Source organism: Moschus berezovskii, chromosome 2 (assembly GCF_049115385.1).
Source record: "Moschus berezovskii isolate FMDL1 chromosome 2, NW_MosBer_1.0, whole genome shotgun sequence".
Lineage (NCBI taxonomy): Eukaryota > Metazoa > Chordata > Mammalia > Artiodactyla > Moschidae > Moschus > Moschus berezovskii.
In genome coordinates, this window is record NC_142461.1 from 78747325 (window position 1) to 78819413 (window position 72089).

General features: G+C 41.5%; 1 long non-coding RNA gene across 1 annotated transcript; it reads right to left on the bottom strand.

Moving 5' to 3' along the window:
* Positions 1-15677: 15677 nt before the first annotated feature.
* On the bottom strand, positions 15678-53633 carry LOC148778552 (uncharacterized). Its single transcript, XR_016038798.1, has 3 exons — positions 53305-53633; positions 52305-52421; positions 15678-16485 (listed from the first exon to the last, which is right to left on the bottom strand). It is a non-coding gene; the product is annotated as an uncharacterized LOC148778552 (long non-coding RNA).
* Positions 53634-72089: the final 18456 nt, after the last annotated feature.

Genomic DNA, 72089 nt, shown 5'->3' on the forward strand with positions numbered 1-72089 from the left:
AAAGAATGAAACTAGAACACTCTCTAACACCATACACAAAAATAAACTCAAAATGGATTAAAGATCTAAATGTAAGACCAGAAACTATAAAACTCCTAGAGGAGAACATAGGCAAAACACTCTCCATCATAAATCACAGTAGGATCCTCCATGACCCACCTCCCAGAATATTGGAAATAAAAGCAAAAATAAACAAATGGGACCTAATTAAAATTAAAAGCTTCTGCATAGCAAAGGAAACTATAAGCAAGGTGAAAAGACAGCCTTCAGAATGGGAGAAAATAATAGTAAATGAAACAACTGACAAAGAATTTATCCCTAAAATATACAAGCAGCTCCTTCAGCTCAATTCCAGAAAAATAAACGACCCAATCAAAAAGTGGGCCCAAGAACTAAACAGACATTTCTCCAAAGAAGACATAAAGATGGCTAACAAACACATGAAAAAATGCTCAACATCCCTCATAATCAGAGAAATGCACATCAAAACCACAATGAGATACCATTTCACACCAGTCAGAATGGCTGCTATCCAAAAGTCTACATGCAATAAATGCTGGAGAGGGTGTGGAGAGAAGGGAACCCTCTTACACTGTTGGTGGGAATGCAAACTAGTACAGCCACTATGGAGAACAGTGTGGAGATTCCTCAAAAAACTGGAAATAGAACTGCCATATGATCCAGCAATCGCACTCCTGGGCATTCACACCGAGGAAACCAGAATTGAAAGAGACACATGAACTCCAATGTTCATCGCAGCACTGTTTATAATAGCCAGGACATAGAAGCAACCTAGATGTCAATCTTCAGACGAATGGATAAGAAAGCTTTGGTACATATACACAATGGAGTATTACTCAGCCTTTAAAAAGAATGCATTTGAATCAGTTCTAATGAGGTGGATGAAACTGGAGCCTATTATACAGAGTGAAGTAAGCCAGAAAGAAAAACACCAATACAGTATACTAATGCATATATATGGAATTTAGAAAGATGGAAATGATAACCTTGTATACGAGACAGTAAAAGAGACACAGGTGTATAGAACCGTCTTTGGGACTCTGTGGGAGAGGGTGAGGGTGGGATGATTTGGGAGAATGGCATTGAAACATGTATATTATCATATGTGAAACGAATCACCAGTTCAGGGTTGATGCATGTTACAGGATGCTCGGGGCTGGTGTGTGGGGATGACCCAGAGGGAGGATAAGGGGAGGAGGGAGGTGGGAGGGGGGTTCGGGAAGGGGAACTCATGTACACCCAGGGCGGATTCATGTCAATGTATGGCAAAACCAACCAATATAATATTGTAAAATCATTAGCCTCCAATAAAAGAAAAAAGAAAAAAAAAAGGATCATAGCATCCAGTCCCATCACTTCATGGCAAATAGATGGGGAAACAATGGAAACAGTGACAGACTTTTATTTTGGAGGGGCTCCAAAATCACTGCAGATGGTGACTTCAGCCATGAAATTAAAAGACGCTTACTCCTTGGAAGAAAAGCTACGACCAACCTAGATAGCATATTAAAAAGCAGATATATTGCTTTTTCCAGTAGTCATGTATGGATATGAGAGTTGGACTATAAGGAAAGCTGAGCACCAAAGAATTGATGCTTTTGAACTGTGATGTTGGAGCAGATTCTTCAGAGTCCCTTGGACTGCAAGGGGATCAAACCAGTCAATCCTAATGGAAATCAGTTCTGAATATTCATTGCAAGAACTGATGTTGAAGCTCCAGTACTTTGGCCAGCTAATGTGAAGAACTGACTCATTGGAAAAGGCCCTGATTCTGGGAAAGACTGAAGGCAGGAGGAGAAGGGGACGACAGAGGATGAGATGGTTGGATGGCATCACCGATTCAATGGATATGAGTTTAAGTAAACTCCAGGAATTGGTGATGGACAGGGAGGCTGGGTGTGCTGCAGTCCATGGAGATGCAAAGAGTTGGACACAACTGAGCAAGTGAACTGAACTCTTAAAACTCCTGCACTGGCAGGCAGGCTCTTTACCACTAGTGCCACCTGGACCACTAAATAATATAATGCACATAAAGCTTCTGGCATCGAGTCTGCCCAATCATGTTGAGTTGGGGACTTCTTTATAGAGGGAATGCCACTGAGTAAAGTAGCATGTTTAGGACATAATAAAGACTTCCACTCATGACAGGATGCATGAAATGGCTCAAAAAGTAATAGAAAATATTGTCATGAAATTCCAGGATAGAGTGCATAGAGGGGGATGAGTGGGAATTTTAATGTGGGTCATCAGGGTAGGCCTCGCCAAGAAAGTGACCTCTGGGCAAAGATGTAAAGGACTTAAAGAAACTTGCGATGGAAATATATATGAAGAGAAGAAACATTAGCACATCAGGCATGAAGGAAATACATACTTGAAATATTCAGTGAGCAGCTAGGAGGCCAGTGTGCTGTAGAGGATGAAAGAGTAGAAATTATAGAAGATGAGATGAGGGAAGTACTGGGAAACAAAGCAATCTTGCAAGTCATTGTAAGGACTGGCTTTTTGCCCAGAATCATGACATAATGTGATTTCCATTTTGAAAGTATCTCTCTGGCAATCACTATGGAGAACAGTATGCAGTTTCCTTAAAAAACAAAAAACAGAACTACCATATGATCCAGCAATCCCTCTCCTGGGCATACATCCAAAGAAAATCCTAATTCAAAAATATATATGCACCTCAATGTTCACTGCAGCACTATTCACAATAGCCAGGACATGGAAGCAACCTAAATGTTCATGAACAGATGTGTAGATAAAGAAGATATGGTGTGTACAATAGAATATTACTTAGCCATTAAAAGGAAGGAAACAATGCCATTTACAGCAACATGGGTGGACCTGGAGATTATCATATTAAGTGAAGTAAAATAGACAGAAAAAGACAAATACCATGATATGCTTTATATGTGGAATCTAAAAAGTGATGCAAATGAACTTATTTACAAAACAGAAATAAATTCACAGATGTAGAAAACAAACATGACTACTGGGGGGAAAGGTGGAGAAGGGATAAATTGGGAGATTGCGATTAACACATACACAATACTATACATAAAATACACACCTAATAGGGACCTACTGTATAGCACAGGGAACTCTACTCAATACACTGTAATGACCTATTTCAGAAAAGAATTTTAAATAGTGAATAATCTATATGAATAACTGATTAACTGTGCTGTACAGCAGAAACACAACACTGTAAATCTAGCCTACTTCAATAAAAATTAAAAGCAACAATAAAATAGAAAGTATCTCTCTACTGCAATGGAAAGACTATACTGGGCCAGGAAGGAACTGAAGACACTGCATAGGAAGGGAAATCTCAGTTGGCTCAGTGGTCAAGAATCTGGCTACACTTCATGAGACACTAGTTCAATCCCTAGGTCAGGAAGATCCCCTGGAGAAGGAAATGGTAACCCATTCCTGTATTCTTGTCTAGAAAATCCCATGGACAGAGGAGCCTGGTGGGCTCCATACAGTCCATGAGGGCTCAAAGAGTTGGACCTGACTTAGCAACTAAACAACATTGGGTAGTCCAAGTGACCTAATGGTGGCTCTGCCCAAGGTCACTCCAGAGGAAGCAGTGAGAAGTGATCTTATTCCAGATTATCTAACATAGAAGTTAAAAGGTTTGCTATGGATTGTTTAATGGATATGGAAAGTGCCATAGAAAGAGAGTGTTCAGAGATGACTGCAGGTGAGGGGTGGACCACATTATATCTAAGATCTCTCCTCAGCATAACATTTTATGATTCTCTGATGATACAGGATGCCTCCTAATTGTTTGTGATCCTCAAAAGTTGGTGTTTGGGTTAAAATGGGTAAATCAATTTTCATCCTGGGTTTCAGAATTTACTGCTGCAGAAAGTTTAACTCCTTTGAAAGAGCAGAGGCCACACCAGAGCTGTGAGAACATGCACTGGCTCAAGATGTACTATCAACAAACAATACTGTAGTAGGCATCGGGACAAAGTCAGAAGAAGTGCTGTGATTAAACTTCCCTCCTTTGGGATAATATAATATTTTAGTCAAAACTCATTAAACTATAAACCTTTGCTTTTTAAGAAGGAATGAAGCACCACTGGGGAAAAAAAGGGCTCTTTCTTGTCTTATAGGAAAAAGGAATGGGGACTGTCTACCATCTGAGTCTGGAAACTTCGAAGACGTATTATCTCCATCTCCTTAGGTACTCTGAAACCAAACTTTCCTTCGCCAGTTTTCCTATGAAATACTGTACCCCCTAAAAGCTGAGACACAGTCCAGAAGTAACTTAACATCATGCCACCAACTACATCTGTGCAAAGAGAAAGTGTTCCCAGCAGTTCATACATCATTATTCCAGCCTGGGCTAGAAGAGATGGGACATTCATTCTTTCTGTTCCTTCTGGCCTTGTCCACAGTGAGGGGGCTTCTTTTAAACAGTGTCAATATTAAATGTTTTATATACAGATCAAATATGTAGAACTGATGAAGGGAATTAGAGTTTACCCTAATTTATTTAAATGAGCCCACAAATATGCTACATGATTCTTACTCTGTTTTCAAATAGAAAAGTGGTCAAAAGCAGTAGGTAACATACCTGTTGGCACATTAGAAACTACCAGGAAGTTCTTTTGATATTCAGATTTCCAGGTGTCACACCAGCACTACCAAATCAGGAGGTTGAGGTTTGTGTTTAGGAACTGTGTTCTTATTTTATTTAATTTCCCCCAGAAAATTTTGATGAAATTGACCTGGACCTGATTTTCCAGAATGGTGCTTTGGATCTTCCTACAATTATTGTGAGCATAATATTTAGAAATGATTCCAAAGCAGAGCCTTAAAGCAAGGCTCTAAGAAATTACACCCCAGATGTGATTTGGGGCAGACTCGTCATTCACTGTGAGCCTGAGATCTGACCATTTGAGATAATAAGCTGAGTTCAGGGGACTTATCCAGCAGTCACTCTGAAGTGATCACCTACAGCTTTCTCTCTTTAACTTTTGATTACCTAATGATCAGCTTTGCAACCTCTTTGGAGAATGTAATGTTGTTTGCTACTTTATTTTCATCATTGGTAAATTGCTGATCCCTGCCGAAGTTCACTGAAACAGCCAACCATACAGTCTTCAAAATAATTCACATCAATAATATGAGTTTGAAAGCTCTCTCATTCCTTTCTTGGCAGCTACAAACTGCTGACTCACACACCTTTCCCTGTCGACTGTGTTTAACTTCATTTTGCAGCTTAATAGTTTCATTCCAAAACAAAGACTGGGATTGGAAAGTGCAGGAGGGGAGTGCGGTAGGTGAAACGAAAGTTTCAATATTTGTTACCATATACAGGACTCTTAAATTGACTCTAAATAATACACAAGCTATGACATGAGGCTGAAATGAATCTTTGACAGAATGTTTTATCCAGATTCAACTTCTTTTCTCAAAGAAAGAATAGAAGAACAAATTGTTTTGCAGAATGTTTTCACATTCAGGCATTTCCATGTATAATTCAAATTTGTCACATAAGTTTCTGGATGATCCAGTGAAAAGAGCTGGTTTGCCCATCATTTCAGTCAAAATCCAGGCTTTTGATTAGCGGAGCATATTACTAATCAGTTGCTTTTCCGCAGAATGAAGTTCAATATGTTATCGTTTATGGCCTTGGTTTGTCAAGCATTAGAAATTATCAAGTTAGAGTATGAGTAAATTTCTGGCAACTATACAGTGAAAACATCCCCGCCAATTCCACTCCTATTCTGGGGCAAGATTATGAAGTTATCAACTCTTTACTTTTAAGGTAAAATCACATGCATTATGACTTTCTAAAAATGATGAGCAATTCTTTGTGAAGTTATGACAAAACCATAAACAATTTTCTTTGAATTAATTTGAAAGTCACATTTCTGAATATTCAGTAACAATTAAATCCATGCCTCCCTGTCCACCACCAACTCCCGGAGTTCACTCAAATTCATGTCCATCGAGTCGGTGATGCCATCCAGCCATCTCATTCTCTGTAGTCCTCTTCTCCTCCTACCCCCAATCCCTCCCAGCATCAGAGTCAGAGTCTTTTCCAGTGAGTCAACTCTTCACATCAGGTGGCCAAAGTATTGGAGTTTCAGCTTCAGCATGAGTCCTTCCAATGAACACCCAGGACTGATCTCCTTTAGAATGGACTGGTTGGATCTCCTTGCAGTACAAGGGACTCTCAAGAGTCTTCTCCAGCACCAGAGTTCAAAAGCATCAATTCTTCGGCACTCAGCTTTCTTCACAGTCCAACTCTCACATCCATACATGACCACAGGAAAAACCATAGCCTTGACTAGACAGACCTTGGTTGGCAAAGTAAGTCTCTGCTTTTCAATATGCTATCTAGGTTGGTCATAACTTTCCTTTCAAGGATTAATCATCTTTAATTTCATGGCTGCAATCAGCATCTGCAGTGATTTTGGAGCCCAAAAGATAAAGTCTGACACTGTTTCCACTGTTTTCCCATCTATTTTCCATGAAGTGATGGGACCAGATGCCATGATCTTAGTTTTCTGAATGTTGAGTTTTAAGCCAACTTTTTCACTCTCCTCTTTCACTTTCATCAAGAGGCTTTTGAGTTCCTCTTCACTTTCTGCCATAAGGTGTCATCCACTTATCTGAGGTTATTGATATTTCTCCCGGCAATCTTCATGGGGTCGCAAAGAGTTGGACACGACTGAACGACTGAACTGAACTTACTTTGTGTTTATATGTAAAACTGAGTTAAGTTCTTGACTCAGGTAATTATACAAGTTTTCTACCTACACAATATCTACTCCAGTACTCTTGCCTAGAAAATCCCATGGATGGAGGAGCCTGGTAGGCTGAGTCCATGGGGTCACTCAGTCGGACACGACTGAGAGACCTCACTTTCACTTCTCACTTTCATGCATTGGAGAAGGAAATGGCAACCCACTCCAGTGTTCTTGCCTGGAGAATCCCAGGGACGGGGGAACCTGGTGGGCTGCCGTCTTTGGGGTCGCACAGAGTCGGACACGACTGAAGCGACTTAGCAGCAGCAGCAGCAATATCCACAGGGCTCTCAACATTGTTTGTGATGCTACAATTCTTTCCTGTGTAAGAATGTAACATAAGACTTTTACAGGGCTTCCCTGGTGGCTCAGTGGTAAAGAGTCTTCCTGCCAATTCAGAGTTCGATACCTAATCCAGGAATATCCCACATACTGTGTGATCCTGTGTGCTAGAGCCAGGGAGCCACAACAACTGAAGCCCACACATCCTAGAACCTGCTCTACAAGAAGAAAAGCCACCGCAAAGAGAAGCCTGAGCACCACAACTGGAGACCCAGCAAAGCGAAAAACAATAAATCATTTTTGAAAAAAAGACAAAGACTTTTACAGAATCCTTGGCCTCCACCCACTAAATGCCAGCAGGGACTCATCATTGTGACAACCAAAAACCTCTCCCCAGAAATTTCCAAATGCATCTAAAGAAGTGGTATCATTCCCCTTAAGGATCACTGATTCAACTGATGAGGAAACAAACAACTCTCCCACTTAGTTAATGACAGCAATCCACCCAGAGCTGCAAAGCACAGCATTACAACCTTAACTCATCTCTGTATTTTGAGAGAATTTTCAATCCTTTTGGACAAAGGGGTGAAGTGAAGGAAGATGTGGATTTGGAATCAAACAGTCCAGGTTCCAATCTTAATTTTGCTTTCAATTTAGTAACTACATGACCCTGGGCAAGTTACTCCTCCATTTGGAATCTCATGACCCTGATCAATAAAAATGAAACTGTGGTAAAAATAAGAACACTCCTGCCTACCTCAGAGGATGGCCAAGAAAATAAAAATCAACATGTGACCTGATTTTGTCATCTAGTTGGCTGTTAGAACTATGCAATAATTCTTGATGTTCAGTGTGTATGTGTGTACTCATTTGCTCAGTCATGTCAGACTCTTTGCGACCCCATGGACTGTAGCCTACCAAGCTCCTCTGACCATGGGAAGTTTACAGGCAAGAATATTGGAGTGGGTTGCTTTTTCCTTCTCCAGGTCTTCCTGACCCAGGGATCGCATCCACCTCTCTCCTGCACTGCAGGCAGAGTATTTACTACTGAGCCATCAGGGAAACCACCCATTTGATTATTCCCACCACACTAGTTTACATGGCAACAATTTCCTGAGCAGGGCTCAAAGAAGCCATGAGAAGGCAGAAGGTAGATTGTGTGTCCTCCAGGGATATTTACAAACCTATGTGTTCTGGTTGTGTGAACTAAGTGTGACTTCACTGGGTCGAGTAAGTGCTGCTCCAATCTACGGCTTCCTCCAGGAGATTAGGTTAGATTCACTCATTTGCCTCCTGAGTACATTTCCTATGTGGCCCTAGGGCATAGTTCCCAGGGCTGGCTCTTCTCTGTTTTACTTGGTCTCCCCCAGCCTCTCAATTGACACTTTCCCTACTAAGCTATCACTTTCCCCACTTATTTCTCTACGAACCTAGTTTCCCTCACACCTGACCTTCTTTCTATAAAACAATTTCCACTGAATTCTAAGAAAGTATAGCAGTAGCTCCTTACCTTGACTGTACACTGAAACCACCCATTTGATTATTCCTACCACACTAATTATCAGTTCAGTGTAGTTCAGTCGTGTCTGACTCTTTGCAACCCCATGGACTGCAGCACAGCAGGCTTCCTAGTCCATCACCAACTCCTGGAGCTGACTCAAACTCATGTCCATCATGTTGGTGATGCCATCTAACCATCTCATCCTCTGTCATCCCCATCTCCTCCCGCCTTCAATCTTTCCCAGCATCAGAGTCTTTTTCAATGAGTCAGTTCTTTGCATAAGGTGGCCCAAACTGTTGGAGTTTCAGCTTCAGCATCAGTCCTTCCAATGAATATTCAGGACAGATTTCCTTTAGGATTGACTGGTTTGACCTCCTTGCAGTCCAAGTAATTCTCAAGAGTCTTCTCCAACACCACAGTTCAAAAGCATCAATTTCTCGGTGCTGAGTTTTCTTTATAATCCAACTCTCACATCCATACTAAACTACTGGAAAAACCACAGTTTTGATTAGACAGACCTTTGTTGGCAAAGTAATGCCTCTTCTTTTTAACATGCTGTTTGAAGGTGAAGGTGAAGTTGCTCAGTTGTGTCTGACTCTTTGTGACCCCACGGACTGTAGCCTACCAGGGTCTTCCATCCATGGGATTTTCCAGGCAAGAGTACCAGAGGAGATTGCCATTTCCTTCTCTAGAGGATCTTCCCGACTCAGGGATCAAACCCAGGTCTCCCACATTATAGGCAGACGCTTTACCATCTGAGCCTCCAGGGAAGTCCCAATATGCTGTCTAGGTTGGTCATAACTTTTATTCCAAGGAGCAGGCGTGTTTTAATTTCATGACTGTGGTCACCATCTGCAGTGATTTTTGAGCCCAAAAAAATAAAATCTGTCACCGTTTCCATTGTTTCCCCATCTGTTTGCCATGAAGTGATAGGACCAGACGCCATGATCTTAGTTTTCTGAACGTTGAGTTTTAAGCCAACTTTTTCACTCTCCTCTTTCATTTTCATCAAAAGGCTCTTTAGTTCTTCGCTTTCTGCCATAGGGATGGTGTCATCTTCATATCTGAGGTTATTGATATTTTTCCCAACAATCTTTATTGCAGCTTATGCTTCATCCAGCCCAGCATTCCTCATGATGTACTCTGCATATAAGTTAAATAAGCAGGGCGACAATATACAACTTTGATGTACTCCTTTCCCGATGTGGAAAATCAGTCTGTTGTTCCATGTCCATGATTTCCTAAGCAGTGCTTATTTTTTTTAATCTCTAGTGACATTTAGAAAGCCTCCGGGAGACCTTTGGAGGTAAGAAGCTGGCTCAGGCAGGTAAGAGGTGACTGGTAACAAAGTATCCAGAGGCTAGAGATTCCATAAGGGATTCAGATGTCCAAACAAGAGGAGGAAAACCATAAGGAGATCAATCAATTTTGAGGAGAAAAGCTGGAAACTGATGCAGAAGTCCAGGGTCAGTGGGTGGGTGTAGATTAACTCTACAATAAATGTACTGTGATGGTGCCTCTGGTGAAGTCTTAGACTTATCCAAAGCTGTTTCCTGCCATGTAATAACAGAGCCCTTGTGCTGATTTGAACAGTGGCATTATGCCAAGAGAATACACTGGTCATAGCAAACACCCTCTTCCAACAACACAAGAGAAGACTCTACACATGGACATCACCAGATGGTCAACACCGAAATCAGATTGATTATATTCTTTGCAGCCAAAGATGGAGATGCTCTATACAGTTAGCAAAAACAAGACCAGGAGCTGACTGTGGCTCAGATCATAAAGTCCTTATTGCCAAATTCAGACTGAAATTGAAGATAGTGGAGAAAACCACTAGACCATTCAGATAGGACCTAAATCAAATCCCTTATGATTATACAGTAGAAGTGAGAAATAGATTTAAGGGACTGGATCTGATAGATAGAGTGCCTGATGAACTATGGACGGAGGTTTGTGACATTGTACAGAAGACAGGGACCAAGACCATCCCCATGGAAAAGAAATGCCAAAAAGCAAAATGGCTGTCTGAGGAGGCCTTACAAATAGCTGTGAAAAGAAGAGAAACAAAAAGCAAAGGAGAAAAGGAACAATAAAAGTATCTGAATGCAGAGTTCCAAAGAATAGCAAGGAGAGATAAGAAAGCCTTCCTCAGCGATCAGTGCAAAGAAATAGAGGAAAACAACAGAATAGGAAAAACAAGAGATCTTTTCAAGAAAATTAGAGATTCCAAGGGAACAGTTCATGCAAAAATGGGTTTGATAAAGGACAGAAATGGTATGGACATAACAGAAGCAGAAGATATTAAGAAGAGGTGGCAGGAATACACAGAAGAACTATACAAAAAAGATCTTCATGACCAAGATAATCACGATGGTGTGATCACTGACCTAGAGCCAGACATCTTGGAATGTGAAGTCAAGTGGGCCTTAGACAGCATCACTACAAACAAAGCTAGTGGAGGTGATGGAATTCCAATTGAGCTATTTCAAATCCTGAAAGATGATGCTGTGAAAGTGCTGCACTCAGTATGCCAGCAAATTTGGAAAACTCAGCCGTGGCCACAGGACTGGAAAAGGTCCGTCTTTATTCCAATCCCAAAGAAAGGCAATGCCAAAGAATGCTCAAACTACCGCACAATTGCACTCATCTCACATGCTAGTAAACTTATGCTCAAAATTCTCCAAGCCAGGCTTCAGCAATATGTGAACCGTGAAATTCCAGATGTACAAGCAGGTTTTAGAAAAGGCAGAGGCACCAGAGATCAAATTGCCAACATCCACTGGATCATGGAGAAAGCAAGAGAGTTCCAGAAAAACATCTATTTCTGCTTCATTGACTATGCCAAAGCCTTTGACTGTGTGGATCACAATAAACTGGAAAATTCTGAAAGAGATGGGAATACCAGACCACCTGACCTGCCTCTTGAGAAACCTGTATATAGGTCAGGAAGCAACAGTCAGAACTGGACATGGAACAACAGACTGGTTCCAAATAGGAAAAGGAGTACGTCAAGGTTGTATATTGTCACCCTGCTTATTTAACTTATATGCAGAGTACATCATGAGGAACACTGGGCTGGAAGAAGCACAAGCTGGAATCAAGATTGCCAGGAGAAATATCAATAAACTCAGATATGCAGATGACACCACCCTTAGGGCAGAGAGTGAAGAGGAACTCAAAAGCCTCTTGATGAAAGTGAAAGAGGAGAGTGAAAAGGTTGGCTTGAAGTTCAGCATTCAGAAAACAAAGATCACATCTTTCTGATCCCATCACTTCATGGGAAATAGATGGGGAAACAGTGGAAACAGTGTCAGACTTCATTTTGGGGGGCTCCAAAATCACTGCGGATGCTGATTGCAGCCATGAAATTAAAAGACGCTTACTCCTTGGAAGGAAAGTTATGACCAACCTAGATAGTATATTAAAAAGCAGAGACATTACTTTGCCAACAAAGGTCCATCTAGTCAAGGCTATGGTTTTTCCAGTGGTCATGTATGGATGTGAGAGTTGGACTGTGAAGAAAGCTGATTGCCGAAGAATTGATGCTTTTGAACTGTGGTGCTGAAGAAGACTCTTGAGAGTCCCGTGGACTGCAAGGAGATCCAACCAGTCCATTTTAAAGGACATCAGTCCTGGGTGTTCATTGGAAGGACTGATGCTAAAGCTGAAACTCCAATACTTTGGCCACCTCATATGACGAGTTGACTCACTGAAAAAGACTCTGATGCTGGGAGGGATTGGGGGCAGGAGGAGACGGGGACGACAGAGAGTAAGATGGCTGGATGGCATCACCGACTCTGTGGACATGAGTTTGAGTGAACTCCGGGAGTTGGTGATGGACAGGGAGGCCTTGTGTGCTGTGATTCATGGGGTCGCAAAGAGTCAGACATGACTGAGTGACTGAACTGATTAGGCAATTTCTATATTCATCAGAGAATACCTGCAATGAAGAAACTGAAGACAAAATTTATTTAAACTCATGAGTATTCCATGACATTCTGAGTTTTCCTAAATGACGTTTTGTGAAAGAGCAAGCTAGAGCTAAGGATTAGAGTCAACCCCTGAGAACAGGATCCCAAGACGACTAGACATTATCCAGGACAGTTTAGGAGCCAGAACTGACCCTGGTATCCTCTTAGGTTAAGGCATGAGAAGAATCAAAGTAATGGTGATTCAAAATCAGATGGGTGCTTTGTTCATGGTTTAATATAGTGAGGAGGTCTATTCTGTTTAAGTATATCTTATATCAAGTATATCTTATATCTTACTGCAAGTATACTAGCAGTAAAGAATCCATCTGCCAACGCAGGAGACTGAAGAGATTCAGGTTTGATTCCTGAGTTAGGAAGATCCCCGGAGAAGGAAATGGCAACCCACTCCAGTATTCTTGCCTGGAAAATCCCATGGGCAGAGGATCCTTGTGGGCTATAGTCCATGTGGTCACAAAGAGTCAAACATGACTGAGCACACAGACATATCTAGTAAAACCAGTATCTGGGAGGACTGGGAAAGGACAAATTCTAAGGCAAAGGACACAGGAAGTCCTGGACAGGAAACCAGCCAAGTAGATTACAGTCACTAATAACGTGTTCTTAAGAAAGGTCATACTAGTCAGGAAAATTAAGCTGAAGAATAGTCATTCTGGCTGAGTAATACAGTTGAGTCTCTGAGAGGAAGTTTCATGCTCTGTCACACAATCATCCCAGGAATAAGCAGCCATTGGGTCTGATGGCACAGCTCAGCCCAGACTTGTCCCAATGTTGCATCTACAGGTTCAGACATACTGTTCACATGGGTCAAAACTGGTTTATAGATATGTTTATTGGTCTTGTATTTTATATTCCACATATAAGTGATGTCATATGACATTTTTCTCTTTCTGACTTAACTTCATTTAGTATGACAATCTCTAGCTGCATCCATGTTACCACAAATGGCATTATTCCATTTATTTTTATGGCTGAGTAGTATTCCATTGTATCTACCACATCTTTATCCATTCATCTGTGAACAGACATTTAGGGGTACATGTATCTTTTTGAGTTATTGTTTTGTCTGGATATGTGACCAGGAGTGGGATTGCTGAGTCATAACAGCAACTCTATTTTTCGTATTTTGAGGAACCCTCCATACTGTTTACCAAGTGGTTGTACCAACTTACATACCCACCAAATGTGTAGGTTTCCCTTTTCTCCACACTCTGTCCAGCATTTATTGTTTGTAGACTTTATAATGATGGTCATTCTGACTAGTGTGAGGTGGTACTATATTGCAGCTTTGGTTTGCATTTCTCTAATAGTGATGAGCAGCATCTTTTCATGTGCCTATTGGCCATCTGTATGCTTTCTTTGGAGAAATGTCTATTTAGGTCTTCTGTCCATTTTTCTACTCGGTTGTTTTGTTATTGAGTTATATGAGCTATTTGTATATTTTGGAAAGTAAGCCCTTATTGGTGACATCATTCACAAATATTTTCTAGTCCATAGGCTGTCCTTTGTTTCTGTTGATGGCTTCCTTTGCTGTGAAAAAGCTTATACATTTGATTCAGTTAAGTTCAGTTCAGTCGCTCAGTCGTGTCCGACTCTCCGCGACCCCATGAATCACAGCACGCCAGGCCTCCCTGTCCATCACCAACTCCCGGAGTACACTCAAACTCATGTCCACAGAGTCGGTGATGCCATCCAGCCATCTCATTCTCTGTCGTCCCCTTCTCCTCCCGCCCCCAACCTTTCCCAGCATCAGAGTCTTTTCCAATGAGTCAACTCTTCGCATCAGGTGGCCAAAGTATTGGAGTTTCAGCTTTAGCATCAGTCCCTCCAATGAACATCCAGGATTGATCTCCTTTAGAATGGACTGGTTGGATCTCCTTGCAGTATAAGGGACTCTCAAGAGTCTTCTCCAACACCACAGTTCAAAAGCATCGATTCTTCGGCGATCAGCTTTCTTCACAGTCCAACTCTCACATCCATACATGACCACAGGAAAAACCATTGCCTTGACTAGGCGGACCTTGGTTGGCAAAGTAATGTCTCTGCTTTTTAATATACTATCAAGGTTGGTCATAACTTTCCTTCCAAGGAGCAAGCGTCTTTTAATTTCATGGCTGCAATCAGCATCTGCAGTGATTTTGGAGCCCAAGAAAATAAAGTCTGACACTGTGTCCACTGTTTTTCCATCTATTTCCCATGAAGTGATGGGACCAGATGCCATGATCTTTGTTTTCTGAATGTTGAGCTTCAAGCCAACCTTTTCACTCTCATTTGATTTGGTCATCTTTATTGTTGCTTTTATTTCCATTGTCTTAGTAGACTGACCGAAGAAAACATTGGTATGATTTACGTCAGAGAATATTTGCCAGTGTTTTCTTCTAGAGGTTTCATGGTATCAGGTCTTATATTTAAGTCTTTCATCAATTTTGAGTTTATTTTTGTGTAGATTGTGAGGGTGTGTTCTAACATTGATTTGCATGTGACTGAAACCATCCCTCTTATGGATATTTGACTGCATTTCTTTTTCTTAAGTTCTTGATTTTATCTTTCATAGACCCCACCTCAAATCCTTCTGTATACTCTGGTGGGATGATTAATATCCTTGACACTCAAAATATTTGGCATATTTACACTAAAATTCAAATCTTCCCATGTATCAACTATACAATCTTACAGAAGGTATTTACTCTTCTGCAAGCCTCCATTTTCTAATCCGTAAAATGATGATGATAATTCATTTCTCATAGTGTTCCTATGACTAAATGAGATATCATCTCTGGATCTTAAGTCAATAAATGCCAGTATTGATTGATTGTTTACCCTTTGATAATTTACTCCTCTTGGAATCACTCTTGGGATAGGATATATTTTAACATTTTCTTCTTTTTAATAAGAAGTTGACATTATTGATCTGTTATCAGTGGAAGATAATACCTCACTTATTTCCTATAGAAGGGAGAATGCATGGATTTGCATCTTCTTTTTAATAAAGGAAATCAATTATATTGAAACAAAGTTATCAAAACATTTTTTGTATAGTAATATATGTGCTTCTTTATTAACATATCAAAAACAAGATCTAACAACTATGATTATGTTAATGCAGGGATGAGCGTAAATGACATTTTGAGATATTTCCAAAAGCTACAATGTAGTCTGAACACATTAGTGATTTCTGTGGTTACAGAGTCATAAGCACTCTTAAGATTCCTGGGGCTTACTGCCCAGGTATATAAGAGAATGTGAAATTTCAGTTACAGGGGAGTGAAAATAAAGATATAATTTTCTCCTATCTAGGTTCACAACACCCCTGAAATCTATAGATGCCAATCAGGAGTTTCTGGTTACAGAACGAAATAGGAAGAAAGGAGAAAGCCATCACTGATTGAGCCTTAATACTCCCTCTGCCATTTAATCTTATTTTTTCAAATTTTTATTGCAGCATAGTTCAAGTGGATACAGCGACCTCATATTATATGGTATAGTTAGTTTTATGGTAGTGAAAAGTTGTTTACCCTACTCAATAAGCTGTTGAGTGTGTAGTGATCTCAATTTCCAGGAACTATTTTAAACAAAAATGACTGCTTTTGAGTAAGATACAATGGGAAATGACAGGTGAGATTTGACCCACAAAGAGTTAAAACAGCAAAATTAATTTTGGAGGAAAATGAAGATTCTCCTCACAGTCACAAAGCTTTCTTCTCTAATCACAGTGTAGACGCTATCAGTGAACAGAGAATCTCTGTATTGTTTCCAAGTTTCTCCCATCGTCAGTCACTGTGACAAATGCTGGCCAATTTGACACAATGACGAATCACTCCAGACACTGAGTTTTCACATAGCTGTCGAGGGTTCTCAGGAGACTCTGGTGTCTGGAAATGCCACAGACCGACACTGGGTGCTCTGCTCATGAACAAAGCTGGAATTTGGCAAAAATTAAACAGATGCATTATAGAGAAGAGAGATATGTAATAATATTTACTAATTTTTACTGATGTCTTCATGTAGTAACTGATTTAAAAGTCTATTAAGAAAATTCTCACTTTCCAAATCTCTTCCTGTCTATGCTCTACTAAAATGAGTTAAATTTAAGAGTACATTGAAAAGTTTAAATACACAACTTTTGTTTATTGTTTCTAGCTCTGAAGTAACATGTGGGGTCTCCTTGCCCTTCATCCCTGAAATGCTAACAAACAACATGATTCTTTGCTAATAATTTTTAACTGACTAGATCTTACAAATCCAGTGCTATATGATGGACTGATGCCTAGCCCACTGCAAATGCACTTGTAAGGTCTACCTTAGTTCTCTGCTGGAGAGCTTGTCAATACACCAGTGCCTCAAATCCATTTTCTCGGTAAAAAAATGTTGCAGTTTTCTGATTATTATTCACAAAGGCAGCTTCCTGAGTTATTTCTGTTCCCGCACAATATTCATGATAGCAATTTGATACCTTAGCAGTTTCAAGGTTATCAGGTGATTGAAAATCCTACTGCTTACTTCAAGGTGTAACATATACAACTGTGCTGTCATCCATTATAGCAGTATAATAGTTTTTCGTAATGCCTTTCATGAACTGCTGATTTAGAAGTGTAAGCCTAACTTCTGAAGGCGCTTATCAGTCTCAGCCTGGGCAAGTATTGCTTAACTGGTAAAAATCAGTCCAGGACTCTTTGTGCTATTTTAAAAAAAGAAACCAACTTTCATTCCTCTTTTAGATGATGCTAGCGCCCTGCCCTGTGAAGTCATTAAAGTACATCTGCAAGAAGAAACAAACAGAAGCCATGATTTATCTGGTCCTCAGAAGGGCTAATGTTAATCACAATGAATCTAAGATGGAAGCACTGGATTTTGTAGACTGTGGAGATTAAACTAGAAGCAAGGAATTACTGAGAGAGATGGAGATTTTGCTAAATTAAAAACACACAAAAGTCAAAGCAGATTCATAAAAAAGCTGAGAAGTAAAAATCAATCATTATTCAAAGTCCTCCTTTTAAGCTCTAGCCGCACATTTAATTTTGGTTTAGGGGTCTCTGGTTGGAGCAGAGTGTTGCTTGAGTGAGTTTAGAAGGTGGCATCTGTTTAAGTAACAGATGTCAGTGTCACTGAGGTGCTATGTTCTCACTTTTTATATATGGGGAAATTGCTGCTGAAAGAGTTTTATTGCCTTTATGCAAATGAAAATACCATATTCTTCTCCTTAAAGGGTTCTTCTTCCTGATGTGAATACACAACCACCATAAAGGACCTCAACCTCATCCACTTTTTTTATATTTTGGAATGTGATGCTTTCTTATGAATTATCAATTATGCATGAAATGAGGTTTGGAACTGCACACGTACTTACTCTTATTTAAAGAGGCCTCTCTGGGTTGAAGCAAATTGAGTAGGGGCGAGAGATGGCACTGACCCCTCACCAGATCTGGCACCAACAGAGACCAAACCTAGAGAGGCACCTGTACCCACTCAACTACTCAAAGAGTTGGGAGGAAGGATTACCTTAGAGAATGATGCTTAACTTGATTTGGTTGGTTGTCAGTTTATAGAAATCTTTTTGCTTTTCTTACTTTCCAAGAGAGATGGGGAAGAGTAGAATCATCAAAAAACACCCTAGTTGATGCATGGGGTTTCCCTGGGGGTTCAGATGGTAAAAAGTCTGCCAGCAATGCAGGATACCTGAAAACTCAGCAGTTGGCCACAGGACTGGAAAACTTCAATTTTCATTCCAATCCCAAAGAAGGGAAAAGCCAAAGAATGATTAATGCACAACTGCACTCATTTCACGTGCTAGCAAGGTAATACTCAAAATTCTTCAAGCTAGGCTTCAGCAGAACTTCCAGATGTACAAGCTGGATTTAGAAAGGGCAGAGAAATCAGAGATCAAATTGCCAATATTTGTTGGATCATATAGAAAGCAAGAGAATCCCAGAAAAATCATCTACTTCTGCTTCACTGACTATGCTAAAGCCTTTGATTGTGTGGGTAATAACAAACTGTGGAAAATTCCTAAAGAGACTGGGAAAACCAGACCACCACGTGTCTCCTGAGAAATCTGTATGCAGGTCAAGAAGCAACAGTTAGAACCAAACATGGAAAAATGGACTGGTTGTTGGGAAAGGAGTATTTTAAGGCTGTATATTGTCACCCTGCTTATTTAACTTATATGCAGGGTACATGCAGAGAAGGCAATGGCACCCCACTCAAGTACTCTTGCCTGGAAAATCCCATGGACGGAGGAGCCTAGTAGGCTGCAATCCATGGGGTCTCTAAAAGTCAGATATAACTGAGCAACTTCACTTTCACTTTTCACTTTCATGCACTGGAGAAGGAAATGGCAACCCACTCCAGTGTTCTTGCCTGGAGAATCCCAGGGACGGCAGAGCCTGGTGGCTGCCGTCTATGGGGTCACACAGAGTCGGACATGACTGAAGCGACTTAGCAGCAGCAGCAGGGTACCTGACACTTGCTCCTTGAAAGGAAAGCTATGACAAACCTAGACAGCATGTTAAAAAGCAGAGACAACATTTACTGACAAACATCCGTATAATCAAAGCTATGGTTTTTCCAGTAGTCATGTACAGATGTCAGAGTTGGATCACACAGAAGGCTGAGCGCCGAAGAATTGATGCTTTTGAACTGTAGTATTGGAGAAGACTCTTGAGAGTCCCTTGGATTGCAGTGAGATCAAACTAGTACATCCTACAGGAAATCAACCCCGTAAATTCATTGGAAGGACTGATGCTGAAGAGCCAATGTTCTGGCGACCCGACACAAAGAGCGAACTCACTGGAAAATATCCTGATGCTGGGAAAAAACTGAGGGTAGGAGAAGGAGGTGACAGAGGATAAGACGGTTGGATAGCATCATTGACTCAACAGAGTTTGAGCAAACTCTGGGAGATAGTAAAGGACAGAGAAACCTGGCACACTGCAGTCATGGGGTCACAAAGAGTCAGACACGACTTACCAACTGAACACATAGAATTAACCATCATAAATAAAACGGGAAGTATGCATAAAGAATTGCATTTCTGTTGCGTCCTGAAGGATGGTGGTTATCCTCAAACAAAGCACTTGGGCAACTGTTTGAAGTGCAAACTAAACTATTCACCTCATTCACAAATGCCATTCTTACTTGAAAGTACAAAAGAGAGGCAAACTATGGCTATTCAGATCTGGGTATTTGGGAAATATCATGAAAATGAGTAAGTCTATCACTTCAAAGAAAATAACTGACAGTATTTGTTGCCAGTGATAAAATTCAAGTTTTCAAGTGAAAATTTGAATTTTGAAAAGCCTGTATCCATCACCATGAGCTTTCCAGCCTCTTAACAGATAAAGACTTTTCTAATAGGCTTGGTGGTGCTACAAATAAATGTGATTTTTTGATACTGAATGATGAAATGTGTGAACATTTGAAAAGATATGAACCAATATTTTTCAATGTTACAGAATCATGCATGGTAAAATAATCCACTCAACATGCAAGATGATAAGAAAGAAAAATGGAGCTGGAGGAATTGGGCTCCCTGACTTCACACTATACTACAAGGCTACTGTAATCAAAATGCAAGATGAGATAATGGATTGTAATGTAAGAGAGTCAAGAAAAGTTCACTGAAACGGTTTCGGATTTCAAACACACAGTTTTAAGAAACTACTACTTTCTGAATTTTGGTGTACCATCAAAAAAAGAGTATTTACACTGATTTACAAAGGCAAGTAGAGTTCTCCTTACTCTTCCAACTACATGTCTGAGGACAGAATTTCTTCATATATTTCTGCAAAACAACAGACAACAGATTGAATGTAGAAACAGAAATGGGAATCCAGCCATCTTCTATTAAGCCAGATATCAACAAGATTTATACTCACAGGGGTAGGTCTTCAGATACAATTGAGTTGATTGGTTATTAAAACAAACCCATAAGACCTTTTCCCCAAATTATTTTACTGTGGACAATTATAGAAATTAAAGTGACTTTAGGGGCTCATGGGAGTCTCATATCTTCCAAGAGCAATTGATTCTACACCCATGGAATAATGTAGTTGTGGTAAATAAAATATTCCCAGGTAGCAGCAACCTGGTCCTAGTGAGGACAAATGAACTTTAAGGCCTGACCAGATTCATTTGGCCCCACCTGAACACTTCAGAACCTCAGCATACCCTTTTCTGGTCCTGAACATCTCCCATCTCACCAGTGTTTCTGAAACCATCAGAGGATTTTTCATGTATGTTTGTGAATCAGTTAGTCCTATTGGGAGTCTCTTGCCCTGTTGTGCAATATTGTGCATGCTTTCTCTCGGGCCACTTAAAATAAGAGGGGTTTAAAGCTGATGTCATCAAATTGCATTTGTCAGCACTGCTGTGAGAAGGCTGAGAAGATGCTCTTTTTCTAGAAAATGGGACTGAAGTGAGCAGGGACCTTCCTGTTTTCCTATGAGCCATGAAATAGGAAGAAACCTGCTTATGAAGGCCATGGCAGAGAGGGAAGGGGCAGGGATGGGGAAGGTGACATAAAAGTAGCTTCAGAGGAAAACTGGACACTGGTGGAGACCAGAGATGAAATCTAGCTTAGCACCTGATGGCAGGTGACGGATGTGAGGGAGGTGATGAAGTAAGGCGCTGAACTGGCACAAAGGGCACCGCTACGTTAGAAGTCTAGTTTGTGAAAATGCTCTGGTAGCATAAAACTGGTCAAAGAAAAAGTGCCTCCCATGACTTCAAGATGTCCCCAAAGTGTGAAGGATGTGACCCAAAGGCATAATGCTTCTCCCTTATTCAAGACTTCTGAGGCATGACCATTCCCTCCTATTCTGCTTTACATAACCAGATAATTAAAACAATGACTGTTTCATGAGTGTCATCTTTCAGAGAGAAGTATTGTCTTAACTCAGTGGGATACACTTAAAATTAGAAATTTAAGAGGCAGGTTTGAGGTTGGCAAGAATTTCAGAATCCTCATAGCTGAGAACAGCCACTAACCCCTCATTCTGAAGCAACTGCCTGATCTGAAGTTTGAGCTGTTTCCCTCAATTTCTTTTCTTGGTTTTAAAAATCACATTTGGAAGAAAGAATCTTCTAAAGAAAGAGAATCTCAGAAAACACTCCTCCAGCCCCTTTATCCATCAAACTGTCTACACATATTTGTGCATAACAAACTTGAATCTTTCCAGAAACACAACACTCATTATGAAGATAAGTATGACTGAAAGCTTCTATAATTAAAATTATTTTTAATTACAAATACTGAAATGTATCTACATTATTGTAGACAAGTATGATTTGGTGGCCTGTTTTCAGAGACTCTCACCAAACTTCAGTGAGGCTGTTTGAATTGAAGGAGGGAGAATATACCAGAAAGCTTCATGAAAATATGCAAAAATCAGTATTACAGCTACACCTGATATGAAGGCAGGTGTGCAGGCTTTGTCTAAAAATTATGAAGCTCAAGCATCATTTCTGTAGGACCTTAGCAACTTATTTATTTGTGGGAAAATTATTTATAGATATCATTATAGTGGTCATCACTAGTTCAGTGATCTCCCAGGAAACCTAAAAATCAGAAAGGGGCATCAGAGGAGCTGAGCAGAATGCCAATCAAGGCGTCTGGAGATTTTGCTGCAGATCCCAAGACCAGAATCGAAAACTTCAAGACATACTAAACACTTGAGTGTAGACAGAGATGGAGAGAAAACCCAGACTCTCCCTCATCATCACCTTCAACTCCATTCCAGTCACATCCTCAGCAAGACAGCCCCCTCAGTTTTGCCTGGATTTTACAGAGGCAGAAGTAACAGGGTAGAGCAGAAAGCAAAGTTAAATGGGTGTGACGGCATGAGAAATGTAAAAACCCACCCCAGGGCAATCATGGCGAGGGGTGTGACTGTACCTGGAGTCAGAGCAGAAGCTCAAGGTGAGGGGGCAGGTGCTTCCTTCTTAAATCAAGCCCAGATCACATTTCCTCCAATCTGACTTCACAGATAGATGTCTCAGATCACTCCAGATCACGGATAGCATGTCGTTCTCCTGGTATGCTGCCACCAGGAGATGGCTAATGTACCTGGCATTCTGATTTGAAACAGATTTAAAGACAAAATTTGGGTTGTGGGGGAGATCAGACCCTAATTCACTTACACTATCTGCCATGGACATGACAAGGGAGACTGCAACATGTGTGCTATATTGACCGCTGCTCCACATGTTTCCAAACAGCCTGCTAAATGTGTGTCTACCTCTTCCTTCCACTCTCTCGGGTTCTAAGGTCACCTTGATGTTTGATGGTATTGCCTCCTGTGAGAGACAGTGGCATGTGTATGACAACTCTTGGCAGGGCATTTCTATCTTTTCCTGTCTTTCCATTTCTAGAAGACATGAGGGATTCAAATCTCCACGTTCATTATTCTCACAATCCTTTTCACGGGTCCTGGTCCCAAAATAATTTCCCTAAGACTCCGACAGAAATACCTTCTATCTCAGTATTCTCCCAAATAAGCAACAGAGACAAAAACTAAACTGTCTATGAGAGAGCAAGGTCTCTGTGGGACTATTCCCCCAGGCCACTTACATCCTTATGGTAGTTCAAATGAAATTACACCCAAATAACCTCTTTATTTGTTCTCTCTCCTTGACTAGCCACCAGAATGGGAGCAGTTTTTCAGGAAACCAAAGTTAAAATTTGTTTGTTCCCTCTACTTACATTGCATTTTAATGTAATTGGTTGCTTGCCCCCATTTGTTTCAGGGTGGTGACACAGCTCAGGGGCCTGGCGATGATAAAGTGGATGAAGAGGAAGAGAGAAGGAGAGCACACACATGAAAAACCCCATCAGCGATACTTTCTCTTATTTATAGTGACAACACTGAGCAAAATATAAAAATATATTTAGGGAGATGACAGCTTTGTTACTTCTTGATCGCAAACTAGCACTTAGGAGTTCACATCTGTAGGCAGATAAAAAAGGCTGTATCTCAGTAAACCAGGGTAAAGAAAAAGAGAGAAGTCAAGAGATGGGCAGTCTGTCCTAGACAAAACCAGTACAAGGACCACTGGAGCAGTCAGCTAAATAGAAGGAGGATCCTCGGGTTCAAGTTCATGGGAGCCCTGAACTGGAGGTGGATGGCGACCTCATACCACTCAAAAATTAGAACGACAGGAAGGCAAGAAATCTTTAGACTTTCCTCCTAGTGCTAGGATTTATGTTTGATAAATAAAACAGTCTTCACTATAACTCACATCAAAATAAGAGATGGGGAAAGGGTGCCTGAAAATGTTTGAGACATTATTTATTCCTGTATTAAGCAGAGGCAGCCAACTTATAAACAAACCCATGTTTGAATAATCCAACATTAGTGGACTCTGGGCTAAGCTCCAGTGATGCAGTGATGAAGATACAGACCCTGCTCTCAAGAAACTTGCTGCATTGGAACCCCAAAGTTGATTTGGAAGTTGGTCTGAAACTTATAATGCTTTCTCCACTGAGATTATGATCAATATGGCAGTTGGTTTTCAGTCCCCAGTTGCTTTGTTCTTGGCACATTGTTCCAATAGGGCTACTTCAACTCTTCTTTACTAGCAGTTTGTTTGTTTTTTCCCTATGGTGGGAAAAAAATTTTGAGCATCAATCTAGGATACAAGAAACACTTTTCTGAAAGAATCCATTCAATAACTGACTTCCCTGGTGTGAAGTGTCTGAAAAGGGAGAAGAGCAGGGAGTGTTGGAGGGCAGAAGGCTCCCCACCTGCAAAATGACCCCTCTCTCCTGAGAGAGAGAGCATCTGATGCTGTCAGCTCTGGCTTTGCTGATAACATCTCACCATTACTATAGACAGTTTCTCTGTTCTGTCCTTGCTAGCCATATCCTACTTTACCACTGAGGCCCCAGGAAAGCCCAACTGGAGGATAATAATGGTGTGCATTTTTATAATAAACTCTCATATACTTATTTTATATCAAAGGGACAACTATCTATAAGTGAAAAATCAGGCATGATGGGAATGAAGTTAAAACTACAAGCTACATGGGGGTTTATAAGCTGCCTTTGTGTGGAAGTGACTCCTCACCTGAATCCTATGTGCTTTCTTTACTCACTACCTGGACTTGTTTCTCTTCAACTCTTCTCCCAATATATGAAACAGACTGATGACACATATAAGCAACATTTACTTCCTTAGAAATTGTATAATAACATCAAAGCTACCTAAATAAAGAACTGTAATCAAATATACAATATTGAGTTATAATCTTAATGAAAACCTTAAATGACCTTTAAGAAAACAAGAAACCTTCACTGTAGGGCTTAAAACAATTCTTGAAATAAATGAAAAAGAATACAGTCTTAATTCTGTGACATAATGCTGAAGAAATTGTAAAAATATAAAATTCTACCAAATTAATTTGTATGCTTGGTATAATTTCAACAAAAAATATGTTTGAGTTTACATAATTTAAACAGTCAAAATGTTATCTGAATGAGTAAACAAGTAAAGACAGCCAATGTTGTTTCTAAAAGAAGAGCACTAATAAGAAACTCATTTTGCCTAATCACACCATGTGGTTATGCCATAATAATTTTACATCGAATGGTGTCAGTGCAAAATTGAACCAATAGATTAGAACAGAACAAATGCCCAAGAAACGTATGTCAGTCTATGGAGGATTTGGCATATGGAAACTGATAAAATGAATGAGCAATGCTTAACTAGACATGAAGATGGGAGACAAGTAAAATCCCCACTTTGGTACCCCAAATTCCAGGTGGCTTAGGAGTAATAATAAAATTCTATCAGAACAGGAGAAAAAGAATATCAATAATTATCTGATCTAAAACCAAAGAAGAACTTTCTATGCATAAATATGATAAAAGAAATCATAGCCAGAACTATCAATAAATCTGATTACCTGAAAATGAAAAGTTCTGAGCCATATATAAATTTAAGACAAAAGACACATTGGGGAAAATATTTGAAAGATTCATGATAAATGTTAGAAGCCATCAATCTATACAAATTGATTAAATGAAAGAAATCCTTAAATCCAATAGAAAAATGGTCAAAATAACAGCAAGTAATTCTGAGAAAAATAAATGTCTAATATATATACAAAAATGCTCAGCTTCACCAATAATACCATAAATATGCATTCAACAGGAAAAATAATGTCTCTCACCCATAAGAATGCTAGATGTAAAAAATATGTCTCATTCAACATTTGGGAAATGTAAAGCATGTAAACTGGTATGATCTCTAATGAAAAACAACCTGCCATTATGCTCAGAATGCCATAAAAATTCTTTTCTTTTGCTGTATTATTCTGTCTGAAGACACATTCTGAAACTATAATCAGATACATATTTGATCTATTATGGCATATAACAGTATAAGTTTAATGTAAATAAAAGAACTCTAAATATCCAGCAATCAGGAGATTTGCAATTATTATACATCCACACAAAGCAATATATAGTCACTAAATCATGTTTGCAAAGAATATCTGATAATATGCAGAAGTGCTCATAAAGTGTCAAAACGAAATCAAGCACAATACAAAGTGAGATAAGAAGGTACAATAACAGTTATAGTTTCCAATGTTAAACTACTATCCTATTGTACCATTAAACTATTAAAACATAGCTACTGTATAATAATATAAGCCATGGTTCGCATATTCAGGGAATTTCCATATACATCACCCATGTGATTCTTACTTGTTAGGAAGAAAGGGGAAGCATTGCCTGCTTTCTTGGGTGGCTGATGATAAAGATTCAAAGCTGAAGTTTTATCATCATAGCCTCTGTTCTTATTTCTCCTAATGCTGGTGATATAGACGAAAAACTACTTAAAATAATTACAGGATATGTCAATTTTCTGAAACTGTTGAGTTCCTCACACCATTAAATATGAGGAAGCATATTTTTTGAGTAGCTAGATGGAGGAGCCTGGTAGGCTGCAGTCCGTGGGGTCGCTAAGGGTCAGACACGACTGAGCGACTTCACTTTCACACATTGGAGAAGGAAATGGCAACCCACTCCAGTGTTCTTGCCTGGAGAATCCCAGGGACGGGGAGCCTGGTGGGCTTCCATCTATGTGGTCACACAGAGTCGGACACGACTGAAGTGACTTAGCAGCAGCAGCAGCACAAGCTAGGTTTCTCTGTGAGCACAGAGATACACTGGTGTTCGAGAATGAGAGGTTTGATTCTCTTACAATGAAACACCAAAGAAAAGAGTGGGCAAACCAAAAAAGAATTACACAGTTACCATTCCACGCCTAAGTGATAAGAAGAAAAGAGAGAGAGTGTCCTGGTGGAGAGTCTGAGTTTGTGGAGTCATGGGAGCAGGGGTTTTATTCATGTGGTCATGGAAAACTGCCAGGAAGAGGAAACAACTTGAGTAGAGACAAAAGATGAGAATGAGACAGCCATGGGAAGATCAGGGAAAAGCAAGTTCCTGCCAAAGGGAACAGCATGTCAGAGGTCCCTGAGGCAAGAAAGAGCTTAATGAGAAACCCAGTGTGCTAATCCAGGCTCCCCAAAGAAACAGACCAATAGGATACACACACACAGAGACATACACATATATCTGTATATATATTATACATTCTAAGGAATCGGCTCACATAATTATGAAGGCTAAGAAGTTCCAAGACGTGCAGTTGGCCAACTGGAAACACAGGAGAGTCAGATATTAACCTCATCCAGAAATACCCTCACAGAGTCACCCAAAATAACATTTGACCAAATGCCTGGACACCCTGTGGCCCAATGACGTTGATACATGAAATTAACCATCAGACCCAGTGAGTCTGAAATAAGGTGGGCAAGGAGGAGACAGCATGAGATGAGTTTGAAAAAAAATACTGGGGTCAGATCATTCTGGGTTGTGCAGGCAGCAGCATAGAATAGATCATAAATAACATGGAACCCATGTATGTCCTACTGGAAGGCATTCAGAGGAAGCGAAACTAAAACTGACCAGCTACTTAGAGGAAGTAGGAATTACAAGGACAGAGGACTGCGGAAGAGTATAGCTTAACTAGAACAAGAAGATGATGATGGAAAGCAGACTTATATTCTGAGCCTCAGATATGAAAGGCCTATTGTTCCTTCAGTTATTTCACTCACTGGAGAGGGGATGGGGCTGAACTAACTTTTGCAAATAGTGTTTGTGTTTTAATTACCATTTTAAAGATATTCAGGTATAATTAGTGTTAAACTAATTTTTAGAATCCCCTTTTTTCCTTTACCATACTACCTATGTTTTATGATATAAACAACTCAGGAACAGTTCCAGATAATTGACACACACCATCTAAGTTAAAAGTAGCAAAATTGTTCACACTCTGCACAGGTTACTAAAATTAACAATCAAAAGTTTAACAATAAAAGGCAAAAGTGCAATACTGTCTAATCCTATCAGTCATGTGAAGCTAATGATGAATGTAACTTATCATAAACTTAAGAAAAATAAAATATTTGTGGTGAAAGAGTAAATACAAATCTGAAACCTCAGCAATACAGCATAAATGAACAAAAACATTCCGTGAGATTTCAATGTTTGGTCGATTTAACTTTATTGCAGTTAAACTCATCTCTTCCCTGTGAACAGATTGAAACATAAAAGGATATTTATGACATTTTAAAACTATTCATAGTTCAGAGTAAAGAAAACATCTGAAAATGCTTTTTATTTATTTATTTTGAGACTAGAAAAGCTGAATAACTGGCAGAAGAAAAAAGCCAGGCTCTCTGTTGTGCCTTTCTTGAGTTTTGCTTTGTTGCTTTCTCTTATCTCTCTTCATACGCAAAAAAAATTTAACTGACTGGGTGAGGGAGGGGGTACCTTTGGAAAGTTTAAGATCAATTATCTCCTATTCAACCCACCTTTCCAGCTCTTTCTACCTCCTTTTCCCCTTAACATTTGGCTTTACTACCCTGAAGAAATACAGTACTGGACCAGCTCAGTAATACCTTTTCTACAAGAATGGATATATGTATAATAGAATCACTTTGCTGTACACCTAAAACCAACACAACTCTGCAAATCAACTATACTCCAATATAAAATAAAAATTTTTAAAGATTAAAAAAAATTAAAAGTCTGAAAAAAATGTAATGTATTCAGACAATGGGATATTAAGCAGCCACCTAAAATAATGAAGTATTGATACATGCTGCAAAATATGTTCTTGAAAAAATTATGCAAAGTGAAAGAAGCCAGACACAAAGGCTATATAATATATGATTCTATTTATATTAAGTATCCACAGTAACCAAATTCATAGAGACAGAGTATATAAATTGTTTTCCAGGGGCTCCAGATAGGGAAAATGGGCAGTGACTGCTAAGAGGTATGACATTTCTTTGTAAAACAATGAAAATGCTCTGGAATTAGTAGTGGCAATGGTTACACAACTTTGTGAATACACTAAAAACTACTGAATTGTACAATTTACAAGAATCAATTTTGGGGGAGATTGGAATTTACATATTCACTTTATAAAATAAATAACTAATAAGAACCCATGTATAGCACAGGTTTTTCCAGTAGTCATATATGGATGTGAGTTGAACCATAAAGAAAGCTGAGCACCAAAGAATCGATGCTTTTGAACTGTGGTGTTGGAGAAGACTCTTGAGAGTCCTTTGGACTGCCAGGAGATCAAACCAGTCAATCCTAAAGGAAATCAACCCAGAATATTCATTGGAAGGACTGATGCTGAAGCTCCAATACTTTGACCACCTGATGTGAAAAGCCAACTCATCGCAAAAGACCCTGATGCTGGGAAAGATAGAAGACAGAAGGAAAAGGGGACGATAGGACAAGATGGTTGGATGGCATCACTGACTCAATGGACATGAGTTTGAGTAAACTCTGGGAGTTGGTGATGGACAGGGAGGCCTGGCGTGCCTCAGGCCATGGGGTCACAAACAGTCGGACACGACTGAGCAACTGAACAACAACAAATAGCACAGGTGTGTGCATGCTCAGTCACTTCAGTCGCGTCTGACTCTGTGATCCTGCGGACTACAGTCCACCAGGCTCCTCCATCCACTGGACTCTCCAGGCAAGAATACTAGAGTGGGTTGCCATGCCCTCCTCCATGGGATCTTCCAGAGCCAGGGATCAAACCCAAGTCTCTTGTGTCTCCTGCACTGGCAGGCGGGGTCCTTACTACTAGTGCCACCTGGGAAGCCCATAGCACGGGTTCAGTTCAGTTCAGTCGCTCAGTCATGTCCAACTCTTTGTGACCCCATGAATCACAGCACGCCAGGCCTCCCTGTCCATTACCAACTCCCAGAGATCACTCAAACTCATGTCCATTGAGTCAGTGATGCCATCCAGTCATCTCATTCTCTGTCGCCCCTTCTTCTCCTGCCGCCAATCCCTCCCAGCATCAGAGTCTTTTCCAGTGAGTCAAGTCTTCGCATGAGGTGGCCAAAGTATTGCAGTTTCAGGTTTAGCATCAGGTAACTCTACTCAACAGATAGATTTCTGTTCGTTTCCAAGGCAAACCATTCAATATTACAGTAATCCAGGCCTATGCACCAACCAGTAAAGCTGAAGAAGCCGAAGTTAAACAGTTCTATGAAGACCTACAAGACCTTTTAGAACTAACACCCAAAAAAGATGTCCTTTTCATTATAGGGGACTGGAACGCAAAAGTAGGAAGTCAAGAAACACCTGGAGTAACAGGCAAATTTGGCCTTGGAGCATGGAATGAAGTAGGGCAAAGGCTAATAGAGTTTTGCCAAGAGAACGCACTGGTCATAGCAAACACCCTCTTCCAACAACACAAGAGAAAACTGTACACATGGACATCACCAGATGGTCAACACCAAATTCAGATTGATTATATTCTTTGCAGCCAAAGATGGAGAAGCTCTATACAGTCAGCAAAAACAAGACCAGGATCTGACTGTGGCTCAGATCATGAACTCCTTATTGCCAAATTCAGACTTAAATTGAAGAAAGTAGGGAAAACCACTAGACCATTCAGATATGACCTCAATCAAATCCCTTATGATTATACAGTGGAAGTGAGAAATAGATATAAGGGACTAGATCTGGTAGATAGAGTGCCTGATGAACTCTGGACGGAGGTTCATGACATTGTACAGGAGACAGGGACCAAGACCATCCCCATGGAAAAGAAATGCAAAAAAGCAAAATGGCTGTCTGAGGAGGCCTTACAAATAGCTGTGAAAAGAAGAGAAGCGAAAAGCAAAGGAGAAAAGGAAAGATATAAGCATCTGAATGCAGAGTTCCAAAGAATAGCAAGGAGAGATAAGAAAGCCTTCCTCAGTGATCAATGCAAAGAAATAGAGGAAAACAACAGAATGGGAAAGACAAGAGATCTCTTCAAGAAAATTAGAGATTCCAAGGGAACATTTCATGCAAAGATGGGCTCGATAAAGGACAGAAATGGTATGGACCTAACAGAAGCAGAAGATATTAAGAAGAGGTGGCAAGAATACACAGAAGAACTGTACAAAAAAGATCTTCACGACCAAGATAGTCACGATAACGTGATCACTGACCTAGAGCCAGACATCTTGGAATGTGAAGTCAAGTGGGCCTTAGAAAGCATCACCAGAAACAAAGCTAGTGGAGGTGATGGAATTCCAATTGAGCTATTTCAAATCCTGAAAGATGATGCTGTGAAAGTGCTGCACTCAATATGCCAGCAAGTTTGGAAAACTCAGCCGTGGCCACAGGACTGGAAAAGGTCAGTCTTCATTCCAATCCCAAAGAAAGGCAATGCCAAAGAATGCTCAAACTACCGCACAATTGTGCTCATCTCACACGCTAGTAAAGTCATGCTCAAAATTCTCCAAGCCAGGCTTCAGCAATATGTGAACCGTGAAATCCCAGATGTTCAATCAGGTTTTAGAAAAGGCAGAGGCACCAGAGATCAAATTGCCAACATCCGCTGGATCATGGAGAAAGCAAGAGAGTCCCAGAAAAACGTCTATTTCTGCTTCATTGACTATGCCAAAGCCTTTGACTGTGTGGATCACAATAAACTGTGGAACATTCTGAAAGAGATGGGAATACCAGACCACCTGACCTGGCTCTTGAGAAACCTGTATGCAGGTCAGGAAACAATAGTCAGAACTGGACATGGAACAACAGACTGGTTCCAAATAGGAAAAGGAGTGCGTCAACGCTGTATATTGTCACCTTGCTTATTTAACTTATATGCAGAGTACATCATGAGGAACTCTGGGCTGGAAGAAGCACAAGCTGGAATCAAGATTGCTGGGAGAAATATCAATAACCTCAGATATGCAGATGACACTACCCTTATGGCAGAAAGTGAAGAGGAACTAAATAGCCTCTTGATGAAAGTGAAAGAGGAGAGTGAAAAGGTTGGCTTGAAGCTCAACATTCAGAAAACAAAGATCATGGCATCTGGTCTCATCACTTCATGGGAAATAGATGGAAAAACAGTGGAAACAGTGTCAGACTTTATTTTTTTGGGCTCCAAAATCACTGCAGATGCTGATTGCAGCCATGAAATTAAAAGATGCTTACTCCTTGGAAGGAAAGTTATGACCAACCTAGATAGTATATTAAAAAGCAGAGACATTACTTTGACAACAAAGGTCCATCTAGTCAAGGCTATGATTTTTCCAGTGGTCATGCATGGATGTGAGAGTTGGACTGTGAAGAGGGCTGATCGCCGAAGAATTGATGCTTTTGAACTGTGGTGTTGGAGAAGACTCTTGAGAGTCCCTTGGACTGCAAGGAGATCCAACCAGTCCATTCTAAAGGAGATCAATCCTGGATGTTCATTGGAAGGACTGATGCTAAAGCTGAAACTGCAATACTTTGGCCACCTCATGTGACGAGTTGACGCACTGGAAAAAGACTCTGATGCTGGGAAAGGTTGGGGGCGGGAGGAGAAGGGTACGACAGAGAATGAGATGGCTGGATGGCATCACCGACTCTGTGGACATGAGTTTTAGTGAATTCCGGGAGTTGGTGATGGACAGGGAGGCCTGGTGTGCTGTGATTCATGGGGTCGCGGAGAGTCAGACACGACTGAGCCACTGAACTGAACTCTACTCAATACGCTGTAATGACCTATATGGGAAAAGAATCTTACAAAGAGTGGATGTGTGTATAACTGATTCACTTTGCTATACATCTGAAACGAATACAACATTGTAAATCAACTATGTTCCAAAACCATAACCCTCCAGAAAGGGTCAATTTTACTGTATGAGCATGATATCTTAACAAATTTTTTAAAAACCTTGACAAATAGAACTTTTGACCTTGGTGTCCCACATTCAGGTATCAAACTGAAATCCCATTTCTTATCTCACTAAATGGTATCACCCTCCACTGAGACACCCGAGCCTAAAATCTGGGAACCATTTTTTACTCCCTTCTTTTACCCCTGAATTCAATCAAAGAGGTTTCTTACTTTTACCTTCTTCGTCTCTTGTACTTCTTCACTCCACAGACATTGTCTCATTTTGGGCCCACATTTTTCAGTTCCTTCTTAACACACTGCTGTTCATTAAATGCCTGTTATAGGACAGACTCTGTTCTGCATCTATGGGATTCGTAATGGATGTGTAATGGAACAAAATGCACAAAGCTCTTCCCCTGGAAAAGCCTAACTTCTGGCAGGCAAAGTGTGATAGTCATACAAACATAAAAGATTGTAAATAACCATATTATTATGTGGTAAATTAAAAGGTAGTGATTGCTGTGGAATAAAACAGGGTAAGGGAGATCAAGAATGCAAGAGGCATAGGGGTTTGCTAAAATAGGGTGCTCAAGGTGGGCCTTACAAAAATGTTCCTTTTGGGCAAAGACATAAATGAGGTAAAGGTATGTATAGAGCAACACATGGAATATCTTTGAAAAAGAAACAACTGATTCAAAATTATTCAAGAATTTTGAAAAATACTGAGATTCTGAAAAATTTAAAGACTGATCAGGAAGGTCAGTATGGCTGAAACAGAAAGAGTTAAGAAGAGAAAGTATGTGAGGTCAGAGGGGTGATGGAGAGGACAGGTTGTATAGCACTTTTTAGGAACTTTAGGTACCTTGATTGTTACTCAGGGTTTGGAGTAAACAGTGATGAGTTTGAATGCAGATTTTTTTAGAAGACAAGAGTAAAAGCAGAGAGACCCATTAGGAGACTTTTGAAATAGGAGGCGATGGCTCTGATCAATGGTAGGAGTGAAGGTGGCCAGAAGTAAGAGGACTGTGGCCACATTATGACCACAGAGCTATAGGATTTACTTATGTATGGGATGTAAGTAAAGACACAGAAACCAGACAGTCCTCAAGAATTCTGGCCTGAAAAACTAGAAAAATGGAGATACCTCCCCCTGACATAGAGCAAACTTTATAGCGGAAAACCAGTAGTTCAGTTTTGGACACGTGAAGTTTGAGTGTCTACTGGGTGCCCTGGCAGAAGTCTTGAGAAGGTAGTCGCATAAGTGAGGCTGAAGCATGGAGGAAAGAGCTGAGATTAATACACTAGTTAGTGAGGTGTCAGCACAGGTGGTATGAGTATAAAGAAACAGTAAGAGTGCTGTTCCAGGGCACGGCAACATAAAGAGTCGGGGAGAAGAGGTGGAATCAGCAAAAGAGACCAGGAAGCCATGACAATGAGGTAGAAACCAAGAAAATGTGTGCCCTGGAAGCAAGGTCAAGAGAGGAAATCTAAGAAGAGGATTTATGAAACTATATCATTACCAGTGCCACTTGGGATGAGGACTGACCCCTGGATTTAGCAAAGTGATTTCTGTGGAGTGGTGGGGCTTAAGCCCAGTTGTAGTAGGTTTACAGAAAGAAAACCTGGAAGGAGAAGAATTAGGTCAGTGAGTATAGACAACTCTTCTGAGATTTGCTATGAATGGGAGCAGAGAAACACTGGAGCAGTTGGTGGTCAAAGTGGGTCAAGAAAAGGATAGTAAGATAGAAAGATTATAATACATTAAATGCTGATGGAATGGTCCATCAGTGGAAAAAAGCAAGAGAATTGTTTAGAGTAGGCCAGAGGGAACAGGATCTAGGAAGAAGAGGGACTGGTTTTAGATGGGAGTCCAGGGAATTTGTGTGGTGCTAGGCAGGGGATGTCAGAACTTGCAGACATGGAACATGAGTAGGTGCAGTGTTGTCTATCGGATGTTCTCTTCTGGCTGCTTGCATTTTCTCTGTGAGGTGGGAAGCAAGGTCAACCATGAAGTGTGAGTTTCTGGGAGGACGTAACAGTTTGAGGGAAGAGAACTGATGAAATAGTATCTAGGGAAGTGAAGGAGTGAATGGACTTAAAGCATGATTGCTGGGCAGCACAAAGCAGCCAGAGGAGGTTACTGATCAGGAATATAAAATGAGATCTAGCAGTGAAGTTTGCTGTCTCTCTCCATGGCCTGCTGGCTCCGTGTTTGCCTCATTCATGGTCAGAGCCCCAATGACTAGGACAGCACCTGGCACACAGCAAGGATCCCACCCTACTCTGACACCCCTTGAGTCTCCCCTCCTCTCATTCATTCTCCACTCAGCTCTCACAGAGGTTATTCAAAAAACAACATCATTTCTCTGCTTATATTTTCACATATGATGACTCCCCAAAGAACTGAGTAAGATCTTAGCTTCTGATCACAGTGTAGAAGCTCTTCACGTCTAGCCTCCAGGTACATTTCAACCTCACCTACTGTGTTTACTTTCATGGTACCCACACATTAGGGCCAGCCAAAACAGCTACTTGGAAGTTCCTATAATGTTCCCTGCTAGCACTTCAGGATCTTAGCCTTCACTGATTAACTCCTCCTTACGTTTTAGGAACTCAGATCAGAAATCACCTCCTTCAAGGAGCATTTGCTGAAATTCTAACACTGCCTCCTTCCAGTCTGTGTTCCATGCCCCTGTGTACCTTTGTACATATTACAATTGTTTCTTCTCTTTGTTCCCCGAAGTATTGTATACAAACCTAGGACAGAGCATGATATTTTTCTATATCCTGAGCTACTACCAGGGTGTCTGGCATAAAACAGGTGCTCAGAAAGGATCTGTGGAATAAAAGAAGGAAATACTGGAGTCAATAATGGTTATCTACTGTCTATACAGGCAGGGACCAGTGAATGCTAACATATAATATACATGAGGAAGCATCAGGGAAGCTATTCTTATCCTTTTTGGATTATTTGCTTAATTTTTGACTCTTCCCTACTCCTAGATGTATTCCGTCATATTTACGAGAAAAATTTTACAAGTAAAACATTTGTGATTTATTTTTGATTTGATTTATAGACAGGTCATCAAGAGAACATACTCTGAACAGTTTTTCAGATCCCGGAGTGAGGTGACTCTGGGTCATGCTCACTCACTTGCATACAATTACCATGGTGGGGAGGGGGAGACATACACTCTGGAGTCCAATAGATGAGGTTTGATATCCCTCTCTTTACTTCTTTGAGTCTCAACTTCTTCATTTGCAATAAGCTTTCCTGGAGGAAGGAAAATAAGCTTTCCTGTAAGGATCCTATTTTGTAGCTGAACACTAAATGCCAATTAGCTATTATCATTGTGACCTGGGACTCTCAAGGTTAAGGCAAGTGCCCTGAATAAGGAGTGGTTACAGAGGTGAACAAAACCAACTGTTCCACTTGACAGACTATCTCTTCTCCTGTGCTCTCAAGACTACTGCATCTCCTCTGCTGGATTTTAGTTTAAACATCCTGTCCTCACCTTCTGCCTTACTCCATCCTTATGAGTTCTTGCTACACCTGCCCCCACTCTCCCCCTTCAAGCTTCCTCTCTGTCATCACAATACTCCAGTTCCTTCACGGTGCTGACCACCATTTGTAATTCTACAGTACAAATCTTATCATTGGGTTGTTCAGAGGTATACTTGCAGTGCATTTTCCAGAGTCTAGAACACAGCTAGTAAGTAGTCAACAAATATCTAAAGGATAAATTACAGTAAATTTTGATCATACTAGCCAACCAATGTGTATAGGATCTTTGGTAAGTTAACAACAGTGAGACACCTAGAATTTGTGTATCTGCCATCCTAACATGTGGAGACCATGTTTGTCATCAAATGGGGTTGGTTCTGGGTGCTTGGGGTCAAGGTTTCTGAAAAATGGTCCCCTCTGACTCTCCACTGACAAAAACTCCACCACCAAAGAATATCGATAGCAGTTATGTCAAAGAAGGTTCTTTGCTTGCAGAACAATTTGTAAGCCTTCAGAAATTCTAAGCAATGTATTGAAACAGAATATCCAGAAAAATAGATCATTTCTCGAATGACGCCTCTGTCAAAGAAAGAAATGTAATGAATGTAAAATCAATTGGCTATGCCTTACGATAAGAATTACAATGCAGCTCCCCGCCTTTGCCCCAGAGCTGAGGGGGCATGCCAGAATGCTTTAAAACACTGATTATGCCCCGCGGTCGCTTACAAGCTGGCAGGAGAAGTCGAGACTGACATCCTTGAAATCTAGTGAGAATACGGGTCGATAGAAATTATGGACTAAACTATGCTTTACAGAGGAGTACTACTAAAAGTTACCGTGGAGAAGCAACAAGATGGCAGAGAAATAGGACCCCAAGACCACTCTCTCCCCCACAAATTCATCAAAAGAACATTTGAACACGGAGTAAAGTCCACAAAACAACTTCTGAATGCTGGCAGAGGATATCAGGCACCCAGAAAAGCAGCCCATTGTCTTCAAAAGGAGGTAGGAAAAAACATAAAAGATAAAAAGAGAGACAAAAAGGTAAAGACGGAGCTCCCAGGAAGGGAGGCTTTTAAAAAGAGAGAAGTTTCCAAACACCAGGAAACACTCTCACTGGCGAGTCTGTGGTGAGCCCTGGAACCTCAGAGGGCCACATAACCAGGAGGGAAAAGAAAGAAATAATTAAAACCCACAGATTACCCGCCAAACGGTAACTCCCAGCGGAGAAGCAGCGCAGACGCCTGCATCTGCCATTAGTAAGCGGGGGCTGGGCAGGGAGGAGCCGGCTGAACTGCTTAGAGAGAGGACTGGGCCTGAATGCCACGAGAACAATCTGAGAGAACTAACTGGGGATAGCAAAGCAGACTGGGATAGCTTCCCCATGAAAAGGCGGAAAGCTCTAACCTAAGACTCCACCAGCCCCACTCACAGAACAAAGGACTGAGCAGAGCGAGCCAGCTGTGGTCGGTCCATCCCCCATCTCCGCCGAGACAGGCAGGGAGGGCAGCCAGAGCCGGAGGGGACAACCGCGGCCACAGAAAGGCATCTGATACAAACTGTAGGCAGGCTTGTTGCTAATCAAGACTTCTTGGGATCAGGCCGGTTGATATCCGCCTGAGAAGGTGCGCCGGTTGTATACCCAGAGAACCGAGTGGCAGGGACTGGGGAGGCGATAAGTCACAGCGACCACACTAGCCAAACACCTGGTCACCTGAGCTGCTCGGACCGGGGAAGGCACAAAACGCAGGCCCAACCAAGTCTATGTCTTTGTGGAGTACCTGAGAACCTGAACTTGAGCCGCTCAGACCTGGGAAGTGCATACAACCCAGCGCCGGCCTCAGACAGTTCCCGGCAGAGCAACCTAGAGCCTGTGCAGTGTAGACTGGGAGAGCATACGCGATGTGAGCGGGAGCAAACCCTGTGGCCGAGACGCTGCGAGCACTCCCCACAGACGCCAGAGACATTTGTCTGCAGTGTTCCTCCCTTCCCAGAACAGGACTGAACAACTGAGCCTTAAAAAGTGTCCACCCGCCCCCTAATATCAGGGCAGAAATTAGACACTGAAGAGACCAGCAAACAGAAGCTAAAACAGAGGGAACCACCTTGGAAATGACAGATAGAGAAGTCTAGAGACTACTCCAAGAACAAGATCAAAAACCAGAGGCAAGAGGCTTAAGCCCAAATCCTGAGAACACCAGAGAACTCCTGACTCCACGGAACATTAATTGATAGGAGCTCATCAAACGCCTCCATACCTACACTAAAACCAAGCACAACCCAAGGGTCAACAAGTTCCAGAGCAAAACATACCATGCAAATTCTCCAGCAACACAGGAAAACAGCCCTGAGCTTCAATATGCAGGCTGTCCAGAGTCACTCCAAACCCACTGACATCTCATAACTCTTTACTGGACACTTCATTGCACTCCAGAGAGAAGAAATCCAGCTCCACCCACAAGAACACCAACACAAGCTTCCCTAAACAGGGAACCTTGACAAGTCACCTGTCCAACCCCACACACATCGAGGAAACTACATAATAAAGAGAACTCCACAAACTGCCAGAAGAGGGAAAGGCCACCCCAAGCAAAGCAATATAAGCAAGATGAAGAGGCAGAGAAATACCCAGCAAGCAAAGGAACAAGATAAATGCCCACCAACACAAACAAAAGAGGAAGATATAGGGAATCTACCTGATAAAGAATTTTGAATTTTGATGGTGAAAATGATTCAAAATCTTGAAAGCAAAATGGAGTTACAGATAAATAACCTGGAGAAAAGGATTGAGAAGATGCAAGAAAGGTTTAATAAGGACTTAGAGGAAATAAAAAAGAGTCGATATACAATGAATAATGCAATAGATGAGATCAGAAACACTCTGGAGGGAACAAACAGAATAACGGAGGCAGAAGACAGGATAAGCGAGCTAGAAGATAGAACTGTAGAAATAAATGAAACAGAGAGGAAAAAAGAAAAACTAATTAAAAGAAATGAGGAAAATATTAGAGACCTCTGGGACAAAGTTAAACGCCCCAACATTCGAATCATAGGAGTCCCAGAAGAAGAAGACAAAAAGAAAGACCATGAGAGAATACTTGAGGACATAATAGTTGAAAACTTCCCTAAAATGGGGAAAGAAATAATCACCCAAGTCCAAGAAACCCAGAGAGTCCCCAACAGGATAAACCCAAGGCGAAATACTCCAAGACACATATTAATCAAATTAACAAAGATCAAACACAAAGAACAAATATTAAAAACAGCAAGGGAAAAGCAGCAAATAACACACAAGGGGATTCCCATAAGGATAACAGCTGATCTTTCAACAGAAACTCTTCAGGCCAGGAGGGAATAGCAAGACATACTTAATGTGATGAAAGAAAATAACCTACAGCCCAGATTACTGTATCCTGCAAGGATCTCATTCAAATATGAAGGAGAAATCAAAAGCTTTACAGACAAGCAAAAGCTGAGAGAATTCAACATCACCAAACCAGCTCTCCAACAAATGCTAAAGGATCTTCTCTAGACAGGAAACACAGAAAGGGTGTATAAACTCGAACCCAAAGCAATAAAGAAAATGGCAACAGGATCATTCTTATCAATAATTACCTTAAATGTAAATGGGTTGAATGCCCCAACTGGTCAGCCATTTGTAAAAGAATGAAACTAGAACACTTCCTAATACCATACACCAAAATAAACTCAAAAGGGATTAGAGAGCTAAATGTAAGACCAGAAACTATAAAACTCCTAGAGGAGAACGTAGGCAAAACACTCTCTGACATAAATCACAGCAGGATCCTCCAAGACCCACCTCCCAGAATATTAGACAAGTAGCTCCTGCAGCTCAATTCCAGAAAAATAAATGACCCAATCAAAAAATGGGCCAAAGAACTAAACAGACATTTCTCCAAAGAAGACATAAAGATGGCTAACAAACACATGAAAAAATGCTCAACATACCTCATCATCAGAGAAATGCAAATCAAAACCACAATGAGATACCATTTCACACCAGTCAGAATGGCTGCTATCCAAAAGTCTACATGAAATAAATGCTGGAGAGGGTGTGGAGAGAAGGGAACCCTCTTACACTGTTGGTGGGAATGCAAACTAGTACAGCCACTATGGAGAACAGTGTGGAGATTCCTCAAAAAACTGGAAATAGAACTGCCATATGATCCAGCAATCGCACTCCTGGGCATACACACCGAGGAAACCAGAATTGAAAGAGACACATGTACTCCAATGTTCATTGAAGCACTGTTTATAATAGCCAGGACATGGAAGCAACCTAGATGTCCATCTGCAGACGAATGGATAAGAAAGCTTTGGTACATATACACAATGGAGTATTACTCAGCCATTAAAAAGAATGCATTTGAACCAGTTCTAATGAGGTGGATGAAACTAGAGCCTATTATACAGAGAGAAGTAAGCCGGAAAGAAAAACATCAATACAGTATACTAATGCATATACATGGAATTTAGAAAGATGCAAATGATAACCCTGTATACGAGACAGCAAAAGAGACACAGATGTATAGAACAGTCTTTGAGACTCTGTGGGAGAGGGTGAGGGTGGGATGGTTTGGGAGAATGGCACTGAAACATGTATATTATCATATGTGAAACGAATCGCCAGTTCAGGGTCAATGCATGTTATAGGATGCTCAGGGCTGGTATGCAGGGATGACCCAGAGGGAGGATAAGGGGAGGAGGGAGGTGAGAGGGGGGTTCGGGAGGGGGAACTCATGTACACCCAGGGCGGATTCATGTCAATGTATGGCAAAACCAACCAACATAATATTGTAAAATAATTAGCCTCCAATAAAAAAAATAAAAGTTACCGTAACTTTAATATGGAATGCCAGAGGAGAGGGAAGATCTGTGGAGGCTAAAAACTTGCCAAAGGGTATGGCACTTGAGGAAAGAACTGAAATGTGAAACTAGGGAGCCACGGCCAAAGAAAGGGGGCCTGATCAAACACTAGCGCCCCTGGTGTGGACACGCTTGCCCTTCGTGTAAAGGGAATATGGCGGCATCGATGGGAACTCAGCACTGGAAGGTGCAGTTACATCAGCCCCAGGGTGATGAGTGCTTCGCAGTCTGACTAACCGCATTGAATGGCTTGCCTGTAAAATTTGTGGATTCCTAGCTACTCCTCTTTGACTTCCCTGCCTTCTCTGTGCTGGGTGTCCTGTGCTCAGCCGTGTCTGACTCTTTGTGACACCATGGACTGTAGCCCACCAGGTCCCTCTGTCCATGGGGATTCTCCAGGCAAGAATACTGAAATGGGTTGCTGTGCCCTCCTCTAGGACCCCACCCAGGGATCGAACCTGTGTCTCTCACACTGCAGGACGTTTCTTTACCACTAGTGCCACCTGGGAAGCCCATGCCTTCTCTGGAATAATGCAAAACTAAACCACAGTCAGCACCACAATAACTGCAACTAACAACAAAAATTTATCTACCCCCAGGACTGGCAGCAGGTGGAAATTCCAAGCTCCTGCCAAAGGAACCATTAGAACAAGCGTTACGAAAATGCATCTGACTAAACAGTTGTTATTTCCCATAAAGGATGAAAGATTGGAAACAAATGACAGCAGGACATACAGCTTGCGTGTGTGTGTGTGTGTGTGTGTGTGTGTGTGTGTGTGTGCGCGCGCGCGCCGTCTGTACATGTGCAGTGTGTTCATGCAGGATGAGTGGTGGGTGTGAATGAGTGTGAACGTGTGTGACACATCCATATTACGTGTATAGATGTGTGCGAGTACAGGGTGTGGTGTGTATGCGGTGTGTGTGTGTGTGTGTGTGTGTATAGGGCGCACGTTTTCTTCCCTCCCCTGGTACTGGCTTGGGCATACTCAGTTTTTGGCTCCCTAAGAGCCAGAGGGAGATTTGGGGTCTCTCACACAGGTGCTGCTCCCTTTCCCACTTCCAGGTGCACCTGCCGTCGCCCTTGTGCCCACTGCCCATCTGCGGGGACCCCCCTTCTCCCTTCCCTAGCCAGTGGCGGGAGAGGGGCGCGCTCCCCAGGGGAGGCGGAGGAAGTGACTTTGATGGATCGCATTGCTCAGGAGGCCCAGCGTTTACAGATTAGAGACTGCTGCTCCTGCGCGCGTGTCTCCATCCCGGGGTTGTTCTGATGAGATAATTTTTCTCATTAACCTTGATAACTCTCTGCTGATATACGGATCTGTTTGCACTAACATAGAACTTTTTTTTCCCTTCAAATCCTTTTAGTCTTGTAACTTTCCAGGGGAGGAGAACTTGGAGCCTGCTGGCGGCCAGCAGCTGCCTAGCTGTTCAGCGGTTTTGCTAGCTTCTGGGTGCCGGGATGGACCCGGAGGGAGCAACTTCAGTCCCTGTCGTCAGGATCCTGGGTTTTCTTAGGCAAAAAGCTCTCAACAAATCTAGACCAAGTGATTTCGAGATTTAAGGAATGTCTGCGGGCAGGAAATGGGGCACATCTGCTCCCACTCGGCTCCCCCCACTCCCCGCAGTTAGCCTGCAGCAGAACCCAGGGAGCTGCTTCAGCTCTTCACAGTCTCGCTCTTGTTTCAGGCACTCTAGCCTCTGGCCCAATTGTTCCTGCGCATAACCATCACTGGGGGTGTCGTCCCCAGAATACTTTCTCTTCTCCCCAGTTAAAATGAATTTCTGTATCATGTACATACTTCCCTTACAGTGTTTATTATAATGAACTGTACCCGTGATTCAAGTCTTCTCCCTTAGTGTAGGCCGTGAGCACTTTGAGATTTCAGGCTGTCCTTTTCATCTTTGTTTCCTAAGCATTACTACAGTGTCTGACATAGTAAGCACTTGGTAAATGTTGACTTTTGATATAAATCAGATAAGACAAGAAATTAGGAAGTACTTTGAATGTTTCATGGAGTTCAGTGTTGAGGAAGTTATTAGCATAGGTTGCATTGTATCCATTTGGAGCCTAATATTGGATGAACTCTCATACTTGCTCATCTAGATCTCGGGTATCTTTCCAGAGCTTCTCATAAGGGAGAGAGGACAGGGCAGGTTGATATCTTGAGGATCTTAGACCATTATCATGAATAATTGCAAGAATAGGTCCTGAGAATTTAACATATTGACAAGTTACTTTTATGAAAAGCCAATGCAATACAATTAAGCTGCCTATAAGTACATCTGTTTATAAAATAATTCACAATGCATTACAGAAAGTATAATCCAGACATGGACCACAAGTAAAATGATGACTATTTTTCAAGTGAGTTTACACATAAGCTGATTTAGAAATTATAACAAGAATCTAAATGCAAGCTCCTTCATAAATATCACACTCAGGCAGAAGCTCTTCTTGACTCCTAGTCCCTGATCCCAACCCCCAACCACACACATACACATGCAACTAACACTTCATCTCCTTTCTTCCCTCAACCCAGCAGAAGTCTTTGCTTATCCTGAAATTCCTTTTTGTAAAGGTGCCACGTGCTTCAAGGGAAGTGAAATTACCCTCGCAATTTGTTAATGAAGCCAACAATGATGTTCTGTTGGGTCACAGGGGCAGGGGGAGTCAAATTTGAAGAATCCTGCTGGTTTGCAACCCAGAGGTTCCCCAGGTAAAAACTCTGTCTCATACAGGAGAGACAGAAGAAAGAGGTGGGCCACTCTTTCTTGGTAGGTGGCAGGATTAATATGCCAGGGAACTTACATTACATTACAGCTGCCTGTCTTGGGCAGCTGTAAGACTAGCAGATCTCCATAGCTGCCTGCCAGAATTGTAAAAGTTGGTATGGAGGCCTTCCAGTGGGTTTAGTCATGTATGCCATCCACAGTCTCAACAACACATTGCTCTCTCAAGGCTACTTCCTTGGAACAGTTGCCACTGTGAGAACTGTGGGCATAACAAGCCTTCCAAGGACAAGAAGGGGATGAGGAGCCTCTGACTGCTCAGGTCCCGCTCACAGGTCACCAGGCAGTCATATCCCCTCCATGACTTCCTCCCACCACTCTCTAGGCACTCTCCTCTCTGCAAAATGTGGGGAGGTGTTAGGTGCCAGCTGCTCTGGAGCTGAAGCCAGTGCTTGATGTTTGAGGAAAGAGTCAGACTGGAAAGGAAGGATGCTATTTCCCCTTACAAGAGGGGTGGTTCTCAAACTCAGTGGACCAGTTGCTGCTGATGCTACTCGTCTGAAGAGCCGCAGCCTGATCCCAGGAAAAAAAAGCCAAATTACCCGCAAAATTATCGGAACTGAGACAGGAAACAGGGGGTATTATTTGTATCATAGAGAATTTTATATCTATGAAGGATCTTATAAAGTATCTAGTCCATAGCTTCATTGAAAAAAATAAAAAAACAAGGATCCAGTGAGGCAGAGTGATATCATTTTTAAAAATAAGTGACAATTCAATATGATACCAAGAGACACACATAACTGGCCATAAGTCCAACTGAGACGACCCAAGTGGTTATTTCAGCATCAAAAATTACATAAAGTGTGCACAACGGAGTTAAGAGTTAAACACTTGTTCTTTATCTAAAGATTCTGCTTCCTGAATTCAATGTGAGGGAAACTATGTTCAAGCTGTATTCCATAAAAAAATGATCTCTTCCTCCTACACATGAGACACCCCCTGCCAAGACTTGGGAACGGAGCTCCCAGTCAGATAATGGAGACACATTTTTGACCATATGGCTAGAGTTGGTCAAAGACAAGTTCTCAGAAAAGCTTGCCCTCCAGCTTATTATGAAGACATTAGACCTGTAGGTTATGGACAAGTGGCAGAAGTGACATGGTTTCAAATAAATGAGTTCCCTTTCAAATGTGCCCCAACCTTTTGCAAATGTAGAGATGGATTCTAGCCAATGAAAACTGTTAGCTGCTTGACAGAGGAATGGATAAAGAAGATGTGGTACATATATACAATGTACTGAGCCATTAAAATGAATGAAATAATGCCATTTGTAGCAACATGGACAGAACCAGAGACCGTCATACTGAGTGAAGTAAGTCAGACAGAGGAAGAAATATCATATGGTATCCCTTATATGTAGAATTTAAAAAGAAATGGTACAAATGAAGTTACTGACAAGACAGAAACAGATTAGAGTCACAGACTTAGACAATGAGCTTAATGGTTGCTGGGGGGAACAGCAAAGGGGATGGGATTAGTTAGGGAGTTTGGGGCTGGACATGTACACACACGTTTTATATTTTAAATGGATAACCAATAACCTATAGCACATGTAACTCTATTCAGTGTTATGTGGCAGTGGATGGGAGAGGAGTTTGGGGGAGAATGGATATATGTATACGTATAGCTGAGCTCCCTCGCTGTTCACATAAAATTACCACAACATTGTTAATTGACTATACCCCAATACAAAATAAAAAGCTTAAAGATTCAAAAAAATTGTTAACTGCTGCCTTAATGCTTTGAGGAAGCCTGAAAAAATCCAGTCATGGCTGCTGCTGCTGCTGCTAAGTCACTTCAGTCGTATCCGACTCTGTGTGACCCCATAGACGGAAGCCCACCAGGCTCCCCTGTCCCTGGGATTCTCCAGGCAAGAACACTGGAGTGGGTTGCCATTTCCTTCTCCAATGTGTGAAAGTGAAAAGTGAAAGTGAAGTCGCCCAGTCGTGTCCGACCCATAGCGACCCCATAGACTGCAGCCTACCAGGCTCCTCCATCCATGGGATTTTTTAGGCAAGAGTACTGCAGTGGCTTGCCATTGCCTTCTCCGAGTCATGGCTAATGGTTCTTATTTTTTGCTTTCATCACATGGCTTCAACCTCGCTCAGCCTTAGTTTTCTGTCTAGCTAATGAGGTGAGGATTTAATAAAATGAAATAATGAGAGTTATGTACCTCACACAGGGCCTGACATGTAGAGGACACTCAGTCAAATTGTAGCTCATGCCAAAATGAGAGAAGGCTGGTTCCAGATAATGTAGCTTCATCCTATAAAATGGATAATACTATCATCCCCATTTTGCTATAATAATAAAAAACAAAGGTTTAGATATGTGGTACAGAAACTTGCTTAAGGTCACACAGTTAGCACATATAGATTATGAACTGAAACCCAAGACCATCCAAAATGAAATCTGTTTTCTTAACAATGCATTCTTAATGATGTTTTAGCCTGTGGGAAGGAAAAATATGGACAGGGGTATTTGTTACATTACTCAATGAACAAATTTTTTTCTTTTGATGTTGTGGTACATTCACAGCAGTTTTCCTCACATTGTTTTTTAAGGTAAGAATTAAGCATTGGATCTGTGGCAAATTGTTTCCATCTTCACTATCCCATTTCCTCTTACACTGAGTCCACTTCTTTCATTTACATTACCTGCTGCCTCTGTTTTTCATCTGAACTTTGGCCCTTGAATATACCTTTAATATTTCTCCTTGAAAAAGAACCTTGATATATCCATACAAAGTTTGGACAGGTAAGTTTACAGCAGCTTTACTTAAATTGAAGAACCAAAAAAAATGGAAACCCATATGTCCATTAACAATTGAATGCTTAAAATCACTGTGATATATCCATAAAATGGAAATTAGTAGCACTAAAATGAAATGAACTACAATACACTCAAGAAAATGAATGAATCTTAAAAACAATATGATAAGTGAAAGAAACCTGACATGCCAAAAAACGGTGTGTGATTCAATTTGTATAATATTCTAAAACTGTAGTTTATAGCCAAACTAATTTATAATAGAGACAGAGAGCAGATCAATGGTTACCTCAGGGCAGGATGTGGAGTAGGTGGGGGACTGAGCTTAAAAGACACAGGGAGCTTTTGGGGATGATGAAAATGTTCTACATCTTGACTGCAGCGGTGGTTTTTACACAAATATATCTGTCAAAGTACATATACTTGAGTTTTTAAATTGGCTCTTGCTTTGGTCATCAAAAGGATGAGTAACAGCACATGATTTTTGAGAAAGAAAAGCTGTGGATGAAGGGATAAGGTCAAACAAGGCCTACTTTGCAAATGTGCTCAGGGTTGGATGGTGGCAAGATTGCTTGTTTCTCTGAAAATATCTGCTAAGAGATAACTGATGAGACCCAGCCTGAAGAATCCCAGTTACAGCTTTTTGAATTTGTTTCTCTAAGACAGTACAAGAAAGCAACTAAGACACATAGAAAGTTCATACCATGGTGGAAAACATATTTAAAGTAACCCTCCAAAAGGGCTTTAGCATGCCATGATTCTGAGGATTCAGGAACTTAAGGCAGTGGTGGTAAAGAACTGGATGCAGAAGTGATAGGAAACATGAAGGAAGTGATTGATTCTGAAAAGTAGCTGGTATAAATGGACAGAAAATTAAATTACTCTTCACTTGAAATAAAGAAAATTCTCAATATTTCTAAAGAGTTGAGACTGGGTTAAGGAATCTAGTCCTTTAAACAAGCTAGAAGACAACACACACACACACACACCCAAATATCACCAAAAAAAAAAAAAACAAAAACCCACTACAACTAATATCTAAAATTGAAAAATGTTCCACATGGGAGCTTTCATTTGTGATATTTTATCTGAAACTTGACATCTCGTCAAGATGCAAATAATGGAGGAAACTTGAAGATTAGATAACGGAAATGTAGGCTTCTTGTGTATAAACCTGAAATTCACCAAAAATGCTTTATTTTCCTGATGATTCTCACTAATCCCTCAGGGTGGTACCTGGCACAGAGAGAATTCAGTAAATCTTTGCTAGAAAGAAGAGGGGGAAACAGAGAGGGCAGGGAGGACCGTATTTTAAGTTCTAGCTGAATGTATTTGATAAAAAGCTCAATAAGTAAGAGACATTAGCATTTTTCATTCACTTTACACTCTCTAACTCCCTCCAAGTAACCTATTGATTAGTGAGTTAAAATATTTATTAAGAATAATTTCAGAAGTCCATAATTACAAAACGCGTAAACTGGAGTGGCTGCTTAGAATGGATTTCTATTCTTCCCTCAGCAAACTCTGAACAAGGAAGGAGTCAACATGATTAGACTCCTCAGTGGATGTCATGCCCTCATCTAAGCATTTGACTTCATGATTAGGAAATGGACCTTGGTTATTGAGTAGCCATGGCAGCCCAGCTGAAGGATGATCAATGAACTTCAACTCAGATGCATAGTTTGAGTGACAAGAAGATAATTCTCATTCAAGCTAATGGGGAACTTGAGTTAGACTCACGGTGTTAAAAAATGAGAAAATGGTGTCTTTCTAAATGAGGAAAAAGAATCTCCTTGGTGAGTCCATCCTTTTAGCCTGAATTCTTTTGATAGTCCATGATAAAGAAGTTTGCATTTTCAAATGATCTTTTCCAGTTTAGATTCTTATCACTGTTCTCTGTCGGTATTACTTAGTGTATTTTCTCAGAAAGAGTCTAGAAATTGACTTCTTTCCTCCAGGAGAGAGTGGACATTATAAAGGTTTTCTGCCAAAAGCATGGAGCCTTAGATAAGTAATCTCATCCTTCATCCATGATAAATAAGCTATTAAAAATCAAGAAAAAAAAAAGGTAGCAGTGGGAATGTCTGAAACGCACAGACAATGTTGTGAAAACCTCATTTTTAAGAGTCTTCTCCATTGTTCAGCCACAATGCTGGAGTCTTCTCTATTTATATTTTTGTTTGGGGATTTTTCTCTTCCCCAGGCTGAAGTTCTTTGTGCGTGAGACTGAAAAGCTGCCAGGACTGGTCCATCTGGCTGGCCAAATGGATTGTGCTCACTGGAGCACTGCCAGATGTATATCAGTAGAAAGTTTAATTTTGGGGCAGTCTAAGGCCCCAGTTCCTTTCTTAGTTTAACCGAAACTACATTTCTATTTTCTAGAAATTCAACTGGCCTGAGTGTCATCACTTAGTATTGCCTACTATAATCCTGGTCCCAGGCTCTAGAGATCACGCGACTCAAGACTACAACCTCTCTATCAAGTCCAAACCAGTGAAATAAGTTTGACCACAAGGTCTGTGCCAAATGAAAAATCACTGTGTTACATTTGATTACATTTGTCTGACCTTGAACGATCTTAGGAACCAGAGTATTCATTCCAGTTAACTAATTTAGTTTAAATTGCTTAATTAAGAAATAAAATTTCATGGAATTCCCTAGATTAATTTGCACTTATACTTAAGAGCATCAACATTTATAATCAATTTAAAGAGGAAATAGGCCTAGAGTATTTTTATAGTTTGCAGTGAAACCTAATTGGATTCATTTGGGCTGAAACAGGAAATATAGGGAGATCTGATATATTTTTAATTTCCCACATCTTAAGGACAATAATGGGCATTTAATCTTTGTAAGACACCAAGTTTTAGACTTGAAATTACAGAAATTGTGAATTCAGAAGATAAACTGGCTGATTGCCCCATGTTCTTACCTTTCAGGGAAAGCAGGCAGCAGGGCTAGATTGTAATAGGCACTCAGGCAGGGCTGGCATACATACCAGTCATGGGCAAGTGATGTGCACAGAGGAGGGTGCCTGGGACTAGCAAGGGCCTTGTCAGCCTTTGTATGTGCTTTCTACCCAAACTTTCCTCTTCTTTTTTTTTGGGCAGGGGGCAGGAGGCGGGGACGTGGCAGGCAGAGGGCGCACTGCATGGTTTGCAGGGATCCTAGTTCCCTGACCAGCGACTGAACCCACGCCCTTGGCAGCGAAGCTGTGGAGTCTTAACCACTGGTCCACCAGGGAATTCCCTCGCTCCTCATATCTTAAATGAGAGTGTCAGGAAGCTGTGGAGTCCTAACCACTGGTCCACCAAGGAATTCCCTCACTCCTCATATCTTAAATGAGAATGTCAGGATTAGATCTGAGTTTTTAGGAAGATCCTGTCTGAGATCTAGGGAAGAGACTTGGGGAGGAACGAACACAGAGTAAGAATATTTTTGAGCTCATGTCTCTCTCTGTCCTAGTTAGACATCCTGAGAGCTTAAGGAATTAAGACAGCATCCTGGAATTAAGACAGCGGTATCAGAAATGGAAGAGATATATTCTGGATAATATCAAAACATGATCGTCTATTGGGAGAAGATAAGGGGGAGAGGAGGGATGAGGGAGTGAAAGAAGACAAGAATGACCCAGGTTTCTGCCTGGAGTGACAGCCAAGCACCACACATCTATACATCCAAGTTTGTCTGGGGAAGTGCGGGTCAATGCCTGTAGTACCATCCTTTACTTTCCATTATGCCCTGTTTTGGCAGATAAATTCATGTGATCACTCTAGTAGAAAAAATGAGCGGCAACCACATTGAGAATTTTAAGGAAAAGACTTGTTCAAGGGAGTTGTGTGTGTGTGTGTGCGTGTGTGCACGCTCAGCTGCTCAGTCGTTTCCGACTGAGCCCCATGAACTGCAGTCCACCAGGCTTCTCTGTCCATGGAATTCTCCAACCAAGCATACTGGAGTGGGCTGCCATTTCCTACTCCAGGGGATCTTCCTGACCCAGGGATTGAACTTGCATCTCTTGTGGCTCCTGCACTGACAGCAAATTCTTTACCAGTAGTGCCACCTGGGAAGCCCTCAAGGGAGTTTGGGACATATTATATTTGAGATGCCTGTCATACAACTGTATTTATTCACTCACCTTCTTCAAACCTTTGTTTAAATCGCCCTTTCTCAATTAAGTTCAGCTGACCATCTAATTTAATCCTTCAACTTGCCCCTTGACCCATTCCTGATCCCTCTTACCCTAGTCCTTTTCTTTAATCTGAATACTTATCATCCATCACACTATGTAATTTACTTACCTAGCATGACTATTAACCATTGCCTGTAATCTGCTATAACAGAATCTCCTTGAGGATAAGGCCTTCGGTCTCTTCTGTTCACTGATGTATTCCAAGCACCTGCCTGTTATTCAGGGTCAACAGATATATTTGAATGAAGGAGTGTTCTGAATGCACTCAACAAATGTGTAATGAGTGTCTATTGCTTTTTGAGCTCATGTGTCTACCCTAGTCAGAGATGTTCAATAATTTCCAAGGATGTTCAATAGAAAGTGAACAGGTGTGATTCCAAGGCTCAAAAGAGGATCTGGACTAGAGCTGTAAAAATATGTGTCAGTAGTAAGCATATCATGTTTGAGCTATGGCATGATTAATACCCCTCAGTGAAATCATTTTAAGTGCAGTAGGAAGAGGACTCGGGACAAAACCACAGGAAGAAAAAATCTGGATGGAAACCAAGTAGGAATGGCCAATAAAATCAATGATACAGGTAGAAACAAGAAAGAATAGTGGAAACTAGGTGAGTTTAAGCAAAAATCTTAAGGAGGGAATCCCAGGGATGGAGGAGCCTGGTGGGCTGCCATCTATGGGGTTGCACAGAGTTGGATACAACTGAGGCAACTTAGCAGCAGCAGCAGCAGCAGCAGGAGAAGACAAACAGTTTTGAAACCAGAGGGGCTTTGCTGAAATCCCAGGAGAGCACTATTAAAATGTGGTTACCACAAATTTCAAAGAGACAAGCTTATCATCTTCACACTTTAATATAGTACAGAATATAATATGTGTAATTATGCATATTGATGAGAGTGTATTTTTTTGTTTTGCAACTGAAGGAAGTCTTGGGGGAATTTTAAATTTGAACCAGGCAGGAGAATCTTACAAGGACATTAGTGATGAAGTTTGCACACTTCTGATGTGATTTCAGATCACTAAATCAGTTGGCCCTCCTAATCTATATTTTGTTGATGCTATGACCACAAGCTATAGACAGTTTAGGACTGAATTCATCTCTCAGATTTTTTATTGTGGGGTTTTTTCCTCCCTCAGAGTTTATCATTGACAATTTAAAGTCAGAACTGATTCTTTCTTTCTAGAGGACATAGTTTACTCCTACTACTAATAAAACATCCCTGAATTAGCACGCTATGCTTTCCAAAATGAGTCTGCATTCAGTGTGTCCTAATTCCTCTCTCCTTGTCAGGGAATTTGCTCCTGCAGTTACTCCACATCTTCCCTGCATCACCAACTTCCCATCACAATATCAATGCCTTGTTAGACTCAAGATTAAAAAAAAAAATTTACTCACATCACTCAAGGGTTCAGTCTTTTGGCTTCTTCTTACAAAACACTTCTTAGAAGGTCTCCTGGTGAATTTGAGGAGATAAATATCATGTGCTAAATCCTTCTTCCCCTGGGTTTCAGCCTGGTAAATGTAAGAAATTAACATGTCAACAAAAGGAAACTCCCCATTAGCACCACCATATCTAACCCAACTGCTACCACTAATATTCTACCTACAAGCAACGGCTTGATTTACCCAGGTGTGCAAGCCAAAACTTAGCAGTCACCCTTGAAACTCCCTTTCCCAATCTATCACCAAAGTTGTGTTTGCTCAAATTAAAAGTGAGAAACAATTAAAACAAATACCGTGCTCAGAAAGGCCAGGACAGGTAGCCAGGAGGTCTGAGGTTATGCCCAAGCCTCCAAGGGTTCACTTACTCCCTGTCCCTGAACTGGCCCCTGCACAGCCCCTACACCCGGACGTGAAACACATGTGAATTCAAAAAGAGATTCAAGCTTAGAAGACTGCATTCTCTCCCATCTTCGCCTCAAACTCCCTCCCACTACAAACTTCTCAGGTTCGGCCCCACAACTGATGTGGGCTCACCACATGGCTATGGGAGGCTTCCTTGCCAGCCCTATCTATACAAAGGCACAGAGGGGTGAGAAGTCTTCTATCATAAATTAAAAGGGAGCCAGGCCTCCCAGGGCCCCAGGGACACCTCCTCAGAGGCTGGGCTCCCCCCAGGCAGAGCACACCATGTCTCACACACCATGGGGTCTGGGCTTGTCCTGCCAAGACCCCTACAGCAATTACCCCAGCACGGTCCATGTGCTGCTGTGGACATCTCACCGACTGGGACCACCATGGTAAGGCCCCCACGCCTCCCAGGAGGGGCTGTGCAGCCAGGAGTGGTCCCCGAGCATGAGCCCTCTCCGAAGGAAAGTGGACTTGGGGGTGGGGGTGCGGCGGCAGGGGAGGTAGGGCGTGCTTTGGGCTGGAACAGGGGTGGATGGACTCGCACCTTTGTTGCCCTTGCTGCCGCCGCCCTCGGCCCTCACTGGCCAATGAGTAGGAGTGCCAGTGCGTCATGAATGCATAGGCCATGGAGAAGGACTTGGGGTGGCTTTTGATGGTGGCGGCTGTGGGAGCTGATCGATGTGGTTCACAGGAATGCTGGAGGCCATAGCTGGCAGCAGAGGTCCCGCAGGCTGAACAGGTGAGGGCCTGTTCAGGGGGCCGCTTGCCCATCTCCACGTGGTGCATGAACGCGATGTGGGACACCTGGGTGAAGGGCTCCTGGTTGAGCTTGCCCCGCCCCAGTGATTCCCCAAGCGGATCTCCACGGCCCAGCGTCTTTGTCTGCGCAGGCGCTCGGCGTGCTCTGGCGAGGCTTGCTGAGAGGGCCGGGTGCAGCTGATTCCCAGTCAGGTCATGCTCCTCGGTCTCTTCCATCCACCGGTTGCTGAAGGGCCAGGTGTTAGTGAATTCGGTCAGTAGGAGGATGACCTGCGTGCTTCTGGAGTTGGAATTGAAAACAGTGCAGAACCTGTGCTGGCCGGATAGTTCCAGACCTCCAGCTTGACCGGCCGACTCTCCAGTTGCTGTCGGCTTACAGGGACTCGGCCATGAAGTCCTGCAGGCTCTCCAGCGTGTCCCTTTGCCCATGTCGCTCACCAACAGATAGCGTGGTCATGGGGTGGGAGGGGGACAAACCAAGCCCTTATACCTAGAGCCCTCAGACTCAATTTGGAGGCACACCAAGTGAAAAGTGAAGTCGCTCAGTTGTGTCTGACTCTTTGGGACTCCAGGGACTGTGGCTGACCAGGCTTCTCCATCCATGGGATTTTCCAGGCAAGGGTACTGGAGTGGGTTGCCATTTCCTTCTCCAGAGGATCTTCCCGACCCAGGGATCCAGCCCAGGTCTTCCATGTTGCAGGCAGATGCTTTACCATCTGAGCCACCAGGGAAGCCTTATCCCCACCTGAGATCCCAGACCCTGCAGCTACCTCCATACCAGCCCCCTAGCTGTTATTTCTGCTTCTGATCTTGGCACCGTAATTTATTCTCCCTGTCCCTGGGATTCTCCAGGCGAGAACACTGGAGTGGGTTGCCATTTCTTTCTCCAATGTATGAAAGTGAAAAGTGAAAGTGAAGTCACTCAGTGGTGTCGACTCTTCGTGACCCCATGGACTGTAGCCTACCAGGCTCCTCCATCCATGCGATTTTCCAGGCAAGAGCAATGGAGTGGGGTTCCATTGCCTTCTCCAGTGATAGTCATCAGTGCTACCCATTGAACACACTGCCCCCTGCCCCTATGGATCCATGGTAGAATTGCACTTACCTACCTTCTCCTGGCTGCATGGAGTCCTGTGGCTTGTTTTGGCTAACAAGTTGTAAGCAAAAATAACACTTGCAATTAAGCTGGAGCATTTAATTGCTCTCTTGAGACTCTCCAGAATATACTTTTCCCACTACCACAGTGCCTGGTATGATCCAGTCAGTGGTGACTCCATCAGCCTGGGTTGTGGAGTGAGGATAAGGATGGTCAACAGAGAGAGAAGATAAATGACTATTTCTGAAAACTTTCCAGACTAATTTTGCCCTCTCCTAAGTACTCTGTAAGATGAAATACTTGTTTCTTGCAGGTGCTCCATCCAGGAGGAGCCTAGTCTTCCCATCTGTGTAAAAATGTTTGTTAAATTGTTGATGCCATAACAGAATATTACTTCAGCAAGTACTTATACAGTTTGCAAAACTTCAGAAAATATCCAGAAAAAATCTGAGCTCCAGGATTCTCCCCCTCCAGTCACTGAAAATAGTGAAATAAATAAAATAGTGAAAATAGTGAAATAAAATAAAATCTTTATCTAAGAGACAGCTCTTCTTTAAGAAATCTTATTGACATGAATCAATGTCCTAGGGCCATTGCTTTCTTTGCCTCCTGTGTTGGACAGATTCTAAGGTAGGCCCACCCTGCTATGCTTCCTGCCTCCTGGTATTTACACTCTTGTATAATCCTTTCCCTTGTGTGTGGGTGGGACCTGTGACTTGCTTCTAACCAACAAAATATGTCAAAAGTAAAGGATGTCACCCCCATGATTACACTGTCATTTAAGATGATGACTTGGGAGCAGACCTACTCTAGATACTTGCATTGCTAACATGAAGTTAGCAGCCCTGTTGGGAAAGTCCATGTGGTGAGGAACTGCAGGCAGCTTATAGGAGCTGAGGGCAGCCTCCAGCCTCTAATCAGGAAGAAGTTGGGGCTCCCAGCCCTACAACCACAAGGAAATGTGTTCTGGCAACAGAGTGAGTTTGAAAGTACAAGATACCCCATTAAAGACTTCAGATGAGAACTCAGCCTAGCTTACATTTTGATTGAAATCTTGTGAGACTTTAAGCAAAGGACCAAGTATAAGAGATGCCCAGACTAAAACTGTGAGATAGCAAAGGTGGGTGGTTTTAAGCTCCTAGATTTGCGACCATTTGTTGCACAACAAGAAACTATTACATCTACCTAGAAGCACAAATCAGAATGATGCTAAAGATGAGTAGAGTTGGGACCAAGTGTAAATTGTAACACTCTATCTTATCTGTAGCATTAGCTCTGTGGTTGGGGCTTCTGGCTTTCAACAATTCATTTATAAAAGATTTGATCTGTGAGAATTATCACTAACTCATAAGAGCCTCTGAAAAACAAGTGAGATTCAGACAATATGAGGACATTTTAAAGATTAAACGTAATTTACTTCATTATAGAAAAATGGGTCAGTGAAATTCACCAATTGCTCACCAGCATGCGAGAGAGTACTTTTATCCTGTGGATGTTGGTTTGTTATTGTAGTTACTATAATCAACATGAGAGGGAATGAAGATTCCATTGTTTAAGCCAGACTGCTTCATTTTTTTAAGGCATATTTTAAAATAAATTGATCACCTGAAAAATGCAAGTGAAAAATGCCAGTTAGTCAACTCAAAATAGTATCCATCCTCTGTACACACTGATTAATCCCACCTAAATTGTGTAGTTTATTTAGTCCCTAAGTGGGATCCAACTGTTTTGTGACCCCATGGAATGTAGCCCACCAAGCTCCTCTGTCCATAGTATTTCCCAGGCAAGAATACTGGAGTGGGTTACTATTTCCTTCTCCAGGGGATCTTCTCAACCCAGGGATCAAACCTTCATCTCTTGCATTGGCAGATGGATTCTTTACCATTGAGCCACAAGGGAAGCCCCTAAATTCTGTTACTATCTTTTAAACAAAGGATGAAGAGAATCCTTGTATATGCATACATCTTTGAAATGATGATACTGAGTCCAGCTTTATGAGTTTCTTTTGCAGGCAATAAGTGACAGTCCTGGATGACATATGACATTGCTTAATAAAAATCAAATATGGAGTCTGGGAAAGAGAGCTCTTAGAAAACGCACCAAATGCAAGAAAGCATGATACCTTTACCTAGTATTCTCCATGTAGAGCACTTCAGGAATATTAACTTTTCCTCAATTACTATTTTCCAGAACAGTCCAGAGTTGAACATAATTTATTACCAAGGAAAGCTGGAGACATTGTGATCTAGAGTTATATATCTGTAGTGATGATTACATAGCTAGCAATAATAACCGATGCTTGTATATAGCTTTGTAACTGTGCCCACATTAATGACCTTTGAAATGTAAGGCTGAGATATAACATTCTTTATTTTTATTTTGAGAGAGGGAGACAAATAGAGAGAAAGGGGGAAGAAAGAGAGAGAAAGCCCAGATGACAAGGTGGAAATAGAGGCTTCACACTTTCTTCCCTAGGGACTTACCATCATCCTGCCCCATTTTATTAACACCTGTATAAATGTGGGGACTTCCCTGCTAGTTCAGCTGGTAAAGAATCCTCCTGCAATGCAGGAGACCCTGGTTCGATTTCCGGGTCAGGAAGATCCCCTGGAGAAGGGATAGTCTACCCACTACAGTATTCTTGAGCTTCCCTGGTGGCTCAGACAGTAAAGAATCCACCTACAATGCGGGAGACATGGATTTAATCCCTGGGTTGAAAACATCTTCTGGAGGAGGGCATGGCAACCCATTCCAGTATTGTTGCATAGAGAATCTCCATGGACAGAGGAGCCTGGTAGGTTTCAGTCCATGGGGTTGCAGAGTCAGACACGATTGAGCAACTAAACACAGCACAGCACATATATGTGGAGACAGAGCATTTGCCTATCTACCAGGGACACCAAGGAGAAGGAAGAAAGTCATCAGCTTTTGTTGAGAAACTCCTGATTCTTTGCATCAGTCCTCCTTCACTAAATAAAGTATTGGGTTGGCCAAAAAGTGTATCTGGTTAATGAATACATTGTTTAATAAAGTTCTTGGTGAAAATGAAAAGTATCTTTCATTTTTACTTAAAGTTTAATGAACTTCTTGGTCAACCCACTACAAGCACTAAGTCTTTAGAATCTTGGAGCACCAGAATTGATTCTTTGAAGGAGAAACCAGGACCCAAAAAGGTTACACATCTTGTCTGGTAAGAACTGTCAGTAGTAGCAGATACCTACTGTTCCTCAAGGTTTTACTTTCTTCTAGCTACATCACACATGTGATCTTTAATGCGTCCAAGAAGCTTCATGCATATAAGGAAACCGAGGCTCAGAGGGTTAAGGTTCTTTCTCATAGCCTCACAATTAATAAATGGAATATGTAGGATCTTTAGATGTGTTTAACTCTAAAGCCCTATAGTCCTTCCATTAAACTGGCCCACTTGAGAATCCAGGATTTTTTTAAATTCCCAGCTATAGCAACTTTCTTATCAATGAGTCTGAGCCTAGATTTCTAGGTCAAAGGGAGTCAAAATTGGTCTTTATAAGGATTTATCTAGAGATTGATTCTCTTACACAAATAGCTAGAGCTCAGACTTGTGAGAAGACAGGACAACTTCTCCTTTGCGGAGGAGTCTCTGTGTATGTGTGTGCATGTGTCTATATTCACATGAGAGCACATGGTCCCGCTACAATAGGTGCATCAAAAGTTGCATGCTCTCTCTAATGTTTCTGCACAGTGACATTTTTATTTTTTGGCATTTATTTGAAATGCAGCTTTTCATTGATTCCACATATAGACTTTCATCAGCAGCATTAAAGTCTCCTGTTAGAAAGTCACAGTGACCAGCATAAGCCATTTCAATCCTGGCTTGACTGTGCTCCACTAGGGCATCTGTCTGTCATGGGGTCTGAGCTTCCTTGCTGTTTCCCCCCAGGAAAGTCACAGGCACTGAAGGATCCCATCAAAGCCACCAGACTTTGGGTGGAGCCAGAGTACAATGTGGCACAGTTCATATTGACATGACAAATGGAAGTTTTCCTTGGGGGTTCAAGAACAGAATGTGCAGACAGACACAATAGTCTCTCAGCCATGCTTTAATGAGCCAGGGACCTTGGCTGGATGGATGCTCAGTAGCAGGATGTCTGTGAAGTGAGAACACAAGCAAAGGATGCTCAGGCCTTGCTCAGGCTGCACTTGCACAGGTGTCTCCAAAGGGAGGGGACCATGACTCATGACACTTGAGCTAAGTTGACACTGCTGCCATCCCCCCTGGAAACCAATTTGTGGGCAGAGATCTAGGCTGTTTATAAAACTGACATAAGCAGCAGCTTCAACCTCAGGAGGCTTCACAGGGATAGATAAAGAGGAGGATTACAGAAGCTAAAGCTTTTGTTTAAAGAGAGATTACAAAGCATTTAGTTCGGATCAAGTCTGCCTGAAGCTTTGCTAAAATGTGTCCCTTTTCTCTGCTCCATCATGAGTTTTACTCTTAAACTTAGTGCTCAAATGTTAGCATGAAGCTCAGGCTTTATTTGGGACGACTGCAAATGAGGTCGTTGGTCTCTCTCCTTTCTGGTAATAAATTCAGAAAACATGAGGATTAGAAGAAATTCTAATCAATTGCCCAACATTAGTTTTTCTAGTAACAAGGGCGAATGATTTCTAAGTACTTGAATGTGAAAAGGAAATCATGCAGCAGATTTTCATAAAGTTATGGTTTCTGCTTCCAAAATTGTCCAAAATATCACCTGCCCAGGTTGGGAGAGGAAAAAATATAGGTTTAAAAACAATCAATCTGTTTCCTCTTTCTGAGACTGAATTGGACTGAATGCATGGTTGATCCAAAAGCCTACCTATTTAGGAGGTGACTTTAAAAAATGGATTGACTAAAACTCAGCCAGTTTGTCAATTATTTTTGTAGAATTGGCCTTTGTTCAGCTGGGGATCATTCCTGATCTTCTCTATGTCAGGGAGGTTTTCTGCTTCAGTGAATCCCTCCTTTTCTTTGGGAAGTAAAATCTAGAGAAAAATGATAGAATTCCAATGGAACCATATACAAAATTAAAATTAGCACCTGGTGAGTCTTCAGGAGGTTCAACTGAAAAATTGAAAGCAGATGGTCCTAGAGGAGATGCTTCTGTTGCTTCTTCATTTCAAGACCCCATGAATGGAAGCCTGAACAGTCAACAAACCTGTACATCATGCTGATTGCATTACTGTACCTTAGTGGCTTGGGGGAAAAGAAGTTTTCATAGAAAATGTCCCCAGATGCTCTAGATTCCAAAGTAGCACAAATCCCTAGATCAGTGTTATTTTTGGAGTCTCTTTAGAACACATTATCCTTAATGGGCCAGAAGAAATGGCCAATATTCTATAAGTGTTTTCATTATGAATGAGATAGGGTTTGGCCATCAGTTTTTATTCAAATGGTATGTGTTTGTGCCATCTGCATACTAGGCACTGGTGGCAGATGGAGAATATAAAGGCACAATACCTCTCTTCCCATGAATCTCATGAAATAATAAAGTGGTAGTTAACACAGGATGGGGGAGCGGTAGTTCCCAGCCCAATATCTGAGGGCACCTCATAGGAACTTGTTAGAAAGGCCATTTCTCAGTCCTGACCCTAGACCCAGTGAACCAGGAACTATGGTAGATGGACACATCAGCATGATCTTAAAAGGTCCCAGTCAGTCTGGTGCAGGTGCCACTGAAACGGAGAAACCAGATATTGAATTAAGAATCATATTGTTGAGAACATAACAAGCAAGAAGGAAAACCTGTGAAAACTGAGGAAAAAGTAAACTAACAGACAGCATATTATAAGTGCTCATTTTAAAGGCATGGGGTCATTGGTAGCTGCAAGTAGAGCCAATGCCTTCCATAGAAGCAAAACTTCCCCATCATGGTGTGCATTTTCTTCTGTAAGAAAAATCTGTGACATATAGTCCTTCAATGCTGTATGGCATTTCCTTCCACTCCAGGTTCACATCACAGCCTCAGGACCACTGACGGGGTGACACTAGTTACAAGGAGGCGATGAAATGTTGAGCCCAGGCCAGGGCCTGGTGAGAAGCCATCCAGACATCTCTCATCCAGATTAGGGATGTGGAGCATGTGAGGAGACCTCCACCAGCCCTCGATAGCAGAAGCCCTGCCATACTTACTGTCCTGTTCTGAAGTCTGCATCCTGGGTTCTGTGTGTTATACAATCTGGGCTTTACTAATAAGTGATTTTAGAAAGATCACTTGATAGGAGGTGATGGAAGCACTTGCCTTCGCCTCTAAAATACTGGTTCTCAATCTACAAATAAAGATCACTCAGGGAGCTTTTAAAAAGCACCTAAGCCAGGGACTGAACCCCAGAGATTCAACAAATCTAAGGAAGAGCCCAGGCGTCATTATTTTTAAAGAGATCTTCAGGTGAATCCCACATGCAACTGTGTTTGAAAAGCCCCCAACCTTGCAACTCAAAGCATGGTTCATGGGCCAGATGCATCATGTCATCAGGAAGCTTGTTAGAACTGCAGAATCTCAGGCCCCAGCCCAAACCTACTGAACCAGAATTAGCATTTTCACAAGACCCTTAGCTGATTGCTATGTGCGCTAAAGCGTGCAGTTCTGGTCTGAAGGCTTTGTGACTGACTCCTCTTTGATGAGGTATCTGTTTCCCTAATGTGAAATCATAGCACACGTATTCTCCAGTACAGCCTGAATGTGATTGGGTATGCCTCATTGAGCTGTAGTTTGTTCTGAAACATGCACTTCTTGTGGATTAATTCCTGAGACAAGTTCTCTGAGCATATGGAAACTTTCACATCGGAAGATGCTTGTTTGGATTAGGGAATATATACTGACATGGTCTCATGGCCCTGTGAGTGGTCATTTTGTTTGTTTGATTTTTGGCCGGGCCACAGGGCATGTGGGATCTTAGTTCCCCTCCACCAGAGATTGAACCTGCACCCCCTGCACTGGAAGCATGGGGTCTTAACCACTGGACCACCAGGGAAGTACCTGGGGGTGATTTTAAGAGCAAATTGGAAAGTTTCTCTACAAACCTCACGGGCAACTTGTAATCCAAGGGACACTCTACCTGGTAGTATGCTCTGTTGTATAAGCAATAAGGTACCATCTAAGGCTAAGTTACTGATTTTAATGACCTTTAGTCATGCTTATCTTCACAGTAACTTTACAAGCAAAGTATTATTGGGACCGTTTTTGCAGAAGGCAACTGAAGTCCGAAGGGTTAAATTGCCTAAATTCATTCAACTGATAAATAGCTAAATGATAATTCAAACTAAGTCCCAGAGACAGCAAAAACCAAGATCCTTTCACTATTCTAACTTGATTGCTTTAATCCTGGAAGCTTTAGTACAGCACCACTCCTCTCCTTTATGGCAACCCACTCCAGTATTCTGGCCTAGAGAATCCCATAGACAGAGAAGCCTGGCAGGCTATAGTCCATGGAGTCGCAAAGAGTCAGACGCGACTGAGCACTAACACTAATACTAGAATGTATAAATCATTCACTTCTCTTAGTATGAATAAATGATAATTGTCTGTAACTTTTCAAAACTGTCCTTCATCAAGTGCCAAAATGCCAAATAGTCTGTATTTAGTCCCAACATGGCCTTCATCTAATCAAAGTGCTTATTTTGGGAGCAGTCGCTTTTGAGTGTTAAACTATAGACAAATTTGATGGGATTTGGCATATTTTGGAATCAGATAAAAAGCACCTGTATGCCATTTCTGGTTTTTTCCTTAGTGCTACCAAATTAATTCAATTATATCCCTTGTCAGGCAGCAGAACACTGAACTGTGGATGGCTGCATCTTTTTATAAATTAAAGGCACGGTTTTAGAATTTTCTCATTACTCTGGACTTGATGTATACATGAAGAAAGCAGCAAAGTTAAAGTAATAAAGCCTGTCTTAAAAAGGCGTTTAGTCACCATAGTTCTCGTTGGTGGAAATGACCTTGGCTGCATCTTTCATGCACCCTCGCATTTGGCTTAGGATGCATAATTCATATAGCAATCAATTAGCTGACTGTAGAGCCTACAACAAGAGGGAATGTTTCATATAAATCATTGCTGGCTAAATTGCTGGGACAATTAATAAAGTAGGAAATCTGTGGACATCAATTTGGAGGCAACACAGGTTCATCAAAAGCAAATCAGTTTCCTCCACCTCTCGGAAAGAAATTGCACACAAAGAAAACACCAGATATCATTTAATCACTATTTCTTAGGAAGGGCTTGATGAAGATAATATTATTTGTTGTTTTTATGAATGTGAACAAGTGCCTAACATAAGTGGCTCATTTATTTGGTTTAGGGCACTCAATCAACAATGTCATTCTATGAATTCAAATACAGCAATCAAATATGTGTTCCTGCTTTTGAAGCATCTATAATCCAGCACAGGGGGCCTCCAAATGAGACCCCTGGTAGGTCATGTGGGTCCATAAGGTGGCCTGTAGTCTCTTTTAAAATGCAAATCATCTTAGCATGCCTGCTTTTGGTATGTGTGCTAGATAAAGCTATTCTCCTCTGTTTTTTAATATATATATTATTCAAAATTAATTTTAAACCATGTTAAGAATACAGAAACACCTTTTTCAATATTTGTTATAGAGTTTCGGTTTGCAGTTAACTTGAGGTTTTTGTATAGCAGTATATATACATATGTGATTGTCTGAAGTTGCTGACCTCTTAATTTCAAGAGCATTTTGAATACACTGCATTTGTACTCCCCTCCCCTCACAGTTATTGTGTATGATATATCTAATTGTTCTGTGTATCTCTTCACTGCTTATTGTGGATACAGATGATTTTTACTCCTTTTATCTTTTCACCTCCCTACTAGCTTTGTTTGTGGATGATTCCCTACCTTTAATGTGTGTTTGCCTTTACTGGTGAGTTTTTTCATTCTGCTATTTTCTTAATTCTGGTTGTGGGTCTTTGCTTTTTCAGAGAAGTGCCTTTAACATTTGCTCCCAAGCTGGTTTGATGGTGGTGAATTCTTTTAGCTTTTGCATGTCTGTGAAGCTTTTTGATTTCTCCATCAAATCAGAATGAGAACCTTTCTGGGCAGAGTATTCTTGGTTGCAATATTTTCTCTTTCATCACTTTACGTATATTGTACCACTCCCTCCTGGCCTACAAAGTTTCTGCTTAAAAATCAGCTAATAGTCTTATGGGAGTTCCTTTGTTTGTTATTTGTTGCTTTTCTCTTGTTGTTAGTATTTTCTCTTTAATTTTTGTCATTTTGACTACAATGTGTCTTTGTGTGTTCCTGTTTGGGTTGATCCTGCATGGGACTTTCTAGGCTTTCTGGATTTGAGAGACTATTCCCTTTCCCAGGTTAGGGAGAGTTTCAGCAAACTCTTTCTTCAAATATTTTTTCAGGCCCTTCCTCTCTCTCTTCTCTTTCTGGGACCTCTATAATGTGAATATTAGTGCACTTGAGTTGTCTCAGAGGTCTCGTACAATGTCCTCATTTCTTTTAATTCTTTTTTTCCTGTTGTGCTGTAGTGATTTCTGCTACTCTGCCTTTCTGCTCATGATCCATTCTTCTGAATCATTTAGTCTACTATTGATTCTATCCAGAGTATTTTTTTATTTCAGTTATTGTATTCTTCATTTTCTGTTTGGTTTGTTCATTTTTAAAAATTATCTCTTTATTTATCAGCTATGCCGGGTCTTTGCTGCTGTGCAGGGTTTCTCTGTTTGAGGTGAGTGGGGCTACTCTCTAGTTGTCGTATGAGACTTTTCATTGTGGTGGCTTCTTTTGTTGTGAAGCACAGGCTCTAGGCAGCGTGGGCTTCAGTTGTCGCAGCTTCTGGGCTCTAGAGCGCAGGCTCAATAGTTGTGGCACACAGGCTTAGTTGCTCCGTGGTATGTGGGATCTTCCTAGAGCAGGGATCGAACTTGTGTCTACTACACTGGCAGGCAAATTACCATAGGCCACTAGGGAAGCCCTGGGTGCTCTTTATATCTCCTCTTCATAAAAACCTTCTAACCTCTCACTCCATGTATTCATTTTCATCCCGGTTCCTTGGTTATCTTTATAATCATTACTCTGAACTCTTTCTCGGGTAGACTGCCTGTCTCCCCCTTACTTAGTTGTCGTTCTGGGCTTTTATCTTGTTGCTTTCGCTGAAACATATTCCTCTGCTGCCTCATTTTGTCTAGCTTTCTATTTGTATTTCTATGTAGTGGTACACTAGTTAGGTTTCTCAGCCTTGGAGAGGCGGCCCTCTGTAGGAGGCGTTCTTTGCATCCCAGCAGGGTACTGCCCTCTTGTCACCCGAGCTGTATGCTCTAGGGTTCCCCCTGAGAGGGCTACATGGGTCCTCCTGCTGTGGTGGGCTGACCATGTGGGCAGTCTGGCAGGCCCCTAGTCTGGTTAGTTGCCAGGCCCTGCCTTGAGCTGATGCTTCTGGCTGATATTTAACAGGGTCTGGTCACAAGGTGGCTGTTGCAGAATCCTAGGGAGCCCAGGGGCTAGTTCTGGCTCAGTGGTGAGTAGATTCAGGGTCTGGAAGACTCTGGGGCTGTTGTTCTACTCACTAGCTGTTGACGCCAATCCAGGGGTTAGTGCCAGACTACTGAGTCCTGGAGTCTGACTGCAGGGCCCAGACACCACAGAGCTCATTTCAGATCATTGCATAGGGGAGAGGGGGTGGGTTCCTGACACTGCTGGGTATGGGGTCTGGGTGTCTCACAGGTTGTTTTGACTTGCTAATTGGAATGAGGTGTCCCAGCACTGTCCTTGCAGGCTGTTGGGTGGGGCAAGATCTTGGAGCTAAGTATCCAAAATGTCAGCTGCCACAGCAGCAGTGTTCATGTGGCTGAAAGTTCCCCAGTATGTCCAATACCAGTGTCTATGTCCCCATGGCGACATGCAGCCTCCCCTCCTGCCCTTGCTCTAGGAGACTCTCCAAGACCAGCAGGTAGGCCCAGCCCAGGCTCCTATCAAATTACTCCTTTTGCTGCGGGTTCCAGGGCATGTGAGATTTTGTGTGCACCCTTTGAGAATGAAGTCTATATTTACCCCCAGTTCTCAGGGACTCCTACAATTAAGCCCTGCTGGACTTCAAAGCCGAATGCTCTGGGGTCTCATCTTTCTGGTACTGGACCCCCAGGCCTGGGAGCTTGATATGGGGCTCAGAACTCGTGCTCCCATGGGAGAACGTCTGGAGTAACTTTTCTCCCTTTTGTGTGTTACACATCCAGAGGGTATGGGGTTTGATTCTATTGCAAATCCACCTCTCCTACCTCTCTCATTGTGGCTCCTTCTTTATGTTTGTAGCCATAGAATATCTCTGCTGCTAAGTTCCAGTCATTTCCATTAATGGTTGTTCTGCAGACAGTTGTGATTTTAGTGTGCTCCTGAGAGGAGGTAAACTCTATTACCTGCAGTCTCCAGAAACACCTTTTTTAATGACTGACTGCCCACACAAGAGTCACATGCATGCTGCTTTTATTAAATGACATCAAACATGGTAGCCTTAATATATAGGTCCATGGATATAATTTGACTTCATATTATAATTACCTGGAGAATATGTTTAAGCTCACTACACTTATGGGCCATCTCTTATACAGTGGAAGTGATAAATAGATTCAAAGGATTAGATCTGATAGAGTGCCTGAAGAACTATGGACAGAGGTTCATAACATTGTACAGGAGGTGGTGATCAAAACCATCCCCAAGAAACATAAATGCAAAAAGGCAAATTAGTTGTTTGAGGAGGGCTTACAAATATCTGAGAAAAGAAGAGAAACAAAAGGCAAGGGAGAAAAGGAAAGACGTACCCATTTGAATGCAGAGTTCCAGAGAAGAGCAAGAAGAGTTAAGCCATTTGGAGGAACACTGCAAAGGAATAGAAGAAAGCAATAGAATGGGAAAGACTAGAGATCTCTTCAAGAAAATCAGACACCAAGGGAACATTTCATGCAAAGATGGGCACAATAAAGAACAGAAATGTTATGGACCTAATAGAAGCAGAAAATACTAAGAAAAGGTGGCAAGAATACACAGAAGAACTATACAAAAAAAATCTTAATGACCTGGATGACCAAGATGATATGATCACTCACCTAGAGCGAGACATCCTGGAGCTTGAAGTCAAGCGGGCCTTAGGAAACATCACTATGGACAAAGCTAGTGGAGGTGATGAAATTCCAGTTGAGCTATTTCAAATCCTAAAAGATGATGGTGTGAAAGTGCTGCACTCAATATGCCAGCAAATTTGGAAAACTCAGCAGTGGCCACAGAACTGGAAAAGGTCAGTTTTCATTCCCATACCAAAGAAGGGAAATCCCAAAGAATGTTCAAACTACCACACAGTTGCACTCATTTCACATATTAGCAAAATAGCACTCAAAATCCTTCAAGCTAGGCTTCAGCATTATGTGAATTGAGAACTTGCAGATGTACAAGCTGAATTTAGAAAAGGCAGAGAAACCAGAGATCATGTTACCAACACCTGTTAGATCACAGAAAAAGTTAGAGAATTCCAGAAAAACATCTACTTCTGCTTCACTGATTACACTAAAGCCTTTGACTGTGTAGATTACAACAAATTGTGGAAAATTCTTAAAGAGATGGGAATACTGACCACCTTACCTGCCTCCTGAGAAACATGTATGCAGGTCAAGGAGCAATAGTTAGAACAGGACATGGAACAATGGACTGGTTCCAATTTGGGAAAGGAGTATGTCAAGGCTGTATGTATCCCTGCTTCAGTTCAGTTCAGTTGATTAGTCATGTCCAACTCTTTGCAACCCCATGGACTGCAGCATGCCAGGCTTCCCTGTCCATCACCAACTCCCAGAGCTTGCTCAAACTCATGTCCATCGGGCTGGTGATGCCATCTAACCATCTCATCCTTTGTCATCCCCTTCTCCTCTTGCTTTCAATTTTTCCTGGCATCAGGGTCTTTTCCATTGAGTCAGTTATTTGCATCAGGTGGCCAAAGTATTGAAGCTTAAGCTTTAGCATCAGTCCTTTCAATGAATATTTAGGATTGAGATCCATATAGTCAAAGCTATGGTTTTTCCAGTAGTCATGTATGGATGTGAGAATTGGACCATAAAGAAAGCTGAGCACCGAAGAATTGATGCTTTTGAACTGTGCTGTTGGAGAAGACTCTTGAGAATCCCTTGGACTGCAAGAGATCAACCCAGTCAATCCAAAAGGAAATCGGTCCTGAATATTCATTGGAAGGACTGATGCAGAAGCTGAAGCTCCAATACTTTGGTCACCCTGCTTATTTAACTTATATTCAGAGTATGTCATGTGAAATGCCCAGCTGGATGAAGCACAAGCTGGAATCAAGATTGCAGGGAGAAATAGCAATAACTTCAGATATGCAGATGACACCACCCTTATGGCAGAAAGCGAAGAGGAACTAAAGAGCCTCTTGATAAAGCTGAAAGAGGAGAGTGATAAAACTCAGCATTCAAAAACCTAAGTCCATGGCATCCAGTCCCATTACTGTATGGCAAATAGATGGGGAAACAATGGAAACAGGGTCAGACTTTATTTTCTTGGGCTCCAAAATCACTGTGGATGCTGACTGCAGCTGTGAAGTTAAAAGACGCTTGCTCCTTGGAAGAAAAGTTACAAGAAACCTAGACAGTATATTAAAAAGTATATTAAAATGGCAGTGACATTACTTTGCCAACAAAGGTTCGTCTAGTCAAAGGTATGGTTTTTCTAGTAGTCATGTATGAAAATGAAAGCTGGACAATAAAAAAAGCTGAGCCCTGAAGAATTAATGCCTTCGAACTGAGATGCTAAAGAAGAGTCTTGAGAGTCCTTTGGAAAGTGCAGAGATCAAACCAGTCAATCCTAAAGGAAATCAACCCTGAATATTCATTGGAAGGACTGATGGTGAAACTGAAGCTCCAATACTTTGGCCACCTGATGTGAAGCTGACCCATTGGAAAAGACCCTGACACTGGGAAAGATTGATGATAGGAGGAGAAGGGGACAATAGAGACTGAGATGGTTGGATAGCATCACTGACTCAATGGACACGAATTTGAGCAAACTCTGGGAGATGATGATGGACAGGGAAGCCTGGCGTGCTGCAGTCCATGGGGTTGCAAAGAGTTGGACATGACTGAGTGACTGAACAACAGCAACAACCGTCTCTTGAAAATGCTGATTCAATTAATCTAGTCTAAGGCCTAGCAACAGCATTTTTTAAAACTCCGGCATTGACTTGAATGTTCAGGCAAGCTTGGGAACACATTTATTGATAGTATTCTATGTGGCAGTGTGCCTCAGACTTGAAGCTGCATACAAACAGCAGGAGCATCTTGTTCACTCTAAGGTTTTGATTCTGAGAGATACAAAGGGAACATTTCATGCAAAGATGGGCTCAATAAAGGACAGAAATGGTATGGACCTAACAGAAGCAGAAGATATTAAGAAGAGGTGGCAAGAATACACCGAAGAACTGTACAAAAAAGATCTTCATGACCAAGATAATTATGATGGCGTGATCACTCCCCTAGAGCCAGACATCTTGGAATGTGAAGTCAAGTGGGCCTTAGAAAGCATCACTATGAACAAAGCTAGTGGAGGTGATGGGATTCCAGTTGAGCTATTTCAAATCCTGAAAGATGATGCTGTGAAAGTGCTGCACTCAATATGCCAGCAAATGTGGAAAACTCAGCCGTGGCCACAGGACTGGAAAAGGTCAGTCTTCTTTCCAATCCCAAAGAAAGGCAATGCCAAAGAATGCTCAAACTACCGCACAATTGCACTCATCTCACACGCTAGTAAAGTCATGCTCAAAATTCTCCAAGCCAGGCTTCAGCAATATGTGAACCGTGAACTTCCAAATGTTCAAGCTGGTTTTAGAAAAGGCAAAGGAACCAGAGATCAAATTGCCAACATCCGCTGGATCATCGAAAAAGCAAGAGAGTTCCAGAAAAACATCTATTTCTGCTTTATTGACTATGCCAAAGCCTTTGACTGCGTGGATCACAATAAACTGTGGAAAATTCTGAAAGAGATGGGAATACCAGACCACCTGACCTGCCTCTTGAGAAACCTGTATGCAGGTCAGGAAGCAACAGTTAGAACTGGACATGGAACAACAGACTGGTTCCAAATAGGAAAAGGAGTACGTCAAGGTTGTATATTGTCACCCTGCTTATTTAACCTATATGCAGAGCACATCATGAGGAACACTGGGCTGGAAGAAACACATGCTGGAATCCAGATTGCCAGGAGAAATATCAATAACCTCAGATATGCAGATGACACTACCCGGTTCCATCACTTCATGGCAAATAGATGGGGAAACAGTGGAAATAGTGTCAGACTTTATTTTTTGGGGCTCCAAAATCACTGCAGATGCAGATTGCAGCCATGAAATTAAAAGACGCTTACTCCTTGGAAGGAAAGTTATGACCAATCTAGATAGCATATTAAAAAGCAGAGACATTACTTTGCCAACCAAGGTCTGTCTAGTCAAGGCTATGGTTTTTCCAGTAGTCATGTATGGATGTGAGAGTTGGACTGTGGAGAAAGCTGATCGCCGAAGAATTGATGCTTTTGAACTGTGGTGTTGGAGAAGACTCTTGAGAGTCCCTTGGACTGCAAGGAGATCCAACCAGTCCATTCTAATGGAGATCAGTCCTGGGTGTTCATTGGAAGGACTGATGCTAAAGCTGAAGCTCCAATACTTTGGCCACCTCATGCAAAGAATTGATTCTCTGGAAAAGACTCTGATGCTGGGAGGGATTGGGGGCAGGAGGAGAAGGGGATGACGGAGAGTGAGATGGCTGGATGGCATCTCCGACTCGATGGACATGAGTTTGAGTGAACTCCAGGAGTTGGTGATGGACAGGGAGGCCTGGCGTGCTGTGATTCATGGGGTCGCAAAGAGTTGGACACAACTGAGCGACTGAACTGAACTGAACTGAGGGTTGGGACTGAGATGCTATACATCTAACAGGCTCACAGGTGATGCTGACTTTACTGGTGCTCCTTCTACCATTTGAGCTGTAGGAGGTGGTACAGTAGTTCTCACAGCTGCCTGCCCATTGGAATCAACTGGAGATTTTTATAAATCCTGCTGCTGAGGACTCACCCCCAAAATTCTAAAGTAATTTTTGTGGCATGCAGTGTGTGCATCTTGTTTTTACTGCTGTTGCTGTTTACTTGGTTTGGTTTTGTTTAAGCTTCCCAAGTGATTCTAGTGTATGCTAAGTTTAAGAGTTACTCGTGTAGAGGAGTGATTCTCAAGCTTTTTCAAACTTTAGACGTTGCAAAGGAGTTTCAAAAATATGCTAATTCTCCAGACCCAGACTAGGCTAATCAAAGTGCTACCCCCTTAGCACTTTTAGTGGGTAGGACTGGAATAAAGTTATTTTAAAAGCATGGCTTACAATCCTTATGAAGAGTCATGTTTGAGAACCTCTGGTATAGATGAGCCTAGGAAGTATGTTAGAGCTCAGGCTTTGAAGAAATTCAAAGCAAGCTTCTGTCTCCTCCTATGCCATTTCCCAACATTTTCACAATAGCAATCAAACTATAAAATAAAGAAAAAAGTATAGTCAAACAAGACATAGAAGGAGATTTTAATAAATAGAAAGAACTCACAATACTTCTGGACTATTAATTTCCTTGTCTGACTAAATTATCTTTAATTTCAAAGTCAGTATAGGATGACTTTTTAAACAAAGGAAATTCATAACTATACAACTAAAGGAAATAGGCAAGACTAGAAAAAAATTTTTTGAACAAGGAAAATGTGGGGAATAATCTTTCAGATATCAAAATATGTCATAAGATCATAATGATTAAAAATATTCCAGTTGGATTCCCTGGCACTCCAGTGGTTAGACTCAGTGTTTTCACTGCAGAGGCCTGGGCTTTATCCCTGGTCAGGGAAATAAGATCCCATAAGCAACAGCATGGTGAAAAAAAAAAAAAAAAATTCCAATTTGGGCAGAAGAATAGAAAATGAAACAGCAAAAGCAAAAAATGAATCTATAAACTAAATTTTATTTTTCTAAAGGTAAAAGTGTCATGATTAATCAACTGGGAAATTATTAGCTACATAAAAAAAACAGTTGAGACATTTTGAAAATAATAAAATTGGATGTCTACCCTCCATTTCATACATGAAAATCAGTTTTAGAAGGAGTAAAAGCTTAAAGAAAAAAAGAATAGAACTGCTTTAACCTTGATATAGGAGAGACTTCTCAAAAAAAAAATCAGAAACATACTGAAAAAAATTGACATATCTGGATGCACACACCTACTTTTGTTCCCTGAAATAAAACAAAAACAAAGATTTTTAAAGACAATCAAGGTTCCAAATAGTCAGGAGACTGAACACATACATATATAAATGTACTATCTCCTGAAATCTCACAGAGTATCATAAAGATATGTGAAAGTGAAAGTCGCTCAGTCGTGTCTGATTCTTTGAGACCCCATGGACTATACAGTCCAT